Source organism: Benincasa hispida, chromosome 2 (assembly GCF_027475165.1).
Source record: "Benincasa hispida cultivar pf3 chromosome 2, pf3_genome.v1.1, whole genome shotgun sequence".
Taxonomy (NCBI): domain Eukaryota; kingdom Viridiplantae; phylum Streptophyta; class Magnoliopsida; order Cucurbitales; family Cucurbitaceae; genus Benincasa; species Benincasa hispida.
In genome coordinates this window covers 809,625-881,713 of record NC_143479.1, presented here as the reverse complement: position 1 = coordinate 881,713, position 72,089 = coordinate 809,625, and the positions used below count along the sequence as shown (strand labels likewise).

The 72,089-nt window shown below is 34.3% G+C and overlaps 4 protein-coding genes across 10 annotated transcripts; 1 reads left to right on the top strand and 3 right to left on the bottom strand.

Annotated features, from left to right (window-relative positions):
* Positions 1–13,522: 13,522 nt before the first annotated feature.
* Positions 13,523–17,458, bottom strand: PSP (3-phosphoserine phosphatase). Of its 3 annotated transcripts, none has more exons than XM_039022450.2 (8): positions 17,324–17,458; positions 16,584–16,807; positions 16,017–16,149; positions 15,829–15,936; positions 14,947–15,040; positions 14,645–14,794; positions 14,517–14,570; positions 13,523–13,847 (listed from the first exon to the last, which is right to left on the bottom strand). In XM_039022450.2, the coding sequence occupies exons 2-8, from the start codon at positions 16,798–16,800 to the stop codon at positions 13,722–13,724; spliced, it is 882 nt and encodes a 293-aa protein (XP_038878378.1). In that variant the 5' UTR covers positions 16,801–16,807; positions 17,324–17,458; the 3' UTR covers positions 13,523–13,721. The 3 variants fall into 3 exon arrangements, with proteins under 3 accessions (XP_038878378.1, XP_038878379.1, XP_090166994.1); XM_039022451.2 differs by having other exon boundaries at positions 17,092–17,331; XM_090310868.1 differs by lacking the exon at positions 17,324–17,458 and having other exon boundaries at positions 16,584–16,937.
* A 14,001-nt stretch (positions 17,459–31,459) lies between these two features.
* LOC120071336 (respiratory burst oxidase homolog protein A-like) lies at positions 31,460–39,482 on the top strand. Of its 3 annotated transcripts, none has more exons than XM_039023546.2 (14): positions 31,460–31,937; positions 32,917–33,073; positions 33,162–33,210; positions 33,812–33,925; positions 35,115–35,522; positions 35,993–36,379; positions 36,771–36,866; positions 36,978–37,093; positions 37,372–37,474; positions 37,821–38,003; positions 38,094–38,219; positions 38,324–38,452; positions 38,979–39,057; positions 39,154–39,482. In XM_039023546.2, the coding sequence occupies exons 1-14, from the start codon at positions 31,691–31,693 to the stop codon at positions 39,261–39,263; spliced, it is 2,304 nt and encodes a 767-aa protein (XP_038879474.2). In that variant the 5' UTR covers positions 31,460–31,690; the 3' UTR covers positions 39,264–39,482. The 3 variants fall into 3 exon arrangements, 2 of the variants coding, with proteins under 2 accessions (XP_038879474.2, XP_038879476.2); XR_005480210.2 differs by having other exon boundaries at positions 31,557–31,937; positions 38,328–38,452; positions 39,154–39,425; XM_039023548.2 differs by having other exon boundaries at positions 31,557–31,937; positions 36,978–37,051.
* A 2,971-nt stretch (positions 39,483–42,453) lies between these two features.
* On the bottom strand, positions 42,454–47,245 carry LOC120071339 (ribonucleoside-diphosphate reductase small chain-like). The gene is made up of 3 exons (XM_090310867.1): positions 46,839–47,245; positions 46,686–46,740; positions 42,454–46,449 (listed from the first exon to the last, which is right to left on the bottom strand). The coding sequence occupies exon 3, from the start codon at positions 43,502–43,504 to the stop codon at positions 42,509–42,511; it is 996 nt and encodes a 331-aa protein (XP_090166993.1). The 5' UTR covers positions 43,505–46,449; positions 46,686–46,740; positions 46,839–47,245; the 3' UTR covers positions 42,454–42,508.
* Positions 47,246–66,951: 19,706 nt separating this feature from the next.
* On the bottom strand, positions 66,952–70,050 carry LOC120071309 (Tetratricopeptide repeat (TPR)-like superfamily protein). Of its 3 annotated transcripts, none has more exons than XM_090311358.1 (3): positions 69,298–69,791; positions 68,783–69,223; positions 66,952–68,607 (listed from the first exon to the last, which is right to left on the bottom strand). In XM_090311358.1, the coding sequence occupies exon 3, from the start codon at positions 68,387–68,389 to the stop codon at positions 67,088–67,090; it is 1,302 nt and encodes a 433-aa protein (XP_090167484.1). In that variant the 5' UTR covers positions 68,390–68,607; positions 68,783–69,223; positions 69,298–69,791; the 3' UTR covers positions 66,952–67,087. The 3 variants fall into 3 exon arrangements, with proteins under 3 accessions (XP_090167484.1, XP_038879432.2, XP_090167483.1); XM_039023504.2 differs by having other exon boundaries at positions 69,067–69,223; XM_090311357.1 differs by having other exon boundaries at positions 69,067–70,050.
* Positions 70,051–72,089: the final 2,039 nt, after the last annotated feature.

The window sequence follows — 72,089 nt, the reverse complement described above, 5'->3', positions numbered from 1 at the left end:
GAGTTGTGTCATGAGTTCCTTTACAGAGGACATTTTGGGGGGCAACGGACTGCCACAAAGGTCCTACAGTGTGGCTATTTCTGGCCAACGCTATTTAAGGATGCCCATGCCCATGTTGTGCAATGCAAAAGATGCCAGAGAACGGGGAATATGTCTAAAAGAAATGAAATGTCATTGATGTCAATCTTAAAGGTTGAATTATTTGATGTTTGAGGAATTGACTTCATGGGCCCATTTCCACCATCAGAAGGTCATCACTATATCCTGGTCGCAGTTGATTACGTATCAAAATGGGTTGAGGCCATCGCATGTGCTAAGAATGATGCGGTCACAATGGCGAAGTTTCTGAAGAAGAATATTTTTGCTTGATATGGGACGCCACAGGCCTTAATCAGCGATGAGGGCTCTCACTTCATCAACCGTATAATCACCAACCTGTTGACTAAATTTAACATCAGCCATAGAGTTACAACCGCTTATCACCCATAGACTAATGGGCGGACAGAGATTTCTAACCGAGAGATCAAAACTATCATGGAGAAGGTAATCAATACCTCCAGGAAGGATTGGTCACCCAAGCTTGATGAAGCACTGTGGGCATATAGGACTGCCTATAAAACACCAATTGGCATGTCCCCATATGCCATGGTCTTTGGAAAAGCTTGTCATCTGCCGCTCGAGTTGGAACATAAGGCGATGTGGGCATGCAAGAAACTGAAGTTTGATTTAGCAAGTGCGGGGAAAGTTCGGAAGCTGCAACTGAACCAGCTGGTCGAATGGCGAAAGGACGCTTATGAAAATGCCAAGATCTATAAGGAGAAAACCAAGAAGTGGCATGACGACCACATAAATGACCGGACATTCGTCAAAGGTCAACAGGTATTATTATTTAATGCATGTTTGCGATTGTTCCTAAGGAAGTTGAAGTCTCGCTGGTCTGGGCCATTCCGAATCAAGACTATCTTTCCCCACGACGCAGTGGAACTAACAACTTTAGACGGAAATAACGTATTTGAAGTCAATGGTCAACGGATTAATCCTTACATGAAGGCGACATAGATCGACGCATGGATACCATTGACTTGGGCAAGCAAGATTAACCATTTGCAGGGGATGTGATTGCGGTAATTCTGAGAACTTCTTTCAATCAGCATCCCTATCTATGTTTACTTTCTTTCTTTACAACTTTCCTTTACTGCTTTCTAAATTGCGTTATTTACTGCTTATTAGAATTAGCTTTTAATGCTTTCTGTATTTACCTTCAATTTAATCCAGCTGAGTATTTCCATGTCATGTTTAATTTCTTTAATTTGTATGCATTAGTAGCGTTTTTCTTAACTTTTGTGAATGACTGGATGAAACATTGAACATCGCAAAGTCTTTTCGACTTGCGTTATTGATGAATTAAAAAGAAAAATTAAAATTGGTATGTAACGCAATGATGGGTGCATTGTGGGATAATAAGAGACACCTTGCATCCATTACACTCAACTGCAATGCGTTGAGGGGTATGTTGCGCATGTATGTGTCCTTTGCCCATCCTTAGTGAAAATGCACTATGTTGAGGTAGTGTTGCGCTGGTAGAAATACTGTGCGCCCGATCCTCTAGAAATGCATTGAATTAAGGGGTGTGCTACGGGGATGCATGCGTCGTTGCCTGTCCTCAGCAAAAATGTATTGCGTTAATGAAAGCACGGTGTTAAATTTTAATCGTGCACCCGTCTGAATCAAATTCAAAAGATAATTTCAATTCATTATTTTTCTGAGTTAGCTAAATTCTTTGATTCTTTGTACAGACCAAAAATTTTCTGTATTGCGTTATTTGTAATTATTTGTAACTTAGTTAATTTTCAATACAACTAAGTAGCAATTCTCTCTATTTGCTTGCGCCTTTTTCTTTATCATCCTTTGTCAATATTTGCGATATTCTTGATCTTTTATTTTTTATGTTCTTCATTGCGTTGCCATGATGTATAATATATTCATACCTAGAAACATTTCCCACACTTTGTAAATTCTAACTAACACTTAGTTAATACGTAGCTTAGCAATGCTTTACCTTTTATCTTTCAAAGTTCTACTCAAACTTTCTTTTTGAAATTTTTTCTAAGTGTTTGTCTATTCTATCCAAACAACGCAATGAGGACCTTGTGCATCTCTAAATTTGGAGGTAGGGAAGGTCTGAGCATATGAGATCAAGATTATGCGGTCTTTAAGAAAATGCGTTCATTTTCTGTCAAAAAAAAATTCAATAAATTTTCATACAAAACTCCAATGTTAACGCAAGGGAAAACTAAAAAATAATCCCAAACTGATAAGAGTTAGTTGTGAAAGGAACCTGCTCGTAGTTGGATGTTCGCATAAGACCCGTTGGTGCAAGCCAAAATGAAGGTGGGTTTCCAAGAACAACGCAATATGAAAAAGAAAAGAAAAATAAAAGAATGCAAGAGACAACTCCTCTGAATATCATGAGTTAAAGTTGAAATTGGCACACAACCGTGGTTGGATGTTCGCATGAAACCCGTGGGAACAAGCCAAAACAAAGGGTGTAACCATGATCAACGGTCTCTAATAAATGACGCAAGATTTGACCACCGCATACGGACGCATCAAGTTGTTTTGATAAAGAAGAGGTAAACATTCTATTTGAAACTAGAAAAGCATTTTTTAGCAGAAATTTGTTATATAGAAGAATAAAGTATAGCTTTGTTAGGAATTGGCAAGGATAAAAGGAAATTGTGTTGTCAAGAGATGTGCCTAAGTGTAACATTTGGAGCAACCAATCGACGCAAAAATATAGGATAGAAATTGAGCTTTATTGCCTTAGTCAAAGATATGCTTGAGGACAAGCATATATCTAAATTTGGGGGTGTGGTAACTTGTAGAAATACAAGTTATTTAGGCTGCCTTACTTAGATATTGTGGGTAAAAGAGAGAAAATATGTGTCGATTGTATGGAAATTGGCTAAGAAATACAATAATTATAAATTATCACCAATACACCCACTAACACCATCAAGATGGTAGAAAAGAGTATTTCAAGTATGTTTTGCAGGAAACCAAGTCACCGTTTGCGTTCATGGCTCAAGAGAAAAAAAGATTAATGCATCTACGTCGCATTAGGCCCATCATTCAGGAATGAATAGACAATCAACGCAATGACGACGCATGCGGCAATCGATCAAGAGCTTTGCGATCAACGCAACTTCAACCGCATGCGGTAATAAAAACAACACCTCATGCGAGCACATGATCGAAAGATGCAAATGAGCAACGCGATCGCGGAGGATTTTGACATGTGTACAACTAACCATTGTGCATTTTCGACGGATTGATTGCATAACAGAAGGAATATTTATTCCACCATTTTTCAGAATTTCCATAACAATAAAGTGGGGACCACACTACAAAGATTCAGAACATTCATCTATAAATACCCTAAGAGAATTCACTGAAAGATATTCTTGATACGAGGCTATTTTGATATTTGTATATTGAGAGAGAGGCTGATCTGAGTGCTGATCGGAGAAGATCCGAGAAGAAAAGAGGCAAGGCCGAAAGGTGAGTCTCAGGGCGAATCATTCTAAATCCCCACCGTGAAGCTCTGTACCTAGATCAACTCTACCGGTTGAGCAAGCCTGAGAGGGAAGCTTATCCTTCCATTCACTCTATACGTCGGCAAGCAATCTCTCCATCCAGATTGGTGTCAAGACATTGGCACTTTTCTATATCTGTTTCTAACTCTTATTCATCAATTGTATTTCATCTTCTTAGTCTAAATCATTCACAACCATGTATCAGACGCTTGATTTTATAATTAATTGTCATGATCATTTTCATTTCCATGTTTCTGTCTATTTTCGTTCCTCCATGAATCTCTTTCTCCATGATGTTTTCTTAATCCCTTGGTGATTAATATGAATTAAACAAGTAACTTAATCTGTGCTAAAGAATTAAAGATGTTTAGCTAAAGCATCCTAGATAGCATCTTCACCTGTGAGAGCAAAAGTGAAGATGCCATTCTGATTTGTTGAGAGAAGGTTAGAAGAATGCGTTAACTAAAGCAAGAAGTACTTCCAGAGATGGAAGCAACCTTGTGTTCAATACATTCATCCCTGTTTCACCACAGAGATGTGGGAAACACGGCTGATCACCGAGAGGTGTACGCCAAGGGAAAGCGGAATCGCACTTATGTCTTTAACGCAATTAAGGAACTTGCGATGTTTATATTAATTATCCTTTCTCTTTCTGCTTCGCACATAAGCCTTGCCACCACATAACACGATTCTTTGTATAATCTTCACAGTCAGTCTCAATCTCGGTATCACGTATCATGTAACCTGTATCTTGTATCATCATAGTTTAGGTTTACTTTTATCGCACTTTACTTTTATCGCACATTTATTTTAACGTATCTTTACTTTACTGCACAAATTTACTTTATCGCATGTACAAACCTCACTTTTATTAAATTGAAAACCCTCGGTCGCATATATCACGAATGTAATGCAATTAACCTAAAACAATCCATGTGTTCAACCTCGGATCACACCGAGAAACTTGGGGGTGGAATTATACTTGGTTCCAACGCATAGTATACTACAAGATTCTCATAAATAACGCATATTTAGAAGTAGTATCGCATAAATAAAGTGTGTCTGAATAAGCATAACACAACATCCACATTCCATTTCCATTCCAAGTCATTGAGTTTATGGTAACATGAGCTTGTATGATCCATCATTCATCACCATCCATATGCCTATTTAGAATCACCGCATCTTGAGCATTGTATGACATAAGAAGCATCAAATTATGCATAACAAGTTTATAATTATGCACAAACAATTTGCAGCTGGTATATGGGACTTAGTTGCTTTCTTTGCATCTATAAATGCATCTGGTAATTGATTTTCTTTGCAAATGAATTATTTTTTGATCTTCAAGTTCACATTGATCGGTACGGGGATCTAAATGAGGCAATAACGATGTATTCCATGTAATTTCTTTTTCAACCTTCTTAATTCCTCCCCTTAATGTTGGAAAATTTGTCTCACTAAAATGACAATCAACAAATCGTGCAGTAAATACATCACCCATCAGGGGCTCAAGATATTTAATAATTGATGGAGAATCATATCAAACATATATTCCTAACCTCTTTTGAGGACCCATCTTAGTGCGTTGTGGTGGAGCAATTGGAACATGTATTGCACATTCTAAAATTCTCAGATGGGAAATATTTGGCTCATAACCATAAGCTAGTTGTAATGGCAAGTACTTATGATAAGCTACTGGCTTAATGCGTACAAGTGACACTGCATGCAAAATAGCATGTCCCCATACAAATGAAGGAAACTTACCTCTCATAAGTAATGGACTTGCAATTAATTGCAAGCGTTTTATAAATGATTATGCTAAACCATTTTGTGTATGAACATGAGCTATAGGATGTTCAACACTTATCCCAATTGACATGTGTAGGAATGTATCAGCAACAACGGAAGCACAAGGATCATCTAAGCACTCTAATTCACTAATTTTAGAAAAATATAAAGCATGCTCTTGCAAAAGACAAGTGAGTTTCAAGACATACCTCTTGTAGAACTTCTTCAAAGCTCCTTCTCAAGCTGCTATCTTCTCCGAATCTTATTGCAGACCACCTCAAGATCTTCCCCACTATTCTCTTGGAGCTCTAGATTGAGTTGTGGGACTCAAAACAAGCTTGAATCAAGGGATGAAGTAGAAAAGCTCACCGCAGTAATCTTGTTGAAGAATTCTTTCTTCAACTCGAATTTTCTCTAAAATTCTGTATAGATTACATACCCGATTTTCACTCCAATCTCTTCATTATATTGCAGATCAACATGAAAAGGAGAGAGTTGCAGCTCATGCTTGGAGAAGACAAGGCAAAGTTGAATGCTTTTTGTGTGAGCAAGTAAAGAGATGGATAATGGAAAATCAAGCTTTTCCATTTGTGTTTTGTTTTCTCTTTTTCAATTTTATCTCAAAAATCAAAACTTGATTTTATAAAATCTATTTTGATTTTAAAACTGAAAAAATTAATTAATTTCATAAATTAATTATTAAATAAAACTTAATTAATTTAATATCAATTATTAAATTAATTTTAACACAAATCCATCTTTATATATTTAAATCATATTTAAATATATAAAAATTCTCCTATTTCGTTTAATTCTCAAATTAAACATGTAATTATATCTCATATAATTACTAATTCCCTTAATTCTAATTTGAACGTTTCAAATTAACTTATCACACTATTCTAGAGCTAGTTCATTACGAGCTAGTAGGGGAACCTCGCATACCTACAAATCATGGGCTTCAATGATCCAAGATTAATTGGTTAAACTCATTAGACTAGATTAATCCCCATTCGTTAACTAATGGTTCACTCCACTAAAGCCCATAGTTACACTCCTCTCACTGTAGATATATTATGTCCACATGATTTAACCATAATCAGCAAGTCAACCCTTCACACGTTGTTCGTAGTAACGACTAGGTCAAATATCTGTTTTACCCCCGAGATTACGTCTTATTCCTCAAGTTCCTACTAATCCTCTAATGAACAACTAGTTTGTGATCCAATCACTAAACCAAACTCTCTCAGCCCAGTGAGAGGGTTGGGCCTCTTGTTCAAGACCTGGATTCAGTACTTAAGAGAACAACCTTTCTCCTATCCCTAAATTGGGTAGGCGTGAACTCCGTCTTGCACCCTATGTCCCCAACTATCTATCTAGTCTTACCCTTGAAATGGGAGTCTTATTGAGCCAATGTTGTTGAGCCAACCCTCACCTATGCAAATCTAAGGGCAATCCCAAATAAACAGGAGTTCATAGTTAGCTCAGGATTAAGATCGAGTTACTTAGGTCATCTAGGTGAAATAGTCAGCCTTATACAGTAAACAACGTTATAAAGTAAGAGTGACTTATTTCTTGGTCCTGATCTTATGCAAACTCATTGCATAGGACGCCCCCACTCCTCATAAGTTTGAAGCCCTTGACAAGTTCAAGGAGTATAAGGCAGAAGTTGAAAAGTTGTTAGGTAAGAAGATAAAAATACTACAATCTGATCGTGGTGGAGAGTATATGAACCTCCAATTCCAGAACTAAATGATAGAACATGGGATTGGGTCCTAACTCTTGGCCTCTGGTACACCTCGGCAGAATGGTGTATCAAAAAGGAGAAATACAACCTTGTTGACATGGTTCGGTCTATGATGAATTATGCTCATCTTCCATACTCGTTTTGGGGTTTTGCAGTGGAGACTGTATGTTATACCCTGAACAACATTTCCTTGAAAAGTGTTTCTGAAACATCTTTTGAGTTGTGGAGAGGCCATAAAGGTAGTTTATGCCACTTCAGGATGTGGGGCTGTCTGGTACATGTGCTCGTGACTAACCCAAAGAAGTTGGAACCGCGTTCGAAGGTTTACTTTTTTGTAGGCTATCCTAAGGAAACGAGAGGTGGATACTTCTATTATCTGAGTGAGAACAAAGTGTTTGTTTCTACAAATGCTATCTTCTTGGAAGAAGACCACATCCGGGATCATAAGCCACAAAGTAAACTCGTTTTTCATGAGATTTCTAGTAAGACTGAGACTGCTGAGGTTCAACAAGAGTTGTTGAACAGATTGACAGATCAACAAGAGTTGTTGAGGTCGGTACACTAGTCAACCAGCTCAAGAGTTGAGACATCCTCGATGTAGTGGTAGGGATATGAACCCACCGGATCACTACATGGGTTTGACTGAAGCCCAAAACGTCATTTCGAATGATGGGGTCGAGGATCCGTTGTCTTTTAAGAAAGCAATGGAGGATGTTGACAATAATGAATGGGTTAAAGCCATGAACCAAGAAATGGAGTCTATGTACTTCAATAACGTCTGGGAGCTTGTTGATCTGGCTAATGGGGTAAGACCTATTGGGTGTAAATGGATCTATAAGCGAAAGAAAGATGTAGATGGAAAGGTGCAAACCTTTAAGGCTCGACTCGTGGCAAAGGGTTATACCCAGGTTGAGAGAGTTGACTATGAGGAAACTTTCTCACCTGTTGTCATGATCGTCTATCCGGATACTCCTGTCCATAGCCACATTTTATAATTATGAAATATGGCAAATGGACATCAAGAATGCCTTTCTTAATGGTAATCTTGAGGAGACGATCTATATGACTCAACCAGAGGGATTCATAGTTCCAGATCAAGAGCAAAAAGTTTGCAAACTTAATAGGTCCATTTATGGGCTGAAACAAGCATCTCGATTGTGGAACATTAGATTTGACACTGTCGTCAAGTCGTTTGACTTTGATCAGAATGTTGATGAGCCTTGTGTCTACAAGAAGATCATCAATAGCTTAATAGCTTTCCTGGTATTGTATGTGGATGATATCTTTCTCATTGGAAATGATGGAGGGTATCTGACTGACATTAAGAAATGGCTAGCTGCCCAGTTTTAAATGAAAGATTTGGGTGAGACACAGTATGTTCTAGGGATCCAGATCATTCAGGATCATAAGAACAAATGGTTAGCCCTGTCTCAGGCATCATACATCGATCAAATATTGATCAGGTACAGAATGTAGGATTCCAAGAGGGGTTTGTTACCCTTCAGGCATGAAATCATTTTGTCTAAGGATCAATGTCCTAAGACACCTCAAGAAGTTGAGGAGATGAGACGAATTCCCTATGCTTCAGCTGTAGGAAGCTTAATGTATGCAATGTTGTGTACCAGACCCGAAATTTGCTATGCAATAAGGATTGTCAGTCGGTATCAGTCCAATCCAGGATTTGATCACTGGACGGCAGTCAAGACGATCCTTAAGTATCTTCGGAGAACAAGGGACTACATATTCATGTATGGAGATAAAGATCTGATCCTTACAGGATACACGGACTCTGACTTTCAGACCTATAGAGATTCTCGCAAATTGACATCAAGGTCAGTTTTCACTCTGAATGGAGGGGCTGTAGTGTGGTGAAGCATTAAGCAAGGATGCATCACGAACTCCACTATGGAAGATGAACACGTAGCCGCTTGTAAAGCAGCTAAGGAAGCTATTTGGCTAAGGAAATTCCTTTCAAATTTGGAAGTTGTTCCAAATATGGATCTGACTATCACTCTGTATTCATGTGGAGATATGCGAGCGGAGGTGTCCTATATAAAGAGTTTGTATGAGACTGGACCACGAGATGGCTAGACTCTGTATATAATACCGTTGATACTGGAGACTTACATCTCACCTAAACGACTATAGGTAACATGACCTCAATCTTGAGTGTTTTGGAAACTCCTGCCTTTGAAGACAGTCCTTTGATTAGTATTGGTGAGAGTGGCCAGATTGCCAACTCAACATGCCTACCTTTTTTAGGACTTGTCTGATATGAGAGTTGGGAACTCACTTACACAAGATGAAATTCACTCCTTCCCTGAAACAGGAGTAAGTAAAGAGATTGCTCCCTTAAGGGCTGATTCCGAGGCTTGAACATAGTGGCCATAACTTCAGTCGTAGTAGGACTATGACTTATGTTCATTAGAGAGATCAGTCGTACTTAAGAAGTTAGATGTAATTGTATGGGCATAAAGATTTGTCTTTCTTAGCTTAGGAAATGACCACTTTAAAGACCGCCGCTGGGAGGCAAGGGAGTCACTTGTCTGATTTTGCGGTGCACTTACTCCCGTTACGAGAATGAAATGACGCCCCAGCTCGACTCGAGACCAAGACTCCTTACAACTCGCACCAGATTGGTTTAGTAATTAAGGGGCGGCCAGAGATTGATTGAAAAGGTAGCCCAACCGTCCCTCCCCCTAGCTGCCTACCTACTCGTGCTCGTAGCTCGATCAGAGGTCGACGAGTGTGGTCCAGCGGAAAAACATAAGTCGTCCGTTGGTTATTGGCCGAGCTATACTTACGAGCGATCTGTGAAGGGTTGTCACACTTTTGATTGATTAAGATGGACACATAATATATCTGTGGTAAGGAGAGTTCAGCTGTCGGTCTTTAGTGGAGTGCCTGGAAGTTAATGGATGGTGGATCCCGTGACTAAAAAGTTTAGTCAGTTATTCACATACTGTTGGAGCTTCGAGCTACAGGTCCATAAGGTCCTCTTAGTAGCTCAATGGATTCAAGTTGAAGATCAGTTTTTTGTGTTGATTTGAAATGTTCAAATTGACAAGAGGTAATTCGATTATATATGATATGATCGGTATGGTGTATGAGATACATCAAGTAGAGGATTAATGTGAATGAGATTTACATTAAGTGCCATGGAATAGAAAAAAAGTTATGGTTTATATGTTTCATAAGATGAAATATTAAAACTATAGGTTATAAATATATTATGTTAAGTTAGCTATCATTTATATTTATATAATATTAATTATTAGATATTTATTTCTTTTTCTCTAATAACCAATTGAATGGGAGGTTATTGGTGGTTTCACGGTAACCGTGAGATAAAAGAAAAATGTTTTCCTAATTTTTGTAAGAAGTTAATTTGAGAATTTTGTTATCAGAACTATCTCACGGAGAAGTTGTCAAGTAAATAAGATTTACTAAGTGATAGCTTAGAGTTCGCTAAACGATCGTGGAGTGCCAGTATACGATAGCCACTTAGCTAAGCGATAAGCTAAACGATCGCATAGCTTTTGCTAGACGATCGCATACTTTTTCCTAAACGATTGGGCATCGACCTATACGATAGGTTTTTCCATCCCTCACTTGCTCAATCACACATGATTGTAGTTCCTTAGGTTTTCTGTCTCAAACCAAGTCCACACAGAGCCCACCCTTTGGATTCTCACACCAAGAATACCAAGGTAGCCTTCTTGGTGGTATCATACTCAACTCGACACTGTCAAGGTTCTGTGGAGGCCGTTCATGTTATTCGGGGTGTTCGTGAGCTTGGTGATCACTGAGTTCGAGTGCACGGTGTTCATGCAGTGTAGCGGTCATGTTGGACGAGCGTTCGTGTGTTACTATGTTGCTGTGATCGAGCGTTCATGATTAAGGAACTAGAAGATGAGTCTGCAAAGGTTTGTTATTTCTTGTCCTTGATCTTTTGTAAAGCATGTTGTAATTTCTGTATTTCGCATAATCGCATGTTTCTGTTTGTGATTGTAATTATAAAGTTCATATACGATTGAAATTTGGAATGATCCTTCCACTGCTCATGGAAATCCTCGTGTTCGATTTCCTTCAATTTTCTCTCCGCATAACAACAATTTTGAACTAATTTTAAATAATGTGGAGTTGTAATCACTTACTGATTTGAAATCTTGTAGCCTCAAGTGCATCTACTCATAACGAGCTTTAGGAAGAATAACTGTTTTTTTATGATCATACCTCTCTTTCAAATTTTTTCACAAGATACGGAGATCTTTTATTGTAAGATACTCCATTTTCAATTCCTCGTGAAGATCATGACGAAGGAAAACCATAGCTTTTATTTTGTCCTGACTGGATGTCGTATTTCCTTCTTTAATTGTTTCTCCCAAGTTCATAACATCCAGGTGAATTTCGGCATCGAGTACCCATGACAAATAATTATCGTCATTAACATCAAAGGCTGAGATTTCTAATTTTGTAAGATTTGTCATGGCAACACTATCACAAAATATTATATTTATATTAGAAATTTAATATGTACTAAATTTGTAAAATAACATTTAATTAATTAATTATAACGAAGAGGGAAATACTGACATACATTTAGGACCTACCTTTAGCAGAGAAAATGACAGGAGTTTATGCTGATAACGTGTTGTGAATTTGAGAAGTATAACAGGAACACAGATATAAAGAAAATATAATATAATAATATATTTATATAATAATATTTAATATATAAAATAAAATAACTAATATTATAAAATTGGATAACATGAAAATTAGTTGAATTTTGAAGTGGAATTCAAACCATTGTGTGATTTTAAAATCCACGAAATGTCACTATTTATAGGCAAAGTGGCAAGTAAGATATAAACTTACATAGACACCAAACATGAATAATTACAAGGCACATGAATAATTCGAAGGATGGCACGTAGTTTTGAGACACTAAGCAATAAGAATCTATTTATTATTATAATATTCATAATATATATTAATTAATTGATGATGAAAAACATTGAAAGAAAAGGTGTGTAATGTCATTAATGACCTCATGATATCATGAGACAGTGACTAGTGAGAGGGACTTTGTAATTTCATGAAAGCCATTGCTTATTATTTTGGTTGATGAAGTAAGCAATCTTAGATGGATAGCATTGTTTTCGAGACCCACAATGAGGATTCTGTAACATCAACAATAAGGATGTGAATTCATTTAAATTTTAATTTAGTCTACTTTTAGTTTTGTAATAATTTAATCTTTGAATTTTAATAAGTAACAATTTAGTTCTTGTACTTTTAAATTCATAACAATTTAGTCTCTAATGTAAACAAATTTATCAAAATTAGATGTCAATTTTTATTATTTTATGATGTAAACTTTATATTTTATGAAAATATTGAGTCTCTAATTAGTTTAGAATTTATTTATTGCAATAAATCTCATTAATCTTAACACTAATTTCTACCGTAGGGACTAAATTTTTACAAAATTAAAAGTACAATGATTAAATTGTAGTAAAGTTCAGGAACTAAATTATTATAAAGTTGAAAGTTCAGGGACTAGGTCATAATAAAAAGCTTAAATCATATGTTTAGTTCATGAACTTTCACATTTATGTTTGAGAGGTCTCCAAAATTTAAAAATATTTGATAGTTTTTCAAACTATCAACTGTGTCTAGAAATCTCTTATATGTTTAATAGAACCATACCTTTTCAATTTTTGTTTCCTATTTAATAAATACGTGAATTTGAAAAACGTCAAATTTTTCAATAGCCTATTAAATACAAAATCAAACTTTTAATGAGCTCGTTGCCTTGAAAGTAAAAGGTTGAGAATCTATTTAATATTTTTTTAAAGTTTAGAAATCAAATAAATACAAACCAAAAAGTGCATGAACTTAGTAGACATTTAAAAAAAGAAAAAAAATTAAAGACCACAAAAACACAAAAAAGTCCAAGCCCTAACCTTGTGATTTTACCTAATAAAGGTGTAAATGAAAACATATAGATAAAATAACATTTTTTATATATACCATCGATCAAGAGATTAGAAGTTCAAATTCTCCATCTATCTTTGTGTATTGTTAGACTAAAAAAAGTGTTTTTTTTTTTTTCTGCATAGATTAAGTTATAGGAACTTCACTCAAGACTGTTGCAATCCACCCTTATGATTTAAAAATAAACATACAAGAAAATTTTGCACTTTTACTCCATAAGCAAATAAATAACATGAAATATACGAAAACCAACAATTGATCTGTTGGTTTTACTTGGATGATCGAGTTTATTGGTTCTAGTCAGGCTGTAAATTCAATTTTCACCCTCATAGTGGGAGCATTTTACAACTGTAAAAAGGTAAATTTTGTGTATTGAGAAGAAAGATGCTTCAGAATTCCAATCCTTGTTTATACTTTTCAGTTTCACAAACATGATAATGGAGGCTCTTTTTCCCCAAAAGATTAGAATAGTTATGCGTAGAATGCAAATGTCTGCAGCCATAAAGAATAGGCAAGCAATACAAGATAAGAATAACAAAAAAGATATAAAAATCAAAATGAGGGCAGTTCTGAAAAAATACGAGTTAGTCAAGGGAGCTGATTATATCTACAAAACTGAAAACCAGCCAGTCAGCTTTTGCAGCGACATTTTCTCGAAGTTGAACGCCAGCATAGCATATAAACAAGTCAGCGCCTCCTGGTTTACAGGCCTAAACCGAAAGAATAAAGAATGTGCATTAGAAGTACAGTAATGAACAAGCTGCAACTTGCTTGCAAATATAAGGGGTTGTCCGGCCCCTAACTTCAAAATGAGTGGAGTGAGCTATTATAGCCTACTTCATGTTTGGGAATCCAATTATATAATAGTTGGTGTTTTCAATATTTTAACTACGATATTACTATTTCAAATCCCTCTTTGTCACATTGTTTATTATTTCCTTCTCCTCTTTGTTACAATGTTTATTATTTCCCACTTAGACTAAAATAGTCTACATCCCAAACACGTACTATTATAACCTATAGACTATAATTTCATTAAAAGAAACCCATAGCCTATAATAACCACTTACTCTAGTAACCAATTCATCGCTCCAAACTCCCCCAAGTGGTTAACAAAACCAGGCTCAACTTGTTTGCACATTCAGCTCAATTGGCTCTAGGAGTTTTCAAATTAGTTGGAATATAAACATCTCAAATCAATTAAAACCACGAAGAAACAAAATGTAAGCATCAAGCCATAATTATGAAGCTAGGAGTGGAAGTCATTTATTTGCCTATGAAGGTTTAGCTAGGAATAGGTACCACTGTTTAGCATTTTAGGATATTTCAGAAGAAAATTGCCGCAATTTACAGTTCGAGGATCGAATGTCTCCTCTCACCTCAAGATCAGTTGCACCGTCCCCAGTCATGACCAATGTCTTGTATCCACGAGCCTGTAAAATCAACCCGAATTAAAACTTGTATGTGAAAAATCAACAGAATGTCTTACCAAAAGCAATTATTCTACCTTCCTCAATTGTTGTACTGCAATTGCTTTTCCCCCACTCCTTGAAGTAGGCTCATTCTTGTCAAACCCCATAAATTCACCATTGCTTCCAAAAAGCAATTGGTTGGCAAAAATATTCTCATGTGGAATCCCAAGAATTGATGCAACAGGCTTCACATAAAGTAGCTCGTTGATTAATAATAATGAACATCAATGCCTCATTAATTTTCCTATAACTGATATCAGAAATTGATTTAGTCCTTGATGAAATGAATGTAACATAACAAACATGAGGGCCTCACTACAAGTAGCCATAAACTTACATTGATCATTTGACGAAAGCCTCCCGAAATCAGATATACATCAATGTTGTTAGCTTTTAGCTTTTTAACTAGTTCATCAATACCTGGAGAAAGCCTACAGAGTAACAATCAGCACTATGAAAAATAGGACTAGAAAACTTTTAACGGGATAAGCTGGAGGAATAACAAAAAGAGCCAAAAAAACATCTCTCTGCTCTTTAATCCTACCTTTAATGAGTCAGCTGGAAGATTTTGAAGCACAGATGGTCTTATACTGTTTTCAGATATACATTTTACAGCAAATGCAAAGTCTTGTTTGAAGAATTACCACTTAAAATACTTCACATTCAATGAAAAGTTTTCATGTCCATTCTTTTGTGGAGGTTTGGTCAGTCTGGTTGTTATAATAATGCATCTTCCCAGAGTAAGTAATTCAGACATCCTATAAAGTTTGCTCTGAAGACTTATTTACAATCGAAATGGAACAGGCGGCTGTTAAAGTAAAAATATTGAGACAAACAAACTTGCAGCTGTTAATATCAGAAACAATATCTGAGTGCCCTTGGAGTTGAATGGTCCCATATTAATAACATTAGTGGTCTAAAGATTCAGCTATCTACAAGATAGAAAAGTAAAATAACCATCTCGCATTATGTTAAGAACAAGACAGAAAGGAAGATGATAACACCAACATCATTTGATCTAGCCAGACGATCCAAGTATGTGTATCTTTTGCAACCTTTTTAAGTCTTAGAAACAGAAAGCACCAAGTCTCTATCAGAATACACAAATGTTCTGTAGTCATGGACTCATGTATGCCTTGCCCATAATCCCCCCAACCCTTTTTTGGTATACTTCCATGGTTAATGGATAACTTTAATGCACGTGGACATAGCTCCATACCTTGGAGGTCTCTTAGCAAGAAATTCCTCAACTTGTGAAAGAGAAGGGTTAAACAAAGATAGTCTAGCAGCCAAGGCATCCTCAAATGGAACAGAACCACCCATTGCCCTGGACCAGACTTAAAAATTTCAGTTAATGAAAATTCATGGATGCCAATTAAATCATGCAAAAAAACAAGCAAATCAAACCTAGCAGTCCATTCTGCAACCGCCTCTCCGGATCCACAGAAATCTGCTAATTCATCAATGCCCTCGTCTACACAAACTGTGCTATCAACATCGAAGCATACTGCATTTGCACCTCTCCACAGTTCCAACACCTCTGATATTTTGAGAGTAAAATTTAAGACCACTAACCAACAAAGTGATATCAAAGAATATATAACAAGATTGAGTTAAGGAACTCAGTAACAAGAAATTTTGATCATTGGGTAAAATAACTCAGCTGTGGCCACCATTAACTCATTTGAAAATGTCCATAAAGCTCAGGCCCAATTATTTCACTGATTGCCGAAAAAATCACATTTCCATTTTTTCCCCTTCATAGTACATATTGAACCACTCCAACACCACCCCCCCCCCAAAAAAAAAAAAGAAGAGATAATCCCCTTCCACCTGTATTGCCAACCACCGACTCTACACTATGTAGGGTGCTACCAAAAAGATATTATCATGTTGATGAGATTCCATCCCCACATAGTAGATAGACGGTACAGACACTGAAGAGGACAATATATTCAAGAAATTTGTAGTGACCTTTGGATGGTGATGTGTTGTTGAATTGAGAAAGTTTATCTATTGGCTGAACTGATGCGGCAAATGGATTGAATGACGTACGACATTTCCCCATCTCCATATGACATTTATCCAATCTTCTAGAAAATTGCAAGAACAACTTAGGACGAAATAAGGAATGAATTTTTCTACAATGAGTAGGTAATGGTTTGATTCGTGCACTCAACAAACTTTCCATCAATTATCTGTCATGAACATAAATAAAGTATCCAAATCAGTGAACCTGGTCGACACATACACTCCAACACTAACCCAGTTCATAATTAAATCAAAGAAAATCCATCAAAAGAAGTCTCTAAATCAATAATCAACACGATAATATATGATATTTATGTAATATAGTACAATTTAAGGAATTTAGATCTACATGAACTCAGAAAATACAAAAGAAAACATAAATTTGTCATAAAAATCCAAAACAAAATCACAAATAACAATAAGAAAAGGAGTAGGAAGATAAATTTCAAACCAGCTGCAGAAATTGAACAACACTCAATACTAAGCTTCACTTTCCAGGGGTTTTCACACATCTTCCCCCATAAACAATTTCCAAGAGGAAACTAAAACGTATGTGAGTGAAAAATGAACAAAGAACAAAGGAAAATGGAAGGCCGATTATGGGATATGCAAAGCACGACGGATTAAGATTGATTAGAGAAAGAAAAATGTGGAATACAGAGACAAAGGATCAGAAAATTTACCGTTGTGTGTTCTCTCTTCTCTAGATCTGTGTTCTTTTTGTCCGCGAAACTAATGCTCCACCTTCGACTGTGAAATTCGTACGGATGGCCCTATTTAGGGGAAATTTTAAAAAACCTTTGAAATTTGGCTTTTGCTTATACTAGTAGCATGTGAAAGTACTATTTTGACCCTATAATGCATGTGAGGTCAGACGCAATCCAAATTTTTTACTCCTTCCTCTCATTCCTCTAGCTCCTTCATCTTGTTCCGCAATTCACGTTGCCCTCTTTCATTTTTGTCTTGATTTTCCCTATTCTTTTGAATTCTTTCTCTCATTTCTTCTTCTAGCTTCTTCCTCGTCAATTTTATAGTTTTTTCCTTCATTTGAATTCTCACTCTCGTTTCTTTCTCTCGTTCTGATTAACGCTTCAACTTACATATTTGATTCGAGAAGAAGAAGATGTCGATATAAACAAAAGAAATCACCGGAAAAAGAAGGAAACTAAAAGAAAAGAGGGTGGGAAGAAAATCTCATCGAAAAAGGAAAAAAAAAAGGGGTGACATAAACATAACTTGTAGAAAAAATGGAAAACACAAAAAAAAGGAGAAAAATTCTGCAAAAGAGAGAAGGAAGAAGGAATAATAGTTAAAGTGGTAAATTCATAAGGTGACGACGTTAGTAGAAGGCCAAAAATCAAGTAAATTGAAAAAGAGGCCAAATTTCGAGAGGCTCCAAACATGGCCATCGACACCGGATTCTCTTCGACGTTGCCCTTTGATGAATTTTACCCTCGAGGGAATGGTTGTAACTTGTAACTTGTAAACCACGCCAAAAATGTTAGAAATGGATTTAATGTAATTTTCTTACAGTAATATTGATATTGAATAATTAATTTTGAAGTTATTGTTTAACTTTAAACATTTTAGGCCACGTTTATCGAACAAAAATAAAAATTGAAGAATAATAATATTACTTTTGATCGAATTTACTTAAAATTATGAATTTTGTCACGTTTACCATTACTATTATCATTACTGTTACATCTAAGGATAAACGGTAACGGTAACAGTAATTGTGTCAAACTTCATAATTTTTCTCTAGAAGAGTAATAATAATAGTAATAGTAACAATATGACGTAATTTTCAAGCATAATTGGATTGAGCACGCTTCCCTCGTCTATCTGTTTACGATTTTTTTTACTAAAGATTTGGAAGTGTACAAATGTAGAACACAAATAAACAACACCACAGATAATCAAATGGGACCCACTTTTCACATTATCATTGATATATTACGTTTTCACCGTGGGAAAGGTAGCCTTAATGTAATCTACCAACAAAAAAAAAAGGGTCACGTTTACCAAACCGTAATGAAAATTGATGTAATTGTAATGAAATTTCATTGATGAATCAATTGTAATGAGCTTGAATCGCAAACGTAGTTGGATTGATTTTGATCGCATTTACTCAAAATTATGAATTTTGTCAAATTTACTATTCTTGTTAACTCTACCTCTATATCTGAGAGTCAAGAGGTAACAGTAACGGTAACAGTAACAGTAAATATGACAAAATTGATAATTTTTCAACTGTAATAGTAACAATAATGGTAGCTTAACGGTAACGATTACGACAGAACGTAATTCTCAGGCGCAATTAGATTGAGTATTCTTTATTCATCAATCAAATTGCGTTATTTCATTACAGATTTGGATGTTGGGCTCATGTGTTAGTATAAATGCAGAACACAAGTAAACAATATCGAAAGTAATCATTTTTTTTATTCCTATTGATCTATTACGCTTTCATGGGATAAACGTGATCTTAATTTTTGGAATTATTTTAAATGTGACTACAATAATTTTATCTATTTTAAAAATAATGTGAAACATGAGTCCATGATATTAATAGGATTGCTACGGTTAAAAATATCTTTACCCTTATGTCTATGACATGACATGAGAACTTACTATTATTATTTTTCAAGTTTCACACCTTATGACATAGACATGTCAACCTATGTATAAATCAATTGACATAAGTTTTGTATCATTGACTTTAAAGTTAATTTCATTTTTTTATTCTACATGATGGAAAAAAAAATCTGAATATAACTCAACTGATTAATGCATAAGCTTTTGACTAATAGATTAGAGGTACGAATTTTTTTTTAGAAAAAAAAATAAAAATAATACCATTAACATATGAATGGAGAAATTCAAACATTTAATCTCTTAACCAAAGAGCACATATTTTAACTAATTGAGTTACAAAACATATTATTTTAATTATCAAAGTAATTTTTCAATTAAGCATAGTTTAAAGTATTTTACCAATATGACTAGAAATTTATATGTCGGTAAGTTAGACGCTTATACTATTTTAATTGTATTGTATTTTAGTATCAAATCGCAATTGTTGGAAAAAAAAAATGTAAAATTATTTTGATGAGTATGTACTTTTAAGATGAGTTGGATTTAAATAGATGATTTTTTTTTTCATTGAGTTAGTTGTTTTGTTCGATAGATTCACCAAAAATTAATTGAATTGAATTAAACAACTTTGAACTTATCTTTCACTTTAAATATATACCGTCATTATCGACAAATATACATAGCTATTTTCATTTTATTTTTATCAAATACGTTTTTTTGGATGATTTATTCCCCACAAAATTTTTTAAAAAAAATTATGAATATTTCGAGTGCAGAATTTTGTAATATAAATTGAAATAAATTATTAGTATTAATTCAAGGCTTGAATATAAGTAAATAAATATTTAAGAAATTAAAAATTTACCTAATTCTTTGTCTAACAAATTTTTTAATAAATTCGCTACAAAAATAATTCAAACATTTAAATCTCGTTTGATAATCACTTGATTTTTTGTTTTTGTTTTTAAAAATTAAGTCTATAACACTATTTTTCCCTCCAAGTTTCTTCCTTTGTTATATATTTTTTACCAATGGTTTAAAAGTCAAATTTTAAAAATTTAAAAATATAGTTTTAAAAAACTTGTTCTTGTTTTTGGAATTTGACTAATAATTCAACCATTATACCTAAAAAATGTAAACCATTGTAAGAAATGAGGAGTAAATATGCTTAATTTTCAAAAACAAAAAACAAAAAATGAAATGGTTACCAAACGCAGCCTTAATAATTGTGCTCGATATAGTTCGTTATTAATTTTTATATTGTTTAGAATTCAAAATATTGTACCTAATAATCATTTTATCATTGGTTTTCGAGAATTAAGTTTATAAACATATCTTCTATTCATAAACTTATGTTCTGTTGTTTAGATTTTAGGAATGTCTTCAAAAATAAAAAAAACTAAATTTTGAAAACTAAAAAAAAAAAGTACTTTTCAAAAAGTGATTATTAATCTAAAAAAAATACCCGAAATGATTAATATTGAAAATCTTGTGTTGAGGCAAACCAAGTAATTAATAAAGTATGAAAATGACAATCTCATATCGAGTCTAAAAAGTTTCCCACCCGGGTATTGTTAAGCGATAATATGGCAGGTTTAATTAATTTGAGTTTAACTATGTCGAGTCCAGTAGGTGTTGCTCTTATTTTATTTACAAAGTCGTCCCTTACCGATGTCCATACGAAATTTAATTTAATTTCCAAACCATAAACACTTCAATTCTTCTTTTTTAATCAAATCAAGCATTGGTTTAAAAAATTGCAATGTCTAAAGAAATATGCAAATTAAGAAACTGAAATAAAAATAAGTTATATATATAAAAAAATAGTAGGGATAGGAACGATTCAGTTCGGTTCAATTTTTAGAAACGATCTGGTTTGATAGTATGAATACTATGTCAGTTGAGCTACACTCTTGTTGGCAAAACGATCTGGTTTTTGCGATTTGAATGGCCACCCCTAATAAATAGTTATAAAATAGAGTCTAATTTACCTTCGTATGTCAAATTTAAAAAGTTTCTTAATTGATTATAGTTTAGTATTAACGTGTTTGATTTATATTGGGTTGAACTATGTCGAAGGTAGGTGTACATCTCATTTCATCTATAGACTCGAACTTTATTAATGGTTGCACAAAAATTAATTTGGTTTTCAAGCCATTTCTTTTTTCAAATATGTAAGGTAGAGTACCTAACCTCTAACTTTGATCTTAATAGTACAAACGCTATATCATTTGAGTTTTCATTTTGACAATAACTATAATGAAAAATTTACATCAAAATTTTGGTAGGGAAATTTCGTATTCCCCCATTTTGACAAAATTTTGGGGAATTTCGATAATATTTCGAGAATATCTCAAGAAAATTTTGGTTTTCTTAGGAATTGACTCATTTAAGTTTTTTCAATTTTATGGGCCCGATTACATGCAATTATATAGTTTTACAAATCACACGGCAATATATAATTTCATATGCTAATGTCATTCATATTGGTTTTTCATGGTAACCGTGAATTAAAAGAAAAATTGTTTTCCTAATTTTAGTAAGTTTCTTACAAAAGGTTGATTTTTTTTTTTGAGTTTTTCGCTCTCGCAAAAAGAAAAGCTTGTCAAGTAAATATCAATTTACTAAGTGATAACGTGTTTTAGTAAACAATCGAGTAGTGTTTTGTAGGCGACAAACACCGAGCTAAACGATCGCTTAGCTTTTGCTAGACGATTGCATAGGTTCCTGTCATCTCCCACTTGCCCAATCGTATATACGATTGTTCTTTCCTTCTTCGTCTGCCTCATTCCAAGTCCGAACAGAGCCCACCTTCTGGATTCTCACACTGAGAATACCAAGGTAACCTTCTTGGTGGTGTCATACTCAACTCGACACCATCGAGGTTCTGTGGAGGCCGTTCATGTTGCTGAGGAGTTTGTGACCAAGGCGATTGGTGAGGACGAGCGCGAAGTGTTCGTGCAGTGTTGCGGTCGTATTGTTCGAGCGTTTGAGGTTACTGTGTTCGAGCGTTCGTGAGCAAGGAGCGTGGAGACGAGTCTACAAATGTTCGTAGAGTTTTCTCCTTGTTCATTTGTAGTTGTTCATGCTGTTTTCTGTATTGATTGTATAACCGTATGTTTTGTGTACGACTGTAAATATAATGTTCATTCATGATTGTAATTTGGAATGATCTTATTTCCGCTGCTCATGGAAATCTCGAGTTCGATTTCCTTCAATTAGGACGAAGGATGAAACTTTGTCAATGTGCTATTTTTTCTTTTAATTTCCAACTTTTCTCAATTTTCAACTTTACTTTCAATTCAAAACTTCCATTCCGAAAGAAATTGAATTTGGAAAGAAAAAAATCTATATTTATTTTTAACCTCGTTCAAACCGTTTTAATCAATTTTCACACAATCTCACCTCAAAATTGAATTGATATGAGTTTTTGTTTCTCTTACCGTCTAAGATTTTCATTTTCATATCATTGCACCTCAAATTGTTCCTAAACTTTATATATTTTGTAATTATTTTTATTTATTTGTTAATTTATGCTCTCACGTCGATATTTCAATATACATCTAAATATTGTCTTATTTTATATTTTCATGGATATTTTTTTATTTATGTTCTCGCATCGATTCACTAAGTTCATAAATATTTGTTCGACCGACAATCCAGAGTTTGTTTGTGAATTTTCGATTATGTGATTTAAATAATGAAAATTTTAAAAATAATATTTTTTATGTTTTAATTGTATCTAGATTATAAATTTTAAATTTCAACTGAAACTGGAAACATAACCTTAACCCTTCGAGCCAATACTTACCTTTATCTATTTCCACCCTATAGTCGTAGAACACTTTACTCCTTAGACAATTACAAAAGGGTATAGGGTATATCTATATACACATTTCTCAACTACATAAGACATGTCTTCGATTGACAGATTAAAAGTTCAAATCCCTACCCAAAAGTTTGAGTTAAAAAGGAAAAAAATGGACAAGAACAGAAAAGTAATAAGTAATCAAAGCTATTGATTTCAAATCCCCTCTCTCATCTTATCTCTTACTCCAAATCATTTTTCAGTTATAATAAAGAGAAAAAAATTTGGTCTCTAGATTTTAGGTTTAGTTTTTATTTGATTCATTGATTTCAAAATATTACACTTTTAGTTTTTAAATTTTCACTCTGATTTCAATTTAGTCCTTAAGTTTCAAAATGTTATAATTTTACTATTGAGGTTCGAGTTTTGTTTCAATTTAGGCCACATTTACATGGGAGGAATGGAAGATGGTGTAATTTAGGTTGACTCCAATTAAACCATCCATTGAAAAGGGTCTCAATTCTAAACCAGTGTGATTGTGATCGTTGGTGTTTACTCATCTAATTTTTCAAAAGCAAATGATTATGATTGAAGTTGTTTGTTTCAAATCATTAATTCAAAGAGAGAATGAAAATGACAAAACTGCCCTCATCGAAATGGGACTCTGACTAGGGTTCTTCTTCTTGTGGTGAGGCTGAAGGTTGGGGTTGCATATATATATATATGTATGTATGTATGTATGTATGTTGGGGTTGATGCTTTAAATCTCGTGAGTCCCGTAGTTTGTAATTGTAAAGTATAAACAATTTAGTTAATTAATAAACATGAGGTGTTTTATTTGACATTTAGTAGCATTAACCCACAAAATCAATAAACTAACATCCAAGGTTATCTTTTGTAGCTTAAACATGTATGTAAAGACATACAGGTGAATCACGTTTAAGTGATAATCTAGATGGTCGGTAGTAGATGGATAAGGCTGGGTATCTTATCCTGGTGACACTACGAATACGACTCGCTTGTATAAGACTACATGTGAGTGGGGGTGTTTTATACAAAAGGGTTTGTATAAGACCAGACCACAAAATGAATAGTCTCATTATATAACGTTGTTAATAATAGAGACTTACATTTCACCAGGATGACCATAGGTGACATGACCTGAATCATGAGTGAGTTGTGAACTCTTGCCTATAAAGGCGGTCCTTTAATTTGTATAGGTAAGAGTGGCCAGATCATCGACTTAATATGCCTACCATTTTGGGGATTCTTCTAATTGGGGAGCTGGGAACACAACTACATAAGATGAAATTCACTCATTCCTTAATGTCGGGGTAAGTAGATAAATGGCTCCCTTAAATGCTGATTTCGATGCTTGAACAATGTGGCGCCACACCCTCTCTTAGCCCGAGAGGGGTTTAGTCATAGTTGGACTACGATTCATTGTTTATTAGAGGAATCAGTGGTACTTAAGGAGTTAGATGTAACTATATGGGCAAAACGGTAATTTTAGTTTAGTTGTACTTATGAGTAATTTGTGAAGGTTCATTGCACTGTTGACTGGTTATATCTAATGGACACAGAAATATATCTGTAGTGCAAAAAGTGTAGCTATCGGTCTTTAGTGGAGTGACCGGTAGTTAATGGATGTTGAGTAATTTAATTAAAAGAGTTTAATTAATTATTCAAGTACCATTGAAGCTTCAATCTATAGGTCTATAAGGTCCCTCGGTAGCTTAAATAGGATAGTTGAGAATCAATTTAATTTTGGATTAATTTGAGTTATCCAAAATTAATAGAGAGAATTAATTATATACAATATACCCAAGTTGAAGGAATCGACTATTAGGAGACTTTCTCACTTGTTGTCATGTTGAAGTCTATCCAGATACTCATGTCCATTGCCTCATATTATGACTATGAGATTTGACAAATAGACGCCAAGACTGTTTTTTTTAAATGACAATCTTGAGGAGACTATATATATGGAGCAGTCTGAGGGATTCATAACTCAAGGTCAACAGCAAAAGATTTGCAGACTTAATCTGTCCATATTGAAACAAGCTTCTCGATCTTGGAATATAAGATTTGATATTGCGATCTTATGGGTCCTATGGTTTGTAATTGTAAAGTATAAACAATATATTTATTTAATAAAATCCGAGGTGTTTTATTTGACATTTAGTAGCATTAGCCCACAAAACCAATAAACTAACAACTAAGGTTATCTTCTGTAGCTTAAATATACATGTAGGGACATAAAGGTGAATCATGTTTAAGTGATAACCTAAATGGTCTGTAATTATCCTGGTGACACTATGAATATGACCCGCTTTGAGATGTTACAATTATTGTAAAGTTCTACAAATGATTTGATCCTAATTATTCATGTAGAGACATGAGTGAGGGTGTTCTATACAAAAGGGTTTGTATAAGACCGAACCACAAAATGAATAGTCTCATTATATAACGCCGTTAATAATAGAGACTTACATTTCACCAGGACGACCATAGGTGACATGACCCGAATCCTGAGTGAATCTTGAACAATGTGGCGCCACACCCTCTCTTGCCCCGAGAGAGTTTGATCATAATTGAATGAGGGATCAATGGTACTTAAAAAATTATATGTAACTATAGGGGCCAGTTGTACTTACGATCAATTTGTGAAGGGTCATCACACTATTGACTGGTTATATCCAATGGACACAGAAATATATTTGTAGTGCGAAAAGTGCCTTTAGTGGAGTGACCGAAAGTTAATAGATGTTGATTAATTTAATTAATTATTCAAGTACCATTAGAGCTTCAATCTACAGGTCCATAAGGCCCCCTCGGTAGCTCAACTAGGATAGTTGGGGCAGCTCAACTGGGATAGTTGAGAATCAATTTAATTTTGGATTGATTTGAGTTGTTCAAAATTAATTGAGAGAATTAATTATATATGATATAATTAACATAATGTATTTGATACATTATTATATAAAGTTTATTTGAGAGGAAATAAATATTTGAATATGATTCGAATATTGATTATATGGATTAGATTCACATAATCAAATGTAATATAAATTTGATTTATATTGAGAGAAAATACAAATTATGAGTTACAGTATTTAGTATCATATAAACTATAGATTATGTGTTATATTTTGATATAACATATAATTATATAATAAATTAGTTATTATATTATTATTTAAATTAAAATATAGTTTTAATTTAAAATTAAAGTGAGAGAGCTATTAAATAACTCCTCTCCCCTATTTTCTCTCTAAAATAACGTGTGGTTATGAGAAGTTAGCAGAGATCAAAATTTTCCATCCTTTTCCTTTTGCTTATCATGCAGAGAACTCTGAGATTTTTTCCAGTAGCATATAGAAGATCTCTCCCTAGAAAATTCCTCTCATCTTTATCTTCTCCCTCACTCCCAAAATTAAATATAACAAAACCCACAAAACTCTTGTGATTCTCAAGCCCTAAGGAGAATGCCAAGGTTTCTATTGTGGTGGTGTCTAGTCCTTTTGGTTTTTTATTCCTGTTTTTGTTTGTGATCAAAAGGAGAATTCATGACTAATCAAGAGGAATTCGTGAAGATTCATTTGGCCTCAAGGGTAAGTGTGATTAACCCTAAATTCCTTTTGTATTGTATTTGAAGTATGTTGTAAATTTTGTTAAAATGCATAATGTAGTTCTCTAAAATTTTAGTTCTTTGTGAATTTAAAATTGGGACACGATCTGCTCTTCCGCATCGGATCTCATAGTCCTTCATTATATATATATATATATATATTTTGTTTGGTGAATAGCAACTTCGACCCCATTAACTCTCTTTTGTATGATCACCCATTTATTTTGTGATAACTTTTTTTTTTACAAATGGAATGAATAGTTCTATTTTGATCTTCTGGTATTTTTTTTTTTTTTGTTCGTCTATATTTGGTTTGTAGGATTGCATGAGTATGAAGGAACAAATAAATTTATATGCATGAGGCTTAATCAGACAACCATATTAAAGATTTCCTATCGATGAAACATTATAGCGGTAGATCGATAATTGTAGCATGAATGTGGTATAACAAAAATTTTAAATTCAACGTTCGGACCGATGAAACAAAATAAAATCGATAAAAGCGTCGAGATCTTAATCGCTATCGACTTTACCATAATAACCGATAGATCGGTAAGACGAAGAAGGGGGTTATAAAATTGTTAAAGCGGCCAAAATCGCTCAAATAATCGGTAGATTAGTAAGACCAAGAAAAAGGGGGTTATAAAACTGTTAAAGCAGTCGAAATTGCAATCGATACTTCCATCTGTAAAGTTATATCGTCTCATTTCAAAAGACAAATGATGGAAATTGATACAAAAATATTCTTACAAAATATGTGGGTCACACTGTATATTCAAACGTAATTGGATTGATCTCCCTAAGCTCAATTAGATTACAAGATTTCATTACAGATGGTACAATGGACCCCACTTTTAATTACGATTATGAATGAACGTGTAAACAAAATCTAAAGTAATCCAATGAGGCCCACAAAACGAATTGTGATTGATTTATACCCATTCCCCCTTATAAACGTGACCTTAGTTCATTGGTTTCAAGATTTCCACTTAACTTCATTTTTTTAACTAATATACTTTTAGTCTCTATTGTTAGTGTTTATTAACTAATTAATTTTTTTTTATGATAATCAATTAAGTTTCACTATTTGTTTCATCATCATCAAAATTAATTTTAAAATTCGAACGAAAAATACTAAATAATTTAGTAAAAATCGAAGTTAAAAATATACATCTCAAATTAAAAGAAACTCAAATTTTAAGAGTAAAATTGTAATATTTTAAAATTTATATAGATTAAATTAAAATCAAATTCAAAACTTAACAACTAAAAGTGTAATATTTTGAAACGTAAACATCAAATAATAATTAAGCTCAAATTTTAGGTAAAGAAACAAGTATTTTTGCCAACAATAGAAGTGGCTTTACCCATTTCCCGCCTAAGAAGTTACCCAGCCATCGTTAATTTAGCCAACTTCTTCCCCACACGACAAGTAAGAAACAAAAGGAGGCATTTGGAAACTACCCTTTTGATGATAGCTCATTAATTCAATTAAATCATTTCTTTTTTTATAAATAGATCACATAGGAAAATTAATATATTTTTGGTCTCCAAATTTTGTGCGTAGTTTCCATTTGGTTTACATATTTTAAAATATTAAAATTTTATTTCTTAAACTTTGAATTTCATTTCAATTTAGTTTCGATATAAAAACAATACAATTCTATTCTTAAGATTTAAGTATTATTTCAATTTGGTTCTTAAGATTTACCCCACTATAAATATATTGACCATTTTTTATGGTCACAAGACTCACAACCTTAAAAAAAACCTTTAACAAATCTTTGATATACTTTTTTTTTTTTTTTTAAGATCATCTCAACCTTTGAAAAATGTCAAAATAACTCTCGTCGAAATTTTTATGTCAAAAATTTACCAACATTAAAAAATTATTAGTTTTCAATGGTACTTTTTTAACATTCGAAAATAAAACACACTACAAGAAAATTGATCTATTTCGACCTTATTTTGTCGGAGATTATAAAAAATCTTTGAATAAGATGTACATTTATCGGAGATATTGAAAAAACTTTTGAGAAAAAAAGCAAGCTTAATTACTTTTAGTCTTTGATTTTTTTTAATTCAACACTCACTTTCAGACTTTGACCTTAGTATTTATTAATTAATTTAAAATAATTAAAAAATTATAAAGTGAAGATTTAAAATTAACCTTAATAAAGTGGAACTTATTTAGTTATAATTCTTTTAAATTAATTAATAAAAATATTATCACTAAAGATAAAAAATCAAGATTAAAAATATAAATATTGAAATCTAGAAACCGCATTGAAACAGAATTCAAATCTCAAACGTAAAATTATAATAATTTGAAGCTTAAAAATCAAATTAAAATAAAAAAATTACAAATATAATATTCTAAAATTTAGGAATCAAATAAAAAGTAGACTCAAAATGTTAGGACGAAAGCAATACTTTTATCAGAAATAAAATCACATCCACCCACTGTTTCAAGTAGAAAACAATTAAAGAAACGTAAGCTGGAGGTAGCTGCCTAGTTCAGTAAATCTAACTGCACACAAACTCATTTCATGGGATGCTGAGTTGTCATGAAAGCCAGTCTACGTGGCAGTTGCATATGCCTACATGCGTGCATATGTGTACCAAGTGTTAAAACAATCACATACTAACCTTCACATTTATTGAAAACCACCAAATCAGATATCATTTTTAAATACTACTTTCTTTCCACCTTTCATCATTTTTATTTTTGTACAATCAAATTACAAAAAGGAAAAAAAAACATCTCCTAAAATGTAGTGATCGATGTAATTATACTTTCTAATTTTCGATTACAAAAATTAAACCCTCAAAGTTATATAATTGTAGAAACTATAATAATTATACAAGTTTGAGGGTTAAATTTATATCATTTGCGGGTCCCATTACTATAACTATAATAAGTTTTGAAGGTCCAATTGTGACCGTTGTATAAGATTGAGTGCTCAATTTTAATTATAAGAAGTTTGAGAGTGTAATTATAAATGTCATCATAGTTTTACAATTTATCATACTTTTAATTTAGTCCCTATATTTTTAAAAAGTGACCCCAATACATTTTGAAAATACAATTACTAAAATAAATCAAAATTAAAAGTATATGTACTAAAATGGACCAAAACTAATAGAGTAGTATTTCATACTAGACCACGTTTATCAATCCGTAATGAATATTGATGTAATCATAATAGAATTCCGTTGATATAGCAATTGTAATGACCCACAATCGCAAACATAATTTGATTTGTTTTAATCATGTTTACTTAGAATTATGAATCCGTTATATTTATTGTAATGATAACTAACTATATCAGCTAATGGGTTATATGTAATTTTAAAACGCAATTGAATTCATCACTCTTTGCACCTCAATTGGATCAATTCTTCGATTACATACTTGAAAATGGACCTCACGTTTCACTATATACGAAATACAAAGCACATGTAAACATCACTAAACATACTCAAATAGGACCTTTTTTATAGGGGATTTTCAAAAATAGAAAAACAAGAAAACTATTTACAAAAGATAGCAAAATTTAATATTATTTTATAAAGACTTATAAAAATCTATCTACATTTATTACTTTTTTTTTTTTTTTTACTTTTTTCTTAAATAATTTGACTTATTTTTTATGAGTGAAAATTTTCCAATTTCATATTACTATGAATACGTCTTCCTTGAAATAAATTTGGCCTAAATAAATATACTAATTGTCATGGTTGAGGAGAATGGGATTGTCTGTATAAAATCTACAATTATAAAAGAATTGCATGAGAGAGAAAGAAAATGCACATGCATAAAAGAATAAAATAACCATGATTGAGAGAAAGAAGACAATTTATAAGATAAATAATGATCATTATAAAAATTCATATCTTATATTAAAAAAGATATATAAATAAATAAATAAATGAGGGAGTGGGAGAGAAAGTGAGTAGTCCCCCACGGTACTACATGCAGCCGCCCGGCCGCCATGAAAAAACAGGAAATAAAAAAGAAAAAAAAGAAAAGAAAAAGAAAGCAAAAGAAAAAAAAAGAATAGTCGTCACTTGGCTGCTAATTGCTAAACGTCAATTAATTCATCAAATTTCTGTTTCCTATTGCATACTCACATGATCCTTTTCGTTTGCATCCATCTCATATTCGAAATCTAATGATTAACCTGCCTCTCATATCACTCTCTCCTAATCCACCCTAACTAAACCATCTTTCCTTTCATTATTGACTAATATTCGCTCTAATTTAGGCCACACTTATCTCCATACATCCATTTCGATGAACTTCAAAGAATTATGAAGTTCGAGGACTTGTGAGTTCTTAGAGCCCAACTCTTTAAGCCAAATACTCCGTAAAAAAAAACAATAAAACTGGAAACATAAGAATTAAGAGAAAAAATTACATTAAAGAATTATTACAATTAGAGACAGAAATCTCTCCTAAAACCACAGTTATAAAATTACTCTTTCAAAACATTTATACCACTCACACCAAATTTTCCACTCTCAAATTATAGAATATAAAAAGAAGGAATTTAACTAGAGTTAGCATACTTAAATTCAAAATATTTGACGATTTGTGATTAGACACTTAAATAGACTACATAGGTGGCCGAGGATGAACCAAAGTATTTAGGCTAATTAATCATCTCCAATTATTCACACATTCAATCACTACCAAAAATACACAAATGCCAAACCTTCTTTCCATTGTCCTTTTGTGTATATATATATATTCTCAACCACCACAAACTTGTCAAAGAAGTAGGGAAGCAAACATGGAATACAACTTCAAGGGTTAATCTCAATGTATCACAAAATTTCTCAAGCCAACCTTAAGCCACCATTCATTTTCCTTGTAATTTCCAAGGGTACATTTTGTCATTTTCCCATCATATAAACTGGCCCCAACACCAAAATCTTGCAGAGAAGGAAGAGAATGGATACATTTTTCAGTTTTGAGTGAAAAATACTGAAACTTGGAGAGTCCTATCAATGGAGATTCAGAAAACAGAGGAGAAACTCTCTGTCTCTTTGTCGTCGTCGTCATCAACTTCTTCGTCTTGCAGCTCCTCTTCTTTCCATAATAATGCATATTGTTCTTCAGGATTGAGATTTATTGACTTTCTTCGTGACAATGAAAGGGAATGGAAATTGGCAGAGAAGCGGTTCGATCAGCTGTGTTGGAGTAGTGTTGCCTCTGAACCGGCACTCAAATGGTCTAATTTTCCCTTTTGTATAGGTGAGTTGCTAAGCAACATGATTCTCTCTGTTTCTTTTCTTCTTCTTCTTTCTTCTTTCTTCTGTTCTTGTTTCAGATCATTTACTCTTCCTAACAATCAAACATTGGGATGAAAATGAAATACAAAAAACTCAAACACTTGAGCTTAACAATAAATTGTTTTCATCACAATCACATCATTCGTTTAACGTCTCATTTGATAACCATTTAGAGCTTTTTCTAATAACGTCTTTTTTTTATTTTTTTATTTTTATTTTTACTTTCAATTGCTTACAATGTTTTACACTTTTCTTAAGTAAAAAGTTGAATTATTAGCCGAATTTTAAAAACAAAAACAAGTTTTTTAAAATTATATTTTTCTTAGTTTTCAAAATTTAGCTTGATTTTTTAAAATATTGGTAAAAAATAGATGGCAAAACAAGAAATTTAGAGACAGAATGAGTAGTTATAGGCTTAATTTTCAAAAACTAAAATTCAAAGCTAAATGGTTACTAAATGAGGTCTTATTTTTTGCTTTTCTGTTTTTTAAAATTAAACTTATAAACATCTCATCTATCATTGTAGGTGTGTTTTCAAAATCAAAGCCAACATTTGAAAAGAAAAAAAATTATTATTGTATTTGGAAATTAGTTAAAAAATGAAATGACTACTTTGGAAATACAAAAGTCATCATTAAGAATTTGTGAGAAAATAAATATAATTTTCAAAAACAAAAAATTAAAGGCGCATTTGGCAACATTTTCATTTTTGGGTTTTAGGTTTTTAAAAACTAAGTATATCCTTAGTTAAAAGTTGTATTCTTAGTCAAATTCTAAATTTCAAAAATAAGTTTAATTTTTTTTTTAATTTAAAAAAATTGGCATAATTTTTAAAAATATTAGTAAAAAATAGATAACAAAAAAAAATAACTGAGAGATGGAAATTTTAAAAGTAACTATGCATTAACCATTTATCTCTTCCCACATTATGTTCCAAGTAGGAATGTCAGAGTCTCAGGAGTTTGCTTATCAACTGTTGAGAGCACTGAGAAGAAGAAAGAATTGGAAAATAGAAATCACCAAAAGTGAATTTCATATCCTCTGGTGCCAGTTGATTCATTCCAGTGTTAATTCAAGAACAACAACTCTATTTCACCTGTAATAAAAACTATAATTTCCCTTATTCTTGCCCTTTTCATTATTTAGCAATAAATTTAAAACTCATTATTCCTTTAATGTCCTTCAGTTGCGATAGGAACATGGATGGAAAGGTAACTGAGAAAGATATCAAACAGGTTTGTCTCATCTTTGCAATATTTCTCTTCTTTTTGTGATAAAAATAACCTTGAAAAGTTGCTGTAATACTCTTGACCTTTGTCATTTGTTTAAAAAATACTCCTAAACTTTCGAAAGTAACAATATTATCTCTGATTTTTTTTCTCAAATATTTCAAAGGTACTATTGGAGTAAAAAATCTTTAGAATTTTAGATGAAAATTGATATATGAAATGATGTGGTAGTGATATGAAAAGAATCGTTTTAGGTTATCACCACACAGTTCTAAATCTCGATTTTTGTTCACAATTCTAAGAGTGTGTTTGGACCAAGGAATTGGAAAGCAAAGAATTCTAAACTCTAGTGAATTTGTGGGTACCAATACTAAATAACATCAATTTTATACCTTAAACTCTTTTCACTGTAGGTCACAGTAGTTACATCATAACTCACAACTCCATCCTTGTCCCAAATGCTTCTAAAAAACTTCTATTTCAAGCATAGTTTTGAAACATTTATGAAAGTTCAAGGGTAAAATTGTGCGGGCAAATTTCGAGCATATTTGTTATAATTTAGGCTACTTTTTAGTTGTTTTGGTATTAATAAAATTGAGACTTCCAGATGATAATGTTAAGTGCATCTACCAATAAGTTATCTGTGACCCATGAAGAAGGAGAAGATTACGCTGCTTTAGTCATGGAAGAGCTAGATGAAGAAAAGCAGGGCTACCTTGAGGTATTATTATATACTTCATATTTTTGTTCTTCAAACTTAGGGCATATTTTGATTCTCAAATGATTAAAATCATTTTTGTCATTTTTTAAAACATTATAAAAAAATATTTTTAATCATTTAAAATCAATTTTCATGATATGAAAATTGTATTTAAAAGTATAAATTTTAAAACTAACTTAATTTTGAACGATTAAAGATTGTTTTGAAGTGATTGTAAATATGACAAAAGTGATTAACAATTTCAAAATTATTCTCTGATAAATTTCATGTATTAAGAGCTTTTTTTTCATTTCCATTATCCATATGAAGATCATAAGGTATGCTTGCTGTTGTATGAAATGTGCATTGTCAAACAGATCAAACGAGTTCAAAAGATGCAGAGGAAATGGAGAAAGATTAGTGTTTTGGTTAAATTAATTAAATGCATATGGGTATATTATGCTGATCATTTTACGTGTAACATAAATTTTAAGAGGAGAAGATCATAGGTATATAAGTGAGGATAACTATCTTCATTGGTACGAGGTCTTTTAGGCCAAACCAAAAACAAAATCATGATAGTTCATATCCAAAATGGACAATATTATTCAATTGTGAAGACATTAGAGGTTTATTGGATAGAAAGTGTGCTCCTAAGAAAAGGACTTGGTCTGGTTAAAAGTGATGTGCTCGAGAACAAACACATATGAATGACTATTTGTGGAGAGAGTCAATGATACTTTGTTCGAGGGGAAGATTACTAGAAATGCAACCAAATACCACATTGGCTAGATAAGAGGAACATCATGAGAATATAAATGAAGACAACTGAAAAACATCATGAGAATGTGGTTAAATTAAAAGTGATGTGCTCAAATGAATGACTATTTGTGGAAAGGCTCAATGGTGCTTTATTCGAGGAGAAGAATATTAGGAATGCAACCAAAATCCCACATTGGTTAGATAAGAGGAATATCACGAGTATATAAGTGCGGACCACTAAAAAAATGAGGTCAACTATTTGCTTTGGTATTTGACATTTTAGGTGAAATAAAAAATAAAACCGTGAGAGCTTATAACTAAAGTGGACACATATCATCTTGGAATATATCTAAGTCAATTGTCTTGAACATTTACAAATTTAGTTATAGTTTTCATGATTAATAATATTCAATGTATTAGTATTACTAATCTGTTACATAAATTGCAGCTACCTCAATTTGAGAAGCTCTTCAAGATAAGCTCACCAAAGACTGTTCCCACTCTAAACAAACAATCATCAAATAAACACATTCGGCATCGCCATGATCCATTTCAAGAGTCAATATGTGAGGCTGAAATGTTGCTTAGATCTCGATGGAGACGAGCATGGATGGTGGCGTTGTGGTTGATCATATGCCTTGCATTGTTCGCCTGGAAATTCATTCAATACCGCCAACGGACGGCATTCCAAGTCATGGGTTACTGCCTCTCAATTGCTAAGGGGGCAGCAGAGACTTTGAAATTTAACATGGCTCTAGTCTTACTTCCTGTTTGTCGAAACACGATTACATGGCTTCGCAGAAATTCGTCTCTGAACTCGATCATTCCTTTCAACGACAATCTAAACTTCCACAAGGTAAACGAAGCTTTAGTATTGCATAACAAAAATGTCTCAAATTTAGCAAGCTCAGACATAGATACGACACGACACGGATATGGTCACATGTCATTTCTTTTAAAATCTAAAATATGGACACGACAAGAACACGTTCGTATCATTTGTAAACAAGAAGGAAATTTAAAGTCAATGTATTTTGCTCTTAAACTTTATTGTTTTTATCTCATATATACTGTCTATTTTGGTATACGCAAACAAGTGTTAAATGCATGTCTAACAAATATTGGTCCTATTTTGACATTATAAAACTAATGTCTAACACATCTATTATACTAACAACTGTCTGATATGTGTCCATGATACGTGTCCAACAACTATAGGAGTGTTCAAGTGATCGGTATGTGTCCGACATAGACACACTAGCCAAACCAAAGTATCTATTAATGTTTTCCACAAACTACACTAATGCATATGTTTTTCTAACCTAGTTAGTTGCAGGAGGCATTGTAGCAGGAGTTATCCTTCATGGAGGAACCCATCTTGTTTGTGATCTCCCAAGAATTAGTGGTTGTGAGAAGTCAATTTTTGAGAAAACAGTTGGTGCTCAGTTCAACTACCATCAGCCATCTTATGGTGAAATGTTGGCGACAACTGAGTCTTTAACAGGCATTATTATGGTCATATTGATGGCCATTGCATTTTTGCTCGCAACGAAATGGCCGCGTCGTAAATCGACCTCGCTTCCTAGGTCTATCCAACAAGTCACAGGATATAATACCTTTTGGTATTCTCACCATTTGTTCATATTTGTCTATGCCTTACTCATTGTTCACTCCATATTCTTATTCCTAACTGACAAAGCAACAGAAAAAACGGTAAGCCAGTTCTCTCACTACCCCAACTTTTGTAACTGTATCATAGATTCTCTTTACGTTGTTTTGCCGTGACCGTGATGCACTTTGAGTATTGGTCTATTTTCATTTATTTAGGTCATTTTTGATAAATTTTTTGTTTTTGTTTTTGAGAATTAAGCCTCTAAACACTCCTTCCACCTCTAAATTTCTTGTTTTGTTATCTACTTTTTACCAATGATTTCAAAAATCAAGCAAAACTTTGATAATTAAGAAAGTAGTTTTTCAAAACTTGTACTTATGAAAGATGCAAATCATGGTGAGAAATCCACCATTTCTTTTCTTTGAAATATTCTCTAGATGCTCAAAGTTTAAAGCTGATTCTGATTAGTGTAATTTTCTTTTCTTTTTGAAGACTTGGATGTATATAGCAATTCCAGTTTCATTATATACTGGAGAGAGGATTTTAAGAGCAATTAGATCTTGTTTATATGAAGTGAATATTTTGAAGGTACTCTCATTTTACTTTCATATTTAATAGGCGATAAGGCCGAGAAGAAAGACGACCTCAAATACGAGTATTTTGACAAGATTTGTATTATTTATCATGTATTATGTGCAGGCAAGGACTTATTCAGGAAAAGTTTTATTTCTAAAATTGAGCAAACCAGAAAGATTCAAATATCAAAGTGGGATGTATGTATTAATTCAATGCCCTCAAATATCCCCATTTGAATGGTAATAAGTCCTAATAAGTTTCGTGCTTCTAAGTTTTGCTCATTTGACATGTTTGGAAATGATTATAAAATTATCAAAATCATTCAGAAAAATATAGTATGAAAAATACGTTTAGAAGTGTAAAATTAAATATTAAATTGATTTTACATGATTAAAAATGTGTTTTGGAGTGATTTTAAACGCGACAAAAGTGATTTTAATCTTTTCAAAATCACTCCCAAACGTGCCTATTAATTCTTCATGTACTGAAGAGCTTATAAGGTTTCTTGATGTTTTAGGCATCCATATTCATTAACTTCAGCACCACAAGATACCCACTTGAGTGTACATATCAGAAATTTGGGAGATTGGAGTTATGAGCTGTACAGCCTTTTTCAAGAGGTAACTAATCTCCAATTGGAGGCTATTTCCTGTAATTCATTTATTGGTATTTCGAGTTTTTCTCCATATTTTATTTATCAAAGAAATTGTTTCACTTTAAAAAAAAAAAAATCACAAAACTTAAAACGTGAAGGAAAGAAGATTGAACTTAAATGATGAGTAGTTTGTGTCACTTTTCATAGTGATAAGTACTAAAAATATTCACGGAGACTAACTTGCGCATTTAGTCTCGAGATTTCTGAAAAGTGGTTCTGAATAATTCTTAGTGTTGAATTGATCGTTAGTTTAAAAAAATGACATGAAATTATTGAGATGTCAATTTTAAATGACTTAAAAACATTTATAGGGAATATCTCCTACATCAAAGGAGTACCCGAAAATATTCATTGATGGGCCCTATGGTGCTGCTTCTCAAGACCATGTCAAGTACAATCGTGTGGTACTAATCGGCCTAGGTATTGGAGCCACACCCTTCATGAGTATCCTAAAAGATGTTCTAATCCGGATTACTGGAAAATCTGATGGTCACGTAAGGCTCTTTTTTCCTATGATTTTGTTTTCTTCCATTTCCCAACATTACTTCACCAATAAAGTTTGACTATGGTTTAAAATTGAGTAGACTGACAATGGAAAAAGCAGCCTAAGTACATCCAAAACCTATCTTTATTGGGTTACAAGAGAGCAAAGCTCCTTTGATTGGTTTAAAGATTTCATGAAGGATTTAACACTTTCAGACCAAACTCAGGTAAAAATAAAAAATAAAAAAAAATCAAAGTTTATATGTTTTGAGATATGCTGATTTGCATCTTGTATGGTTAAAAAAATGTTCTAATATCATAATGTCCTTAGTTAGCTGTGGAGATGCACAATTTCCTCACTAGTGTATATCATGAAGGGGATGTAAGGTCTGTTCCGATAAGAGCAATTAAAACTTTGCATTATACTCGACGGGGCATCGACATCGTCTCGAAGACTCCTGTAAGCTTCCATTTACACCGCCTGAATCTTAAGATATAATTATTCCATTGGCTAGCTAGCTTACCTTGTTTGAAAAGTGAATAATGAGAAAACACTTCAAAACAACAATATTGTTCCACTGTGTTATATTATGAGTTACTAAGGTTTTGTTCAGTAGTAATTTGGTTTTTGGTAAATTAAGTTTATAAATAATATTTCTATTGCTTTGCTTTGTCATTTGCTTTTTACCAATATTTTCAAAAAAGTAAGTCGAGTTTTGAAAAATCAAAGAAATAATTTTTAAAAACATGTTTTCAAAATTTGGAATTTGGTTAAGAATCCAATTCAAGAAGAAAATGGACTTAATTTATAAAAACTAAAAACTAAAAACTAAAAACTAAAATCCTATTTAGTAATCATTTAAAAATTAAGTTTATGAACACAACTTCCACCTCTAAATTTCTTCCGTTGTTACTTTTACTGAACGGGGCCTAAATGGTTATCTAACAAGGTCTAGCTAATTGATCGATATCTCCTCAATTTGAAGGTACAAACTCATTTTGGTCGGCCAAATTGGACAATCATCTTCTCGAGTTTAGCTCATAGGCACAAAGGAGAAAGAATTGGTAAGATCAAAGCAAAATCATACTTCCCTTAATCTTTGAACTAAAACTTTGTTGATTGTAGATAAGAATTACTTACAAATGCTTTGTTCTAAACAGGGGTTTTCTATTGTGGTCCTTTAGCATTGGCAAGAGAACTAGAGGGACTGTGCACCAAATTCTCTACCAAAACCTCAACTAGATTTGTATTTCATAAGGAGAACTACTAGACTAACATTGTTTTTCAAGTATACAAAATTGCAGGTGAAAATGGCAAAATAGCCAAATAAAAAGTTATATCATTACAAGTGTATTACTTCACTTCAGCCTCGTCTCTTTTAGTAACAAATGTGGCTTAGGCGAGTGCAGTAATACATTAGTAATTTGGAACATATTTTAAGGCTCTGAATAAACGGGAAATAAATCGGAATCAAATATCATTACACGTATATACATATACACACGTATGTATGTATTTCTATGTCTATATATATTATATGTATATGTTTATGGTAAATCAAGTTTAATCAATTTTAAATGTGGCCTGCACCATTGTCAATTTGTAAATATAACAAAAAGGTTTCATAGGAATATCTAAGTCTAAGTTACATGATAATCATTTTCTAATTGGTCAAAAGAGATAAAGATTGTGAAGGATAATGAGAATTCATAAGAAATAATATTCAGAGGGGTCGCATGATGAGTTTATGATCTTTTTAGAAAGACCTTTATGATTGATGACATTTGGTTACGTCAGTCATAACGCACTATCGCATTTCATTTTTATACCTTATCACGTTAAGGATGGTCATGTAGTCTTAACACGATGACATCTCTATTGCGATCTTCATTTTCTAGGAGGAAAAAAAAACAATAAGAAAAATACGACAGAAAAATAAAAATCACGATAAGGATGGTCATCACGTTAACACTACAATAGACAAATAAGTTGTAAAATATGATAGTGTCTTCTAATGTAAGCAAAAGGATAGATTTCATATAATTGTGGGGAAGGAGTCCATGCATGGATCATCCGTACAAAAAAAAAAAAACTCTTGTTTGACCCACTAACTTTTTAGATTGGTGTAAACAACCCAACTTTAATAGTAAATCCAATTTACTATTTTTTTAATATACTTTTTTACATTTACCAAGAATTCAATCTTCTTCTCTATTTCTACTTTTTCACATTTATAAATAACTTCATCTTTATCTCTTGATCTACTTTTCATAATTACTGAAAAATTCTAACTTACAACTCTCCAAACAAAACTTACTAACTCCAATATATTAACTATCAACATCAATACCAAAACAAAATTAACTTCTTTCAATGACACATTCAAACTATCAACGAACACCAGAACTAAATGAGTGATCTTCCTCCAATATTACAAAATCTTTCCATACATCATTCTGAATTTGGACCATGAATTGATAAAATTAAAATTTAATAAAACAAAATAGTTGATATTCAAATAGGGAAATAGAAAAGAATCCATGACAAAGACAAATTAGATATTGAATTACGAATAGTAAATTTGAAATTTACATACAAAATATTTGAAAATATAAGTAAGATTTGAGAAAAATTACATACAAATTACAAAATAATAGCCTGTTATTTCACCAGAAAAAAAAAACTAAAGGAAAATGTTAACTTTAACAATTTCTCCAAAGATAATATGTTCAAAAAATGTTGTAAGAAAATAGTGTTTTCTAACATTGATTCATTGTTTCAATCCTTCCAAGTGATAAATAAAACCAAATAAAAAATCTATTTCTTTTTATCTTTCATACTCAACTACTAAAAAATTTAAACAAACATAATTAAATCTATTCCTTAATACTAAGTTAAGAAATGAAAAATAAGGATCCGTTTGATAACGTTCCCATTTCTTGTTTATTGCTTCCCATTCCCTGTTTCTTATTTTTCATTTTCTTTTTTAGAATAAAAAACATGAATTTGATAATTATTCATGTTTTCTGTTTCTTGAAAAAAAAAAAAAAAAAAAAAAAAAAAAAAAAAAAAAAACTTGTTTGATAATTAGTCCTTATTTCCTGTATTTTTTCACCCTTACCTTTTTTCTTTTTTTTTTCTTTCATATTTTATAGTTTAAATATAATCTAATAAGATAAAATAAAAAGATATATAACATACATTAAAATATAAAAAATAACTATCATATTTAAACCGTTGAATACATAAGTCCCGATGTAAAATTAATATCGATAATACAATTATTTCTATCATTCATATGTTGCTAAAATTTGATTCATAATATTATTTTACTCAAGTCATTTGTTTTAAATTTTAAATGATATATACTCAAATCTAACTCAATTATATTATCATGTAAATCTCTCGGTTGTAAAAATATTAAAATCAATCTAATTGAATATCTTAGTAAACAAAATTTATATTATTGTAAAACTATAATTGCTTTCGTAGGTAAGAAAAATTAAAAAATATATAAAAACGCATATTACAAAATTTAAATTCAAAATCATAAAAATATTTATATATACATATTGAAAAGGAAAATTATTTTAAATGAAAATATTATTAAAAATATTTACAAGTAATAGCAAAATATTACAATTTATTTGTGATAAACCATTATAGACAATAAAATTTCATTATATTTATAAATATTTTAGTTCATTTTCTTATATTTAAAAACAACCTTAGTGAAAATTTAAAATTTGAAAATCAAAATAATATAGAAATCTAAATATTTGAAAATTCAAAATTAAATTTACTATATTTGTAAATATTTTGATTCATTTTCCTATATTTAAAAACAATCTTATTGAAAATTTGAAATTTGAAAATCAAAATAATACATAAAATCAAAATATTTGAAAATTCAAAATTCAAATTATATTTGTATATATTTGTATATATTTTGGTTCAATTTCCTATATTTGAAAATCACCCTATTGAAAATTTAAAATTTAAAAATCTAAATAATATATAAACCTAAATATTTGAAAATTCAAAATTTAAAATTAAATTAGCACATAGATATTAAAAAATAATAAAAAATAAATATAAAGAAAGAAAAATAATTATAAAAAATATTAAAAAAAAATATAGAGAGAAAGAAAATCTAAAAGAAAGAAACAAAAAAAAAAAAAAAAAACGAAAGAAAGAAAAAAAGAAATAGAAAAATCTCGAGTGAAATTTGATTCCGACCATGGAGTTAGAAGTGATCTAGGCATATTTCCTCGCCAATTAGTCAAATCCCTACTTAAACAATTTAAATAAAATAGAAATGGAACAAGAAAAACTACTTTTTGTAGTTTTTCAATTTTGATCCATTTTTATGACGGTTCTCAAATTTTAGGAATAAATATCAAAGAGGTTAGTTTCTTATAAAAATGAAAAATAAAAACAGGAAAACAAAAATAGGAAACTTTATCAAACTAGCCTTAAATTTTATTGTACACGGCAAAATCTTATCTTCAATTCTCAGAAATCTTCATCCATCTTAAACACATGGATTCTCGCATCACCATACAAATTTGACATCACAGATGCCTTTTGATATTCCCCAACTCTCTTCTCAAAGAAATTGGTCTTCCCCTGTAATGAAATCAACTCCATCCAATCAAATGGATTCTGAACATTATAAATTTTCCCATAACCTAAAGCTCCAACCAACCTATCTGCCACAAATTCAATGTATTGGCTCATCAAATCGCCATTCATTCCAACCAGAGCAACAGGCAAGGCATCACACACGAATTCCCTCTCTATATCCACGGCCTCGGTAACAATCTCCTTCACTCGATCCTCGCTCAGTTTCTTCTTTAACAATGAATACAACAAACAAGCAAAATCACAATGAAGACCCTCATCTCGCGAAATCAACTCATTTGAAAATGTGAGCCCAGGCATTAATCCACGTTTTTTCAACCAGAAAATGGAGCAGAAGCTACCTGAGAAGAAGATTCCTTCAACACAAGCAAATGCCAAAATACGTTCGGCGAACGATTCCGTGCTGTCGATCCATTTCAACGCCCAATCCGCCTTCTTCTTGACGCAGGGGATGGTGTCAATAGCGCGAAATAACTTAATCTTCTCGTTTGGATCTTTGATATAGGTTTCCAGAAGAAGACTGTACATCTCGGAGTGGATATTCTCCATAGCTATTTGAAATCCATAAAAAGCTCTTGCTTCAGAGACTTGAACTTCTTTCATGAAACGTGCAGCAAGATTCTCCAGAACAATGCCATCAGAGGCAGCAAAGAAGGCAAGAACGTGAGTGATGAAGTGCTTCTCGTCGGCAGTTAAAGATTCCCAATGGCGAAGATCCTGTGAGAGATCGACTTCTTCGGCGGTCCAGAAGGAAGCTTCGGCTTTCTTGTACATCTCCCAGATTTGAGGGTACTGAATTGGTAACATGCAGAAGCGATCGGGGTTGGGGGCGAGGAGAGGCTCGCCGTTGTCGGTAATTAAAGGCATGGTCGTCGGAAAATCAGAAATTGGAAGAAGGGAGGTTTAGGGTTCAGGCGGGATTTGGGGAATTTTGATTTGAGTGATGTGGAAGAAGGATCAACTAGGGCTTTTATAAGATGAAATTAATTTTTTTTGGAAAATATTAAATTCTTTTTTTTCCCCTTTTGAGATAGCCAAACTGGTTTCCTCTCTCTTATTTCTTATATTTATCGATTAAAGATTTTATCCAGCCGAGAAAAGTATATATTATTTCTTAAAAAAGTAAATATTTTTGGAAAAAATACTTTTTAACCCTTAGATGCAATTTCTATTTAATTCTTAAGTTTCGAAATGTTACACAGTTTTGAGTTTGGTTTCAATTTAGTTTATAAGTTTTAAAATATTACAATTTTACCATTGAGATTTGAATTGTTTCGAGTTGTTCCCTAAAATTTTACAATTTTAACATCAATTTTTCATTTAATAATCGTTTCAATTATTGACGTCAACATTTCTTAATTAATTTTAAATAACTATGAAGTGAAATTTTAAATTAATTTTAATGGAGATGAAAAATAATGATACTTAATGAATTTTAATTAATATAATTATTTTGAATTTCTTAACATGCATTAGCACTAATGCCGAAAATGAGTATTTAGTGAAAATCGAGGTAAAAAGTGTAAATCTTAAAATCTAGAAATCAAATTGAAATAAAACTCAAATGACAAGGGTAAAATTGTGATCTTGAAACTTATAGATTAAATTGAAACCAAACTAAAAAATTAAGGACTAAATTTGTTACATTATGAAATATAAGGACTAAACAGAAACTAGACCCAAAACCTAGGGACTAAAAAGATATTTTTTCCTATATTATTCCTATTGTGATCGCAAATATTGATTTATGGTTATGAATAAATATTTGGGATTTAAATGTTTGATATAATTAATGTCTGTATTCGAATATACATGATAATTAATATTTAAAAGTTAAATATATGTTTCGATTTATCACCTAGGTACATAGAAATCAAAACTTAATAATTGTTTAATTAAATGTAAAATAATAAGCAAATCATAAATTAAATTTAGCATTATTTAATATGTTGTTATGTAAATTAATCATTTGATCACTTAAAATGTAAATTAATTAATATTTTTATATTAAGCATTAATTAAATTATTCATTTCAGATACTAGAAATAATTAAATTAATTAAAATATAAAAAATTAATAATAAAGCTTTATATAAAAAAGTTAAGATAACATAACATCTTTATATTTAATAATTAATCAAAATTAAGAGTAATAATTAATTGATATTAATTTATTAATTAATCAAGACTGTTCGTCTCCAGGTATAAAAATCTCACAAAAGGTGATCTCGAGAGAAATTACTCCACCGCCCATCCATGACACCACCGACAACCTTGACATACATTTGATAGAAGCAAGACATTGCCCATCTGGCCCTTCATATCTCTTTTATCTCTTTGTTGTATTTAATTGTGGCTTAAGAGATTAATACATATTGTGAACAATACATTTCTCTATTTCCTTCGATTCCATCTTCATTTACTTCTTCTTATCATCCTTTACATTCATTGCAATGACTAAGTAAGATTGTTAGAGTATCGCATACTTAATCATGCGACATAGACATATGAAGCATGTAGCAAATCACCGAGAGGTGTGCGTTGCACGGGTATTGTGAGAAAATCCTATTTGCTTAGTGTGAGGCTGTAGCAATGCTTGTCTATAAGCTGATCAGCTGCGACTAACTGCCTGAGAGGGTAAGTAGTGGAACGCATTAAGTAAAGTAAGCAGTGTTCCTAGAGATAGGAATAATCTTATGCCAACCATGCTTTATGTGATTACCTTGTCTTACGAGTGCATCATTCATCATTTGAGCATACTTGGGAAAGTAGTCTAAAAACCAAATCTAGGCTTAAGAGAGTCAGATTGGAACGCATAAGCAAGAATAAAAGCTTAGGAATAAGTTTTATCTACTATTACACAGCGTATGCACCCTATAGATAGGATATGAAAGTATGCGGTCACATTGCATGCGTCCAGAAGTAGGATACGGTGGTATGTGGGTCACCTTGTTTATGTGTGGGAGCACGTAAGCAAGAATAGAGACTTAGACATAAGTCCTATTGACACTATCGCATATGCATCTCATGCGTCTTAGTCAATTGTGTATAGCATAATTGCATAACTTGTGTTGGCTGGGGTTACCCTTGCGATCAAGCTTATTGATGTGGTGAAATCATCCCCTCCACCATTTTATCTATTTTTCCATGCACCTTATTACGCGTTAACAGTTGCCATGTCTTTAACTCTCATAGTCATACTTCCATTACTTAATCTGTTAGTTAGGAGTAGGAGTAGTGCATAGCCCTTAAACTTCAATATTTTTTTATTCTTCGCCGTAAACACACCACTTCTTAACATTTAGCTACAAGTACCTGAGTTCGACCTTGGATCACACCGAGAAACTTGTGATCTCGTTATACTTGGCAAGAGGGCAAGAAAACTTGTGGCAGGAAAGCATGGTCATCAGACACATATTGCATATCTCTTAGTCCAACGCATGACCAGCGATGCATGGAGAACGAACAATGAACGCATATTTATTTACTCCATTTTCCAAGCATCACATATACGCCTCAATATCTTCATATCAAATACAACCTCAGTGAATCAAGTATCATCTCTTACTAGCATGCAAGTATCTACGTGCACAAATAAATCTTTCAGATTCTCATACAAGAACATATATCGGTCATACTATACTATATGTTTATCATGCTATTGTTCTGTCCTGATATTCATCTATTATGCTGGCATATATCTAGTATCTGGTCCGTGGAAAGTTCCAATAGTAAGATTACTTACTTGAGAGTTCGAGCTCAATCTCAACAAATTTATTCTTCTCCTTACCTAAAAAGAACCTTGAATTGAACCTAAAGCAAACATCAGAATTTAATTCCAACCCTAAAATGTAGCCCAAATCACAAATTCATACCAATACATCCAAATACTTACCTGACACTTCACTCGAGCCACGAACACAAAATTTAATGCAGAAACAAGCCAATTCAAGGGGTCTCAATCCAAATTTAAAACCCAACCAAACATTAAACCCACACTAAACCAAAAGGCAACCCAAAAAAATTAACAAAACTCTTGCTAAACTTACCAATTGATCACAAATCTTGATGGACGGCGATTCACAAGGCCCAAGTCTTTTGAATCTGAAATTCGAAATCCAGCGGGTGTTAACAATTTGGAGACAATCGAAAGTGGGTATACAAGATACCTCTAAGATACCTTTACAAACACCACAACTCACCCAACCAGAGACGAACAATGGAGACTGACGGCGAAACGACTGACAACGTGGCTAGCAGCAGCGGAGATGAGATCCGACGATGCAAACGGACGAAGATGCCTTCAGAACTGGGCGAACGGCTCTCGGGGGAACAGAACGGACGAAGACGCCTTCAGATCTGGGCTCTCGACTCTCAGCATAACAGAACGGACGCTACTCTGACCGGCTGGCAAGATCGGCACGCTGAGGGGCGAGCGATGCTGGACGAGCGGCTGACCGGCTGGTCGAGATCGGTGGCGAGCAGCGATGGAGACGGTCTGGACGATGGGCTGAGGAGGGCGGGCGGCTGGGCGAGTAGGGAAAATTCCGGGGGGGGTGGGGGTGGGGCAGATGCTGAGGGAGAAGAGGGGAGAATTTGTTTTTTTTTTTAAAAAAAAAAATAATAATAGCAATAATTATTATTATTATTATTAAAAAGGAAATAAAATAAACTTTATTTTATTCTTTTCCTTATTCCACTCTATTTTATTAACTTCATTTCTTTCCCAAAAATGAAATTAATTCCAGGCATTAATTTTTTCAAATTGAATACTTTCAACGTCAAATCCATTAATTTACCACAATTACATTTGAAGTCCAAAATTCCAAAAAACATGTCCTCAAATAATAAAAATTACTGAAATTACATTAATACTAAAAAAAATGTGGGGTATTACAATTCATCTAAGAAATAGTAAAATTATTTGCCAGCTAGTCGATCAAGCATTTGATCAATGAAGAGTAGAGGAAAGTGGTCTTTCTTGGTCGACGCATTGAGTTTCCTATAATCCATGCATATGCGCCACTCTGTGATAGTTCTTGAAGGAATGAGTTCATTGTTTCTATGGACTATCATGGTGGTGCCTCTTTTCTTGGGACGCATTGTATCGGGCTTACTAATAGCTTGTAGAAATACAAGCTATTGCAACCTTTTACTTAGAATTATGAGGGATAATGAGCAGAACATTCGTTAATATTGCTAAGAATTCATGTGCAATAATGAACTTTCATTTATCAGCACTAAAAATCCCCGCTAACCCTATATCATGCACTACATCAAAATGTCTATTTTTATAGTTATTGAAGGAAATCGAATACGAGGATTTCCATGAGCAACGGAAAGATCATTCCAAATTACAATCATATATGAACTTTACAAATTACAGTCGTAAAAACAAACATACGGTTATGCATTCATTACAAAAATTACATCATGATAATACAAAAAATCAAGGAGAAATCTACACACATTTGTAGACTCATCGCCAAGCTCCTTACTCACGAACGCTCGAACATAGAAACCTCGAATGGTCGTCCAACACGACCGCTACATTGCACAAACACTGCACACTCGAACTCAGCGATCGCCTCGGTCATGAACACCCCAACAGCACGAACGGCCTCCACAAAACTTCGACGGCGTCGAGTTGAGTATGACACTACCAAGAAGGTTACCTTGGTATTCTCGATGTGAGAATCCAGAGGGTGGGCTCTGTGTGGACTTGGTTTGAGGCAGAAGATGGAGGAAACAACAATCGTGTAAACAATTGAGCAAGTAGGAGATGGTTGAACCTATCGTATAGGTCGATGCTCAATCATTTAGCAAAAGCTAAGCGATCGTCTAGCAAAAGCTAAGCGATCATTTAGCTCATCGCTTAGCTGTGTGTCTGTCACCTACAAAACACTACATGATCGTTTAGCTCACTCCAAGTTGTTGCTTAGTAAATCCTATTTACTTCATAAATTTCGTGAGATTCTTTTTGGAGAGAGAAAATCTCAAAACAATTTTGTCAAAAACTTACTAAAATTAAGAAAACAATTTTTCTTTTATCTCAAGGTTACCATGAAACAATAAATAACTCTTATTGATCTGTCGGCCTGTTCAACAACTCTTGTTGAACCCTCAGCAGTCTCAGTCTCACTAGAGATCTCACGCAAAACGAGCTTACTTCGTGGCTTATGATCCCTTATGTGGTCTTCTTCCAAGAAGATAGCATTTGTAGAAACAAACACTTTGTTCTCACTTGGATCATAGAAGTATCCGCCTCTCATTTCCTTGGGGTAGCCTACAAAGAGGCAAAACTTCTAACGCGGTTTCAACTTCTTTGGGTTAGTCACTAACACATGTGCCAGATAACCCCAAATCCTAAAGTGGCGTAAACTACCTTTACGACCTCTCCATAACTCAAAAGGTGTTTTAGAAACACTTTTTGGGGAATGTTGTTCAGGATATAACATGTAGTCTCCACTGCAAAACCCCAAAACGAGTCTGGAAGATGAGCATAACTCATCATAGATCGAAACCATGTCTAACAAGGTTCTGTTTCTCCTTTCAGATACACCATTCTGCTGAGGTGTACCAGGGGCCGAGAGTGGGACACAATCCCATGTTCTATCATATAGTTCTAGAATTGGAGGTTCATGTACTCTCCACCACGATCAGATCGTAGTGTTTTTATCTTCTTACCTAACAAGTTTTCAACTTCAGCCTTTTACTCCTTGAACTTGTCAAGAGCTTCAGACTTACGTTGCATTAGGTAGAGATACCTGAACCTTGAATAATCATTTATGAAAGAGATGAAATATTCGTACCCACCTCGAGCTCTAACATTCATCGAACCACAAAGGTCTGAATGTATAAGCTCCAAGGCTTCCTTGGCTCTGTAACCTTTTCCAGAAAAAGGTTGTTTGGTTATCTTGCCTTCGAGGCATGATTTCCATACCGGCAAGGAGTTTTCTTCTAAACTCTTTAGAAGTCCACTTTTCACCAACTTCTCAATCCTATTGAGGTTGATGTGACCTAACCTAAGATGCCAAAGATGAGCGTTTTCCTTAGGAGAAACCTTTGGTCTTTTAGTTGTTGTTGTACTGAACATTTCAGTGTTAAACAAAGCTTTTATGACTAATGGCCTTAGTACATATGAGTTACTTTCCATTGAATCATAACCAATCTCCATTCCATTCTTGAAAATAAACACTTTATTCTCAGAAAAGAGACGGTATAGCCTTGTTCAATGAGACAAAAAACCAAGATTAAGTTCCTCTTTATATGAGAAACTACAAAAACATTATCTAGTAACAGATAACGTTTCTTTGTCAGCAGATAACTTTAGCCTGCCTACAGCAATAGCTGAAACAATCTCACCAGTATCGACTCGAAGAGTCATCTCTCCCCGTGGCAACGTTTTCCAGGAACTGAATCCTTGGTAAGAGGAACCGACAATATTGGTAGCACCCGAATCTAGGATCCAGGCAGAATCATCATTCTCTACCAAACACGTCTCCAAGACCAATAAATCAAATTTACTATCTTGTCTCCTCTTTTGGAGAGTAGTGGGATCAGTGTCAAAACAACTGACACTACTGGTTTTGTCATCCATTCCTTTATGCTCTAAAAGTAAGAACTAACGTTCAAACAAATCTTGCAACGAGTCCATGATCTCATATGCAATGACCATGTTCTCAACCATTTTGGCCAAAACATCAGGTATATTAGCCAAAATGTGAAGTCGAGCCAACGATTAGCCTTCATCCACACCTCATATGCATTGCGAACACTTCGCGGTGCATCAAGGGTCGGGACTTGAGGACACTCCTCAACCATGACAAATACGAGGTTGTTTGCCACGAAATATTTTTCACACGATTCTTTCCACTATATATAGTCGGTCATATAAAAAGCAATAAACGAAAATACTAACATGTTGCTGAAAAGAAAAACACATTGACCTATGTTAGGTTTTAAGCAAATACCTGTTGTAAAACAAAACAACATCCAATAAGGTTTTAGCAAAACTAATATGAACCCCGTGTGACATCTAGTTTCGCAATGATGCTTCAAAGGTTTAGAATAAAAGCCACCGAATGGAGGTCAATTATCCTTCCTCTGAATTGAGAAGTTCTCAACCAGTCATTAATACCAGAATAACTCTTGCTCCTATAATGACTAGCCATCATTGATTTGGCCAAGAGATCATTAACTTACTTAAAAATCTCCTGTAAGTGTGACCTGCCATTTTAGGCCCTACAGATCCGCCCCAAAAAGCCAATCCAAAGGAGAAAAATCCGATTAGGGCAAAACCTAAAGTGACCCTACCTATTTCTGGAGTTCACTTTGATCTTGACCAACTGCACAAAACCCATCCGAAGGGGGACGCTCCCAGGACGCTACGAGGGAGTACAAAATGATCTCACGGTGTAAACCAATGACAGAGACCATAGGACGTGTTGACACACACCCTTCACCCACTTACTATAAACACTCTCTCCGTTCACCTTGATATTGACTCATGCAAATACCATCCGAAAGGGGATGCTCCCAAGGCACCAAGAAGCCAAGTATGAATCTCACGATGTGAACATACAAGGAGAAACGTGAGTAGAATCATAGATATATCAGATACATCTCTTCCTCCCACTGAGTATTTTATAACCTAGCGTTTAGCTTACTTAGAAAAAACACGGCTAAGGATTTTAACTGAGTGACTTTTAGGTTTGCCTAAGAGTAATTTTTACCTTGGATAGTTAAACAACTTTTGATCATCATCCATTAAACTCTTTAACGGAGTCTGTGACCAAATTGTTGTATGCTTGTTGAAAATCTATCTAATTCACATTTCCAGGTAGGTTCTCAGGTAGGAGTGTTATGTTTCTGTCAACTTAAGAACCCCAGCCTAGCTAGAACCTGTCTTAGATAAAAGTTCCCTTATAGATAGATTTAAAACAAATTTAATCTTTTATTCCATTCAATTTAATCATATTAAGCTGATTTTAAAAGATTAAACTATGTTACTAAACTCTTTAGAACCAGCTGAACTTAGGTCTATCTCAATCCAATTTTAAAACCCTTTTAAAAAACTTGAGTTCACCCTAAGTTCGCTTGCAACTCTTTCTTATTGATTTTAGGTCTAATTTCCTTTATAACACTTATAAACGAAAACCATAACCACAATGCTAAGCTAACACACGCAAGACATTCATAACGATTATAAACAGCCTAAATGTCATGCTCAATGCATTGTTCATTCATTGCTACTTCTTTTATATAACACTTATACAAAACAACAATGAAACATGCAAAACATACTTCCATTCACCCTTAGACTATAACACTTATAATAAAAGGATGATGCATGATAATGCTCACTGCATGCAAAATATAACTCTTTTATTTCATGATGCATGCACATGCTTTCAAGTAATTTCTTCATGCTAGATTATAACATTTATAATACATGATGCATGAATAATTGCACAACCTAAGGTGGGTTTTAAACTATATGTCAAACACTTTGGCATATAAGCACCATACATCACATGTATAAACAATAAATGTTGATGAACCGGGTGAAATTGCCTTAAAAACACAAAAATAAAGCTAACTATTACAAAGACAAGGAGTCTTCAGTTCAAATAAGCGGACCAGGTCTTGAATCGCTCGAGCGAAGCATCGTGTCTCCAACTATCGTGTACTAAACTCCCCGCGATCGTCTACATGATAAAACAAACGCTTCGTTCTATCGCTTACTAATGCTCTCAGAGCTAAATGATCGTTTACCAAATACTACACGATCGTGTACCTTTTACTAAGCGATGAAGCTTGAGGTACGCGATCGCTTAGCACGCTCCGCACAATGCACGCCTTCTGCGATCGCCTAAACAATTACGATGCAGCAAAAATGATCGCTTAGCTAGCCCCTCCGTATCGTATACGCATGATCGTGTAGGTAGTAACTAAGTGATGAGGATTGCTAACTACATGATCGTCTAGTGCGTGCCTTTTACTAAACGATGAGCATCACATGCTCCCACTACGATCTTCTATCTCCAGCGCCTACGCGATTGGGCAACCAATGCTACATGATAGAGTAAATGACTTACCCTATTGTTTAGCATTAGCTAAACGATCGTTTATTAAATACTACACGATCGTATAGAAAAATCTACACGATCACTTAGATAAATCCCAACGATCGTTTACCTTAGGCTACACGATACGACCAATACTTGGTCTTCTTCTTCATTGAGAACTGCATCTCCTTGCTTCAAAAATTCATCATGAACGACTCGACTAACTCAAACACTTTGAATTACATACTCGATTGCAAGTTAATTATGCCTAAAAACATAGGGACCCTTACAAATTAACACTTTGTAATTGAAGAAAGCTTTAACTAAAGGCAATTAAACCCGAAACATTCATCAACTCCATCCATCAATGCACTTAACAATTAAACACAAATGTAGAAACCCACCTCGACTGTAAAATGAAGTTTAAAACAGACTTGTAATTTGGAATATCAGAACAACCTGGCTTTAATACCAATTGAAGGAAATCGAACACAAGGATTTCCATGAGCAGCGAAAAGATCATTCCAAATTACAATCATGTATGAACTTTACAAATTACAGTCATAAACACAAACATACGGTTATGCATTCATTACAGAAATTACATCATGATAATACAAAAAACCAAGGAGAAACCTACACACATTTGTAGACTCGTCGCCAAGCTCCTTGCTCATGAACACTCGAACATAGCAACCTCGAACGCTCGTCCAACACGACCGCTACACTACACGAACACCACGTACTCGAACTCAGCAATCGCCTTGGTCACGAACACCCCAACAGCACAAATGGCCTCCATAAAACCTCGATGGCGTCAAGTTGAGTATGACACCACCAAGAAGGCTACCTTGGTATTCTCAGTGTGAGAATCTAGAGGGTGGGGTCTATGTAGACTTGGTTTGAGGCAGAAGACAGAGAATGATTGAGCAAGGGAGAGATCGTTGCATCTATCGTATAGGTCGAAACCCAATCGTTTAGCAAAAGCTAAGCGATTGTCTAGCAAAAGCTAAGCGATCGTTTAACAAAAGCTAAGCGATCATTTAGCTCATTGCTTAGCTTCGTGTCTGTCGCCTACAAAAACTACACGATGGTTTAGCTCGCTCCAAGTTGTTGCTTAGTAAATCCTATTTACTTGACAACTTTCGTGAGATTCTTTTCGGAGAGAGAAAAACTCAAAAAAAATTTGAAAAAAATTTACTAAAATTAGGAAAACAATTTTCCTTTTATCTCACGGTTACCATGAAACCACCAATAACCTCTCACTCAATTGATTATTAGAGAAAAAGATTTAATTATCCAATAATTAATATTATTATAAATATAAATGATAACCAACTTATCATACTATATTTATAACCTATAGTTTTAATATTTCATCTCATGAAACACATAAACCATAGCTTTTTTTCTATTTCATGGTACTTAATGTAAATCTCATTTACATTAATCCTCCACTAGATGTATTTCATACATCATACCGATCATATCATATATAATCGAATTACCTCTTGTCAATTTGAACTTTCAAATCAATACCAAAATTTGATCCTCAATTGAATCCATTGAGCTACCAAGGGGACCTTATGGACCTGTAGCTCGAAGCTCCAACAGTACGTGAATAACTGACTAAACTCTTTAGTCACGGGATCCACCATCCGTTAACTGCCAAGCACTCCACTAAAGACCGATAGCTGAACTCTCATTACCACAGATATATTATGTGTCCATCTTAACCAATCAACAATGCGACAACCCTTCACAGATCGCTCGTAAGTACAGCTCGGCCAATAATCGTTATGCCCTTGTAGTTACATCTAACTTCTTAAGTACCATTGATCCCTCTAATGAACATAAGTCATAGTCCTACTATGACTGAGTCTTCTCTTCCAAAGAGAAGATGTGGCCAATATATTCAAGCCTCGAAATCAACCCTTAAGGGAGCAATCTCTCTATTTATCCCTGCTTCGGGAAAGAAGTGAATTCCATCTTATGTAGTGAGTTCCCAGCTCCCTGATCAGGCAAGTCTCCAAAAAGGTCGACATATTTAGTTGGCAATCTGGTCACTCTCACCCATACTAATCAAAGGAATGCCCTCAAAGGCAGGAGTTCCCAAAACACTTGAGGTTGTGTCACATATGGTCATTTAGGTGAGATGTAAGTCTCTAGTATCAACGGCGTTATATACAAAGTCTAGTCATCTCGTGGTTCGGTTTTATACAAACTTATTGTATAGGACACCCCCGCTCACATGTCTCCACGTGAATGGTCAGGATCTACCATCTATAGTAGTTTACAACACTTATAAACGTCTACAAAGCAGGTCGTATCCGTAGTGTCACCAGGATCAGATATCCTACCTTAATCCTTATACTTCAGACCTATTTAGGTTATCACTTAAGGCACGATCCACTTGTATATCACATATACATGCTTAAGTTCACATAAGATAACTAAGGAGCTTTGTTTATTGGATATGAGTAAATGCCATAATGAAATAACAATTATTTATTCATCAAACAATGTGTAATTCCAGAGCTGGTCGCATGAAATGCTATAATTACAGATTGATAGCCATGATAGAAGGTATGATCGTGAAGAGTAGGTGGGATGCATTGATCTTGCAGAAGAAGAGAGTATGAACGCATACCTTGAAAGCATCAAAGAGATAAGAGCATGATGACATTCTCACCTACCGCATGAGTAATGGCAGTGATTCAGAGTAGGATTATCAAAGCTGTCAATGTTTGAGCTCTATAAATAGAGCCTTGGAGTCCAAATTCAAGCATTCGAGACTTCTACCTTGGGAAGATTCTTGTGATCATAGACGAGAGCATGATCAAGAAAGTCTTTGAGAGTTCTTCACTTCCACAACTTCCTCCAATTGACGACTGGAGCTACGTTGAAGATAGATCTCAAGAGGGACTATTCCATCGCCCATCCATTGCACCACTGGTAGCCTTGACACACAACTGATGGAAGCAAAATATTGCCTACATCTAGCCATCTATATCCATTGTTCCCTGTCGACATCTTCCATTGCCTTTTTAAAGGTTAATGGATCCTCTAAACCATCATCTTGTATGATCTTTTGTGTTTCTGTTAAACCCATGTAACGTTCAGGTTGTTGAATAAACCTCCCACTACGACAAGGCATCCCCAACTCTTGGGATGGACGTGACGGGACAACAACCGTTGTTGATGTGCCAGCTTGATAAAAAACTCTTGTTGATCTTTTTGAAATATCTTTAGACAGTTCTTGCAATATTAGTTTACTGCGAGGTAGGTGATTTTTAATATGATTCTCTTCCAAGAACGTTGCATTTGTCGATACAAAAACTTTGTCTTCTTAGGGATCATAAAAGTATCCTCCCTTTGTTTTTATGGGGTATCCTACAAATAGGCATAATTTCGAACTTGTTTCTAATTTCTTAGGATTTTGTACCAACACATGTGCTGGAAAACCCCAGATACGAAAATGACGTAAACTTGTTTTTTGTCCTTTCCAAAATTCATACGGTGTTTCTGAAACACTTTTGAATGGAACAACATTCTGAATATAAACTGCAGTCTGCACTGCATACCCCTAAAAGGATTTAGGTAACTAAGCATAACTCATCATAGACTGAACCATGTCCAACAAGATTCGATTTCTTCTTTCTGCAACACTGTTTTGTTGTGGTGTTCCAAGTGTTGTGAGTTGGGATTGAATTTCATGATCTACTAGATAGTTTTAGAATTGCAAATCCATATACTCAGCACCTCGATCAGATCGAAGTGTTTTAATTCTTTTACTTAACTGATTTTCAGTCTCAACCTTAAATTCTTTGAACTTTTCAAGAGTTTCAGACTTGTGACTGATTAAGTAAATATAGCCATATCGAGAGTAATCGTCAATAAAATTGACGAAGTACGATATCCTCTTTGAGCTTTAACATTCATCGGACCACATAGGTCTGAATGTATAAGTTCAAGAGGTTCTTTGGCACGAAGACCTTTTTCAGAAAAAGATCTTGTTCTCATTTTTTCCTCAAGACATGATTCACATGGAGGTAGGGAATTATCTTCTAACTGATTTAGATGACCGTTTTTTACCAATCTCTCAATCCTGTTGAGATTAATGTGACAAAGCCTGAGGTGCCAAAGATAGGCATTAGGAGAAATTTTCCGCTTTTTATTATGAGTCTCAACTGTTTTAAACATCTCTATATTTAAAATGGCTCTTGATTCAATTGGTTATAATATTTGTAAGTTATTTACCTGTTCCCATTACATTCAAAAGATACACTATACATATTCTCTAATAGACAGGAAATGGAGATCAGATTTCTTTTCATCTATGGTACAAAGAACACATTCTTGAGCAAGATAAAAGAATCTCCAAAAAACAACTTCACATCTCCCACTGCTTCAACTGAAATGACTTCACCTGTTCCCATCTTGAAAGTCATCTCATATTAAGAAAGTCTTCTCCAAGAACTAGTTTCCTATAGAAAAGTGCAAACATGATTAGCAACACCTGAATCCAATATCCAGGTAAGGTGAGAATTTTACACTATACATGTTTCAACAACCAGTAAATCAGATTTACCTTGTTTAGTCTTTTCTGCTTTCTTTTCAGCCAGATATTTTGGGCAGTTTCGTTTCCAAGGCCCAACTTCTCCACAATGGAAACATTTTCCTTTGGGAGTTTTGTTTTTATTTTCTTTGCAGTGGCTTTCTTTTTCCCTTTTCCTTTCTTCGTCATTTGTATGGTTTTATCCTTAGAAGAAGAAGGACCAGCTCTCTTATCATCAATGGGTTTCATACCTGACGTTGACCCCTTATAAAAATTTTGGTTTGGAAATAACGTTTATTTCTTTTTCCTTCAGTTTCATCATTGATTGATAAGTTTGCAACTCATTCAACAGCGTCGTCAAATTATAAATGATTTTGTTCATGACAGCGTTTGTCCTGAATGACAGATAACTCTCTGGGAGAGATTCCAGTATCATGCTCACTTGACTCGTCTCGTCTATCATCGCCCCATGAGCCTCCAAAATTTTAAAATGAACCATCATGTCGAGAACGTGTTCTCTTACATTGGTTCCATCTTTCATGCGTGTTACATAAACATATTTAATGTCTTCATGTCTAACAGAAGATGACGGTTGTCCGAACATCTCCTGTAATGATGCCATAATCTCACGGGTTGTGGGCATGACCTCATGCTTCTTGTTGAGTACATCAGATATAGTTGCCAAGATATAGCCCGTGCTTTCTCATTCGCCCTCACCTACCTATCATAGACGTCCCAAACATTTCGGGTGGACGTTAAACTGGGAACTGGAGGACACTCCTCCGTCAACACAAACCTTAGATCGTCTACTACTAATATCGTATTGATGTTTGACTTCTAGTTCGAATAACCCTCTCTATTAAATTTATCAGAATCAAGCAATTGTATGATGGAGTTCGACATTGCTTAAACATTTTAAACAAACTCTATTAAATATGCATCTAAATCCCTTTTTAGCAAAACTAATAAAGTACCCAATAAATCTTTATTTACTTGTAACGATATTTAAGTGATTTAGAACAATTGCTACCATGGGGTAGTCAAGAATTCCTTCACAGAAGCAAGACAGTTCTTGACCAAATACTATTTCCAGAATAACTCATATTCCAATAGTTCTTTTGGTTATCGTTTTCGGTCAAGATCTTTACTAACAATTAGTAATTCTTGTAAGTGTGACCCGCCATTTTCAGATCTTATAGGACGATATGAATATGCCTCCGAGATAGAAGACAATATCCAAGACGGAACTATAAGACCCTATTTATTTTACTAAAGCCTGGGTTGTTCTGAATCCTATGTTACAACCCTCCATAGGGATCATCGTGGTTAACGACTAGCTAGTGCCGCATAAAAACGATAGCAGGTGTAACATATGAATCTCACGGTTCAAACTAATAGAGGAGACCGTAGGACAATGTTGACACATTTCCTTCACCCACTTATTATGAACTACCTCCCTCATTCACCTTGTTATTGACCATGCAAACACTTTTCTTCTAGAGCAGTCGAGGTAAAATCGACATGAAGTCGAGCATGGATCTCACGGTGTGAACTTCTAAGGACGTCAGAGCTAATAACTATATATCAAATATATTGTTAATCTCCCACTGAAGTGTTCTAAATGTTTGGGTATTTTACTTAGGCATGAAGACTAATTTCATACAACCTAAGTCTAGGTGATTTATCCAAGTATAACTCTTATAATTGGATTTAACCTACAATGTCTAGGTGATAAACCATTTTATTACCTCACATCGCTCACGCAAGCTCATGAAATCAGTTAACAACTCTCAATAGTTCGGTCATAATCCCTAGGTAAGAGGTGTTCCGTAAACTATCAACTTAAATACCCCCAGCCTTAGACAGGTTTATGAACTGATATGAGTTTGTAACCGTATTTTATAAGGTAACAATCTATTTTAACGTTTAAAATTAGTTGTTAACCTAAGTGAGCATGCAACTGTTATTTATTATGGATTTTAAACGTCTAACTAATTTTATAACAACTTACAAAATTTTATGCTTAACATCCACAACATTCAACAAAGGCATATAATATAATCATTATATTAAACATAACCCTAACATGCATACTATATATTATAACAATTATAACATACTTTCAATACTTCCTACGGTGGGGTTTTAAATCTACATGGCATACTGTACACATTGTAATGATATTTTTATCTCTTTAAGCATGTGGACAAATATGAATATGAATGAATGAACAAGTCCATGTCCCCGACAACGGCGCCATAAACTTGATACGCTAAAAATGGAATGTTGTGCTGTGTTATCGCTTATGCACACTACGTCTAAATATATGCGTTGCTAATGATATGCTTGTAGTATGCGATGGAGTAATACATGTCACAAGTTTCCTTGCACTGAAACCAAGTATAATTCCAATGCAAGTTTCTCAGAATAATCTGAGGTAAAAAACAGGGATTGTTTTCGTTAATGCGTTACTTTTGTGATACATGCGACCGATTTAACAATGAATAAAGAATGGTGATTTATACATAATTGTAAATTGCGATGAAAGTAAAAATGTGTTTATAAAATAAATCCTAAACTAATATGATACAAGATACATGATACATGATACTGAGGTCGAGAACTGACTGTGAAGTTGTACAAAAAATTGATGTATGTGATGGCAAGTCTTTATGAATGAAGCACAAGGAGAAAGAGTAAATAGTAAAAACATCGCAAGTTTGTTAATTGCGTTAAAGATGCAACTAAGGTTCCGCTTTCCCTTGGCGTACACCTCTCGGTGATCGGCCGCGTTCCCATATCTCTATGGTGAAACAGGGATGAACATGATGAACGCAAGGTTGTTTCCATTTCTGGAAATACTTCTCGCTTTAGTTAATGCATTCTTCCAACCTTCTCTCGATAGGCGGAATAACATCTTCACTTCTGCTCTCATAGGTGAAGATGCCATCGAGCATGCTTTAGCTAAACTTGATTATTTCCTTACACAAATTAATTCACTCGCTTAATTCTTACTATACCCAAGGAATTAGGAAAACATCATGGAGAAAATGGATTATGGATGAACGGAAAGAGACAGAGAGATGGCAATGGTAATTATCATAACATTTAATTCTAAGATTAAGCGTTCAATACATGGTGTGAGTGAAAGATTAGAGAAGATGAATACAGATGATGAAATAGAGATTAGAAACAAATACAGAAAGAGTGTCAACGTCTTGACATAGGTCCTGAACGGAGATTGTGTTTGTCGGCATGTGGAAGTAGGGGAGGAAAGCTTCCGTCTCAGGCTTGCTTTCCCGATAGAAGTGACCTTCGCACAGAGCTTCAGCTACGGGGATTGGAAGGATTCTCTACTCGGAGACTCACCTCTCGGCCTTGTCTCGTGGTTCTCCCGGATCTACTCTAGACAGTCGCTTCAGACTAATCTCTCTCCTAGAATCAGTATATGCATGTCTCTATATATACATGTATATTTTTCAGTGAATTTGTAGAAGCTATTTATAGGCGAAGCTTGACTCTTTGCATTGTGGTCCCCACTTTATAGTTAAGGTAATTCTTGAAATGGCGGAGTGAATATTCCTTCTATTACGCAATCAACCCGTCAGAAATGCACAACTGAAAGCTGTACACTTGTCAGAGTTTTTCGCAAATGCGTTGCTCTTTACATCTTCGATCTATCGCTGCATGTGGTGTTGTTTTTTATTACCGCATGCGATTGACATTGCGTTGATCGCTCAGCTCTTGATCGATTGTCGCATACGCCATCATTGCGTTGATCATTTTGGGCGCAATGAGACATAGATGCGTTGTTTATTTCGTCTTTGAGCCATGAACGCATGTGGTGACTGATTTCCTGCAAAATAGAAACTGGAACACTCTATTCTACCATCGCAATGGTGTTAGTGGTTGTATTGACGACATTTTATAATTTTTGCATTTCTTAGCCAATTTCTATACTATCGACACAACTTTTCTTTCTTTTAGCCGCAATATCTAAATCAAACAGTATAAATAACTTGTATTTCTACAAGTTATCATGCATATACATGAATTATTTAATTATTACATATATCTCATGCATAAATAATTAAATACTAACTAATATGGTTTTTGTTTTGGCATAAACAAGTAAACAGATGCCTAACTATTACAAACAGCTTCAAAATCGTCTTTGAACCGCTCCAAACCGAACCCAAGCATCTTGAATCGGACTAGATGAGTCTGAACCGGACCAACAAAGTCTAGCTTTTCTTCACATCGTATAACGCCTGGAACTAGACGATTGCTTAGCAACTGAACCTCAACAACGATTTTGAGCAGAAGTTGAAAAACTGGAACAACAGCTCAGCCTTCTTCACTTGTTTCTTCAATTACATCTTAATTTCAACTCTAATGACTCCAAATAAATTATGGACTCTTGCTAACATATATAAGCTCATGAAACAAGAGCCAATTACAAATTTAATTGAGAAATTAAAGAGAATTCACAAAAAACTATATCAATGCATCAGTTTCATATATCTCATGAAAAACACCCACCACACAAAAATTAAACAGAATTAAATGCTTAAATGATACTTTGATACCAATTGTTAGAATTAGAAAACATGCAGCGAAAGTATCAAGGATCCATAAGCATTCAAATTCACTAATTTTGGAAGAAACTAAAGCATGCTCATCTAAATAAGAGGGTTTTAGATCATAAATTTGAAGAACTCTTCAAGAACCTGATCAATCAGCAGCAGTCTTCACCAAAGATCATTGTGAACTATCTCAAGATCTTTCCACTATCCTCTTGGAGCTTTAAACCAAGTTGTGGGACTCAAGAATAGCTTGAAATGATGAAGAACAGAGAAATACTCATAGCAGCTCACTTTAAAGAACCCTTTCTTCTCACTGAAATTTTCTCTCAAAATTTATGTGTTATCCATCCCTTCAACTCACTCCAATCTTCTTTATTTATTGAAGATGAGTATGAAAAGAAGAGATGTGCATGGCTTGCAGCTCATGCGAGTATTAATGAAGAAGAAGAAATGGACTTTCTATGAGCATGAAGAAGATGATATTGGAAAATCAAGTTTTTCCATTTTTGTGCATGCGAATCGATTTTTCCATTTTTATTTTAAAATCAAAATATTGATTTAAAAATTCAATTTTGATTTTAAATAACTGAAAAATCATTTTCTAAAATTAATTTCATAAATTAATTTAATTTAATATAAAATATTAAATTAATTTTTGCACAATAATCATCTTCATATATTTAAATCATATTTAAATATATATTCTCCTATTTCGTTTAATTTGAACGCTTCAAATTAATTTCTCAAGCTACTCTAAAGCTTAACCATTTATGAGCTAGTAGGGGGACCTCGCGGACCTACAAATCATGGGCTCCAACGATTCGAGATTAAGTGGTTAAACTCATTAATCTTATCTAACTCTCATTTGTTAACTAATGGAACACTCCACTATAGCCCATAGTTGAACTCATCTCACTATATATATATTTTGTCCACTTTATAACCATAATTAGTAAGTCGATCCTTCGCAGGTTGTTCGTAATCACAGCTAGGTCAAAATTACCGTTTTACCCCTGTGAATACATCTTGTTCCTTAAGTTCTCTCTGACCCTCTAATGAACAATTCTGATTCATAATCTCTATGAATCAAATTCTTTTTCTATCATGAGAAGCCGGGGCCCCGATTGTTCAAGACCTGGAATCAGTATTTTAGAGAACAACATATCTTCTAATCCTTAATCGGGTAGGAGTGAATTCCATCTTGCAAAGCTATGTCCCCAACTATTCATCCGGTCTTATCCCCAAAATGGGAAGCTTATTGAGCAGTGTTATTGGACTACTCTCACCGTTTGCAGATCAAAGGATAATCCCGTACAAACAGGAATTCATAGCTAGCTCAGGATTAAGATCGAGTTAACTGAGGTTATTTGATAAATGAAATAGTCAGTTTTAACAGTAAACGATCGTTATAAAGAAAAGTGACTATTTTCGTGGTATAGTCTATATGCAAACTCATTGCATAGGATGCCTCCACTCACATGCCTCAACATGAACGATTTGTGGATCACATCATTTGTAGCACTTTACAACTTCTTATAACAACTACAGGATGGACTGCATCCAATAGTGTTACCAGGATGAGATATCCAATTTCATCCATATACTTATTAGACCATTTAGGCTATATACTGTCAACTTGATCTTGTTTATGTCATTACATAAAGTTACAGTATTCAGACTATAGCCAAGGATACGTTTATTGGATTTCCATAATAAGATGAAAAATCAACAAGTCATTATTATTGATAAATAGAATGTTTAACGTGAACTGCGAGTTCTAGGACATTCCCAACATTATGTCCATTCGATATAACCATGATTAGTAAGTTAATCCTTTACAGGTTGTTCGTAATAACGGCTGGGTCAAATGACTATTTTACCCCTGAGATTACCTTTTGTTTCTAAGTCCCACTGATTCTCTAATATACAATTGGTTTGTGATCCGATCAACAAACCGAGTCCTTCTCGGGCCAATGAGAGGTCGGGGCCCTTGTTCAAGACCCAGAGTCAGCACTTAAGGGAACAACCTCTCTACTATCCATGAAAGCAGGTAGGAGCGAATTCCATCTTGCACCCTATGTCCCCAGCTATCTACCTGGTCTTACCCCTAAAGTGGAGGTTTATTGAATCGGCACTGTTGAGCCAACCCTCACCCATGCAAATTTAAGGATAATCCCAAATAAATAGGAGTTCATAGTTAGCTCAGAATTAAGGTCAAGTTACCTAGGTCATCACTTTGAAATAATCAGTCTTAGACAGTAAACAACATTATAAAGTAAGAGTGACTAATTTCGTGGTCTGATCTTGTACAAACCCATTGCACAGGACGCCCCCACTGCTCTTGTCATGACATGTACGAATTAAGACTAGTTTGTCTGTAGCACTTTACAACTCCTTGTAACAACTATAGAGTGGGCCGCATCCGATAGTGTTACCAGAATAAGACCCAACCTTATTCATATACTATAGATCATTTTGACTATTTACTCAAACCTGATCCACTTTTATGTCTTCACATAAAGTTCAAGTATACATATAATAGTCATGGATCTTTTAGTTTATTGGATTTCTAAAACGAAATAAGCGATTCATAGATTCAATAACAACTTATTGAATTTTCAGAATAAGTTTTATTGTTTACAAACCACGAGTTTTAGGACATAAAACCCAACAAATAGTCAGCCTCGACTCTTTCCTTTGATCACTGTAATTCCAATATTCCTTTTAGAGGCTAGGTAATTTTCTTAGGATAGTTTGTGTGTCCTAATTCTTGAAATTACTACTTAATTTATTCAATTGTTGTGAACCCTTTGGGTGGATTTGATTTATTAATAATAGAAATTCGGTGAATTTTTCTGACAAACTAATTTATTGAATTTCTTTTATGCAAAATCATTCTAGCCTGTGCATAATTTATTGACTAAGTTGCACGTATTAGGATCGCATGTTTAGGCTCTAGACTTTTTCTGGCCGGATTCATGTATGCCCTAGTATAATCCTTCCCAAATAAATCATGCTATAAGATGTGGTTGTCTGGCTTGTAGTGTGTCTCGACAATTGAACCCTTTAAATTAATGCTTTTCAGTTTTAACTCGTATGTCGCTAAGAAGGAAAAGTTTAAAATTGAATTAGGGTTAATTTAGATTGTTATCTAAATTGGCTAATTGGGCTATTATAATTTATAATAGGTTGAGAGGTTCACATAATTGAAGAAATTAACTAGTATCTAATGATAGAAAATAAAAAGCATACAAACTAATCCCAAGATTTTTCACTAATTTGATTCAATCCTCTTTTCTGTGCTAACTCTTATTTATTCTTTTATGTTTGGTTTTTAATTTATTTTGTAAAGAAAATCAAGAATCATCAAAACTCCCTTTTTACTTGGAATTCATTAATTGGTCTAAGTTAATTCAATAGTCTCCCTGTAGATTCGACCCCGATCTTACCACTCTGCTATGTTTGTAGTATAAGTCTTGGATCGGTAAAAATAAATTATCTTTTCTTGGGTCGGGTGCGGTCATGACATGCTAGTCTCGGAGTTCGAACAATGTCCATGTGTATTTATAAAGAAATCACAGTCAAGATTTACTATGATAACTGTATATGTTGATGATTTAAATATAACTGGAACTCCTTAAAAGCTTTCAAAGGCAATAGAATATCTTAAGAAAGAATTTGAGATGAATGATCTCGAAAGAACAAAATTTTGTCTTAGCTTGCAAATTGAGCATTTAGCATATGAGATATTTATTCATCAGTCAACTTATACAAGAAATTTTTTGAAAAGGTTCTATTGCACAAAGCACATCCATTGAACATTCCAATGGAAGTTCGTTCAATAGATGTGAAGAAAGATATATTTTCAACTCGAGATGATAATAAAGAGCTTCTTTGTGTTGAATTACCATATCTTAGTGCTAGTGGTGCAGTTATGTATCTTGCTAATAATACAAGATCAGATATTGCATTTCAATAAATTTATTAGCAAGATATAATTCTTCTCTAACAAAAAGACATTGAAACAAAATTGAGCATATACTCCGCTATCTCAAAGGAACGATTGATGTGGGTTTGTTTTATTCAAATAAGTCGAATTTTGTTCTGGTTGATTATGTAGATTCTAAATATTTTATCTGATTCACACGAAGCTAGATCTCAACCAAGTTATCTATTCACATGTGGAGGAATTTTTGCATTGTCACGATCAATGAAATAGACCATAACGACTACTTCCTCAAATCATGCTGAAATTTTTGCAATTAACGAGGCTAGTCAATAATTTGTATGACTAAGATCAATAACTCAGCACATTCGTGTAATATGTGGTTTGTCTTCTAGTAAAATTATTCAAACGATATTATACAAAGACAACACAGCATGCATATCCCAAATCAAAGGAAGATATATTAAAGGAGATAGAACAAAGTATATTTCACCAAAGCTTTTCTACCCTCATGATCTTAAAGAAAATGGTGACATCACCATACAACAAATTTGTTCAAATGATAACCAAGCAGACTTATTTACAAAATCATTACCAACTATAACCTTTAAGAGATTGGTGCACAATATTGGAATACGACAATTCATTTTAAGAGTATTAGATTATATGAAATATGTACTATTTTTTCTTCACGAGTATATTTTTCCCAATACGTTTTTTTCCTAGTAAAGTTTTGACAATATAAGGGGAGTATTATAAATAACACAAATTATGTGTAAAATAAATACCCATTCTTAGTGTTAAAAAGACAAATGTCATTCTTTCTACACTCCATGTATATATAGTCATGTACTTTGTAAATACTCATTCTTGATGTCCATATAATCCACCCAAATTGTCCATAAATAATGACATTTGGTGGGTTTTGAAAGACACCCATTAGACAAAATCCATGAAAATTGGAGAAAGTAAGGATTTTAGAAAAATTCCTTATTTCATATTTTGTTAATTTATTTATACATTATGCTTTATTTATTTTAATATCTATTTATTTTATTATATATTATTTTAAATTATATTTTCTTGATATCCATGTTCTCATTGTCGTACGTCGTTGTGCTCCTCAAATTCACATGAAGAATTTTGAACTTTTGATTTTGCCTTCAACTTTTTCAATAAATGCCCATTTTACCCTTCAAACTTATGCCTGCAAGTGTTTGTTAATAGAAATGGTGTGCTTGTTTTCCATATTTACATTACATTTTTGTAAGAAAAAATACAATAAATAATTCTACCAACGATCACCACAGGAACACATGCCACCTTCAAATTGATGAAACCGGATTCGATCCCTCACTACTATAGCTCTGCAGAGCACTCTTGAAACTAGTTTTATCCATGTATGGCAATCATCACAGATCCGCAGATTCTTTGATATACTGATCTTTGCCCCAGGACTAGTTTTCAGGATCGCATAAGCCAATGCCACCTTTTCGCTGTGAAATGATAAGTTCTCTTCCTTCTCCTCTTCAGAGATATCCATGAAAACCAACTCTGTCACAGGCATATATCCCTCTGACCGAGTTCTCTTCATCAAACTGCACAGCACTCTGTATACTGCATCACTTTCCGGATGCGATCGATCACCCGACTTGAAGTTTTGAATGGTACCTCCCAACTCAATCCAGCTTTTTCCACATTTCTTACGAACTCCATTGATTTTCATCATCTTTCTAACTGTTGCTGCATGCTCCCATTTGTTGAGAGAACAATAGATATTTGATAATAACACGTAATCTCCACTCTTACGATGAGACATATTTGCAATAGCAACTTCTGCGAGTTCTTGATTTCTGTAAATTCTACAACCACTCAGAAGCGTCCTCCATGTGACAACATCTGGCTCTATTGGCATTGCCACGATTAGGGAGTAGGCCTCTTCCAGAAACCCAGCTCGGCTATAGAGATCAACCAGGACTCCGTAATGCTCAAGCTGTGGCTGAATTGAATAACGGCTTCTCATCCATTCAAAATACCTGCGGCCCTGGTCAATTAAACCACCATGGTTGCAGGCTGTTAAAATACCCAAAAAGGTGACAGCATCAGGCAGAACATTCTCACGCTCCATCATCAAGAATAACGATAATGCATCCGTTGCAAGGCCATGAATAGCAAGCCCTTTGATCATCGCATTCCAAACTGAGACGTCACTGTGAGGGACGCAACTAAACATTTCCTTTGCAATTTGGATGCTACCACACTTTGAGTACGCGTCTATGAGTGCACAACTTAATATAGAATTAAGCTCAATTTTTTTCTGAGTCATCAGAGCATGAACCCACTGCGTGTTACTTGGCGTTCCGAGCTGAGCACATGCATTCAATACGGAAGCAAATGTAAATCCGTCCGGCTGAATATTTGAGTTCAGCATCTGTCTAAAGAATCTAAACGCCTCATCATAATGTGCATTCTTCACACAACCTCCAATGATTGAGTTCCATGTTACCACATCACGGTAAGGCATTTTATAAAATACCTCATTAGCAAATTTGCACTCCCCGACTTTCGTAAAATTTTCAATGAGCAAGTTCATTTCAACTAAATCAAGATGCTTAGAGCAGAGTAGATCAAGAAGTTGATGGACCCGATTAAGGCAACCGGCACGTTGATAAGTCGATACTAGAGAGGTGATGAGAGCTGGGTAGCTTCCATATCCAAATTTAATAATCCGTGCATGGGTTTCAATAACAGTTTTGGAACTCAAGGGGACGAGTCTGCAGGCTTCAAGAACACGAAAAAGGGTTTGATAATCTGAAATAGAGTTCACGAGGTGATAAGTTAATATGCCAGTGAAAGGACATTCAAATTCAATAGCAACCAAGGGTAGCATCTATGTCACTAATTACGGAGATGGAAGAGGAAAAATCATATCCGGATCATAGAGGCAACAGAGGATAGGTGCAAAGGGGATACTGAATTAACTTACCCTAACTTGCTTCTAATCCAAAGTAGAATTTGAGTCATTAATTTCGTTATAATTCCAGGGTACAGTAGGGGAGCGAGGCGGAGGCAGGAAAGAAATGCAGCGAACTCACATGAAATTGAGGAGTGATTGCCGATTAGCAAGATAAATGCAAACAAATGGAATCGTGTATTGAGATTAGAGAAGTGCAAGAAGTATACTATCTATCTATATATATATATATAGAGAGAGAGAGAGAGAGAGAGAGAAGAAGAGGTGAAAAGAAGTACGAGTGAAGAAAGTGGAACCTTTGGAATTCCAAGCGGGCACTGATAAAGCAGGGGGGGAGTTAGCAAGAAGGGCGGAAGTAATCCTTCTGCGATCCAAGTATCTTTGCTTCAGCAACATCTTCACTTCTGACCGTGTATTTTTCCTATAGCCCTCCTCGGTCACCGATGCAGTAACCTAACACGACCCAACGCCAGAAAGAAGATCCTAACCAAAATCTTCAAGAAAATTCTAAAAGACTCATATCTTACCCAAAACTTCACCACAAGCCAAAATCCGACAAACGGCGGCGAACGAAGGCAGTGACTGGCGGAGATCGGCGACTGGGCTCGGGCGGCGGAGAAGATCTAAACGAGCGGCTTGACTGGGGAGTCGCGGCTGAAGGACGGTGGCGCTCGACGAGCTCCGACGCGAACGACGATGAGGGTCGCGACGGGCTGAGCGGCTCGCTGGACGAGCGGCGAACGAGGCTGGGTGAGGGAATGACTGGCGCTGAAGTCGGGGCTGGTGAACTCCGGATCTGGCGCGACGCGGACTAGGAATAGCGTTGGTGGCTTCGGAACGCAGACGGAGAGCGGCACGCGGGCACTGAGGCGCGACTGACTCAGATCTGGCGTTCGACTTCAGCTCCGGACAGATCCAGACGATGGCGAACAGCGAGCGGGGCGAGGTTTCAGCGGCTGGGGGGGGTTCGGCGTGCGTGAGGGAGAAGAAAAGGTTTCTTTTGTTTTATATAAATAATAATAATCATAATCATAATCATAATAACTTAAAAAGGAAATAAAATAAAATTTTTATTTTATTCTTTTCTACTTTACTTTATTAAATTTCTTTTCTTCTTACAATAAAATTAATTCTTACTATTAATTTTCAAATTGAATAATCTCCAACGTCAATAATTAAATTCCCGCAATTACACAAGTCCAAAATTTCGAAATTGCCCTCAATTAATAAAAATTACTGAAATTACATTAATAATAAAAATTCGGGATGTTAAATTCCGTGCTAGGCACCATAATTTAGATTTATCAAGTTACTTATTGGAATCTGGAAATTAGTTTTGGAAGTTGTGATACCTCTTGTTGCATATATATATATATATATTTATTGAGGAGTTTGAACATGTCCGAGCCTGTACGTTATGTTATGGTGTGAGTTATGGGATTACTCATGGTATTTATTTGTATATGATGCATGATTAGACTAGTAGGGGCGATATATCATCTCATCCCGATGCATGTTTATTTACAGGGGACCGATGTGAACCCTGGACCCTAATTTCTCTACTTGAGTATGTTCCCTACTGAGACCAGTGTGGTGAGTAGGTTAATGTGGAAACTAATGTGTAATGATAGAGAAAAGGGTGAAAAATTAGAAGAAAAGTGTGAATTTGAAAACTTGACTCTTGGGAAAAGCTTGGAAAATTGGCTAAGTATAACCCATGCATTGGAAGCTAGAAAATTGACTAAGTGTTGTCCATGTGTTGGCCTTGCTCCTTTAGAAGTTATTTGGGGCGTTAAAGGAAGCCAAAGTGTGGCCAAGAGAAATGCATGTGGCAACCAGTATCTTAAGAGGTTAGAACAATGCATGCGGCAGCCAATGCCTTGAGAGGTTAGAACAACGCATGCGGCGACCTCAAGTTACGCATCCAAGGGTGTTGGACGTTGGACACGATGGTATGTGTGTATACGGCCGAAGGAAATGCGTTGGTAGTATGCGGTGCGAGGGCATGCGGTGCAAGGGCATGCGGTGATGTGAGGGCATGCGGCGATGGAGGCACAGTGCTATGCGATGGTATGTAGCGATGGATGTGATGGATGTGATGGATGCGGCAGTGCTATGCGACGGTATGCGGCAACACTATGTGTTGGTAATGTGCTATGCGTTGGACATCCGAAGGCTTGTGGGCGCATAGGACAAGCTAGTAGTATGCGTTAAAAGAGTGTTGGTCATTATCCTAGTTGAGCGCATAGAGCAAAGGTAAGCCATGCGAAGGAGAAGGATATGCAGCCAAAGATAAGCTTTGGGAGCATCTAGCATATGTGACTAAGTTGCGTTGATTAGATGCACAAGGTAAGATTGAATGGACGCAGGCACCGATTGAATGGTATCTGGACATAGTTAGGTTGCGGCAATTGGATGGGGGCATGTGTGGTTAGATGACCGCATATGGGATTGGACAGACGTGTGCAAGGACGTCATCCGGACATGTGGCTTATTGGGAAGAAATCTTAAGCCTTAAGTAAATAAGGTGGACACACAAGAAGACATGCAAAATTGAGCATCTTATGTTGGCTAATGAAGAGGAAGACACCTTAGTTTGCGGTGATATGAGGGTTGTATTGATGGTGTGGGGAAGAGACACTTGGACATGCGGCCAAGTAGGAGGTGTCGGACTTGGTAGAGTTTGGATGCCTATAAATAGGGCCAAGGACTTCTTTTCAGATCATAATTCAAAGAACAGTAAGAAGAGTGCGAAAGCTGATTAAACTATGCGTTGATAGCAAATCTATGTGTTGGTCATAAAACTTCAAGAGGAGACGCAGTTAAGTAGTGAAGTCTAAAAATAGCATCAACTTGGGACGAGGAGTTCTCCCAGTATACTCATGCGTTTGGGTGATTCCAAAGCCACCTGAAAGCTCCGCGAGTCTATTTTTTAGGGTAGGCTGCCAGAGAAGAAGCTCCAAGGGATCGGGCTGGAAACTGAGAAATAGACAGAAGGGTCAAGCTGTCGGGTAAGCTTGGGCCAGTCTTGAAGATTTTGTGATTCCGGCCAAACCACGAGGAGTTATGAGTTCAGATTTTAAGGTAAGCTTCCTGAGACATTGTAGAGCATGTTTACAGAAGGAAGTATCATGGGATAAGTCTTAGAACTATGAGTAATCTGAACTTTAAATTGAATCTAGATTTTAGGGGTTCAAAAGGGAGCCCGAGGCAAACAAAGAACTTCTAGAGAGAAAAGTTCCTAGACGATCAAGGTGAGTGACTAAAATATTTGACTAAATATTTACAATGTTTTAAAGAAACCACATTTTAAAGAAAG

What these genes read in the sequence shown, in the direction of transcription:
- PSP (XM_039022450.2), bottom strand. Translation starts at nt 16,800, where the DNA reads ATGGAAAGTTTGTTGAGTGCACGAATCAAACCATTACCTACTCATTGT. An exon ending in CAACACATCACCATCCAAAG is followed by an intron (nt 16,150 to 16,583) that starts GTCACTACAAAT and finishes TCAAAATATCAG; the next exon opens with AGGTGTTGGAACTGTGGAGA. An exon ending in CTTGCTAAGAGACCTCCAAG is followed by an intron (nt 15,041 to 15,828) that starts GTATGGAGCTAT and finishes GTTACTCTGTAG; the next exon opens with GCTTTCTCCAGGTATTGATG.
- LOC120071336 (XM_039023546.2), top strand. Translation starts at nt 31,691, where the DNA reads ATGGAGATTCAGAAAACAGAGGAGAAACTCTCTGTCTCTTTGTCGTCG. An exon ending in ATGAAGTGAATATTTTGAAG is followed by an intron (nt 36,867 to 36,977) that starts GTACTCTCATTT and finishes TATTATGTGCAG; the next exon opens with GCAAGGACTTATTCAGGAAA. An exon ending in CAAATATCCCCATTTGAATG is followed by an intron (nt 37,094 to 37,371) that starts GTAATAAGTCCT and finishes TTGATGTTTTAG; the next exon opens with GCATCCATATTCATTAACTT.
- LOC120071339 (XM_090310867.1), bottom strand. Translation starts at nt 43,504, where the DNA reads ATGCCTTTAATTACCGACAACGGCGAGCCTCTCCTCGCCCCCAACCCC.
- LOC120071309 (XM_090311357.1), bottom strand. Translation starts at nt 69,166, where the DNA reads ATGTTGCTGAAGCAAAGATACTTGGATCGCAGAAGGATTACTTCCGCC. An exon ending in GCCCGCTTGGAATTCCAAAG is followed by an intron (nt 68,608 to 69,066) that starts GTTCCACTTTCT and finishes ACTCTATTTCAG; the next exon opens with ATTATCAAACCCTTTTTCGT.